This window comes from Homalodisca vitripennis, chromosome 8 (genome assembly GCF_021130785.1).
Source record: "Homalodisca vitripennis isolate AUS2020 chromosome 8, UT_GWSS_2.1, whole genome shotgun sequence".
Classification (NCBI taxonomy): domain Eukaryota; kingdom Metazoa; phylum Arthropoda; class Insecta; order Hemiptera; family Cicadellidae; genus Homalodisca; species Homalodisca vitripennis.
The window spans coordinates 58,744,648-58,816,736 of NC_060214.1; the positions used below are offsets into that span (position 1 = coordinate 58,744,648).

Genomic DNA, 72,089 nt, shown 5'->3' on the forward strand with positions numbered 1-72,089 from the left:
CAATATCACCAGATTTTTAGCAAGGGGAATTCCTGTTTAATATGCCTTCACAGTCCGAGGCAATGTGGAATGTGTAAGCGTTTTTTGATTAGAGATAGAGGTTACACAGGTTTAGCTTGGAGGTTGTGCAGAGGCGCTTTCATCCTTGGATGGTTTAAAAATAATCCGCTGTTTCCATTAGATTTACGAAGGAAGCTAATACTTTCTGCTCTTGTAGTTCGTCATACTGGCGTAGACCGGCTTTGTTCTACTTTGTCCATCATGGTAAAATGTGTAGGAATGAGTTTCCGTAATATGCCTTTTTATTTATAGACCCTGCATGACCTCTATTTTAAAATATATGATTCAACAATTATCACAATGTAACACTTCTATAAATGGGTGTAAAATAACATATGCGAATAAAATATGCAGCTGTGTTACTGTATCGTACTATCGAACTTAGCTTATTTTTCAAATAATGAGGGGCTATGTTTTTAAGTGCTGCACGTTCAGACCTACAGAGTGTGTTTGATAAATAAGCGTTTTAGTAGACCTGAATGTGCCATTGGCTAGATCGATAAGTTCATGAAATAGGAGATTCTCGAAATAATGTTGGAAACAAGGTAGATTATTTCAGTGTTCTCGATATCCATAAAATTAAAGCCATTCAACACATATTACTCGACATTAAATATGAATTTAAAAATCGTACCACTTTTTAGGCTGAGCGTTAATGAAGCCTATCACTCAAGTGAACTAGGAAAGTGTAATTTACGATATCTGTCCACACGATATCTATAGAACAAACTATGCTATAAGCTTGGAATTGCATTAATTTTAGATTTTATATGAGCAAAATCTAATTCGAAGATAGAGCAATTTTAGTGAATTCCTTGAACGTAAGTGAGCAATTATTACTCTAATTGGTTTTATGACTAACAATTTTTTCAACTTATAATACGTCAATATAACACAGGCAATTTTAAAATAAAATAATATAGCTTATAATCAAGTATAAAATTGAAACATCGCTTCCAAGATCAGTGAGGCCTATCTCACCATATAAGGTGTAGCGTATTCTTACTTGGTCATTTACAAATACTTTTGGCACACAGGGACGCTCATAATTTTCAAACAAGTTTCTTGTATCCTCCTTTAAATACAAGAGGCAAAAGTGGAAGTTTAATAAAAACACATGGAGGTTAATTTTGCAAATAAATGAAAATTACATTGGACCAAATTAGGCTATTAGTTGGCAAGAGGGTAGGATAGGAAATCTAATTATATTACATGGTTTTGTTCTTCACTATTTGAGCAGAATGAGAGCATACGTCGTCATGGCGGAGACACAAAACTCTCCTTAGATATCCATGACGAATTTATGGATTCACTTTGAACGAATATTTGATTAGTAATTGCTGTTTAACGCCAGCACAAATCAATTCATGTTTTAAGTGTAATAATTTAATTTTCAAACGGCGAGCCTCAATCATTAAAAACAACTCCTCAATCTTATAGCAGTTATTTTAATACAACCATTACAGTACAACTTTCTTCATTTTACTGTAAATATTTGTTAGTTTTTATCTTAGGAATGAGTAAACAAGTTAGACAACAAATGAGGGATCTTTTACTATGTAGATCTGAATTGTTAAACATTTAATTCTGTGGTAACAACAATTTCTTTAAGATTTTATTATAGTAGTGATTTATTAATCCTGGAAGTCCCAAACATAAAAAAAATAATTTAGATGGCTTTTCATTTTTATTTTTGTTTCTAAATTACTTTATCTCTTCCAATATAGAATGTGTTTAAATTAAAAATGTACTTATTATTTAAATACACTTACTAAATATTAGGAGGGTTAAATTTTTAGCAAATTATTTATGTACATAATCATTTAACAGAATACGTCGATGTTGACGCTTCTGAAAGAAACAGTGATGATTAGAACTGTTGAGTTGTAATTCGAAAGAATGAAGTACAGCACATCATTCTCTTTCAGTAGAACAACACGCATTGATGATATACACTGAATGTATTTACATTGATTAGTAAAAGCAGCTACCGCGAAAGAATCTAAATGCCTTGTAATATATCATTAAAATAACATCTGTAATAAATGTCTTTAGTAAATATATTTGTGTGAGAACTGACACATAAGTACTAAAAGTAGGTCCAAAAAGGAATGAGTTCATATTGTATTTGTTTCCGTAATTTTCACAATAATTATTTTAATTAGTGAATGAGAAAGTTTTAAGGAAGCCAATTGATAGTAAAGGAAGAATTAATTGATTTATTTAATTTACAAAAGACCTGCACAATAAAGACTGCATAATAGATATTTATTATTTTTCATATAACATCTATTTTCTCAGTAGATCCATACATATCTACATATTTACGTTTTTCTTTTAATTTAAATTATACATTGTATGTTACAAATTCTAGCACTATTTTTTAAATGCTACTAAATATATAAAGTTCTTCATTGTAAGTTATAGATATTGTGATTTTCTATTTGTAACTAACAAGAACATTTACTGAACAAATATTGTCTTTTAACGGAATTTATTCTCTATATTTATTCAATAATGCCAAATATTAAAGTGTAGTTAAATATTTAATGTTTAAGTATTGATATTAAGAATCGAATTTTTTTCCATGTTAGTCTTTGTTTTTTTGGAGGTAGAGTAATAAAACTGTTATAAATAGGTAACTGCAATATGACCTTTTTCATAGAAAATAATGTTTTGACCAGGGAAGACCAGAGTATACATCATCTCAGTAGATTGATCAATAATTTTGGTTGAATCGACAACTTAATAAACAAGCTACCGATTCAGTGACTTTAAATGAGTATTTAATGACATTTCAACAGGCAAACTGAGGAATGAGACAGCTAACTGTATGGAGTGGAGACAAAAAGCGACTCTTGGAACTTACAAATTATTCAAAGCGCTCTAAAAGTTCCCACACTCCAGTATTAACTGTAGTCGTTGAAGTCGTTTCAAAGCGACGAGTCAACATTTACATCGAAAGGAACGAAACTTCATCGTCAATGAAACGTGAACCTGTTGAGGCACAACGATCGAGATCATTACTACATCGTTAGTTCTCGCTACTGCGCCTCACCTCGTTTTCGCATTCATCAGCTGTTTCAACCCCTCCTCTTTGAGTGTGTCAAAAGACCAAAATTTAATTTGGAACTGCTCTCACTTCACAAGGTTTTACATCTGAAAATGTGTTGCTGGCCTTTTTAGAAACGAAAGACGCATAAATATGCATACCTTTTGATCCGAGACATAGCATCATAATTTTAATTAAAGTATCTCTCACCGGATCAAGCTTTAATTTATTATTACACTCCCTTGAGAGGGAGAAAACCAACTACTTTTCATAATATCCTTATGTAAAAAAAACTTTTTTGCCTTGAATGATATAGAATTTTGTTGTAAGAACTGTTTTACTACAATAAAATAAATCATCATCACCTCATTTACCTAAGAAAATTTATTTATCTTCTAAGTAGTGGTAGGATTCAACGGTTCACATCCGTGTCCCAGGATTATACGTGCAGCATCATAGCTCATTTTTGTCTATGTTTCAACCCTACAGAAGAAACCCTTATCGTGATATCGTGTTACATGATGTATTCAATTTTTATTCATTAAAAAGGGTTTGAGCATAGTTTTTATGACTTCATGTAAGTTTAATTTTCAGATACCATGCTAACGGATGAAAAATTGATATTTTTCCATCCTCAAGAACAACAGGATTCACTAATTCCAATTATATTTAATTAAAAGTTGATGGCGTTTTAAGAATGAAAAAATAAATTTATTAAGATTAAAACATTAAAATTTAATTTATTTACAATATTTCATAAGGACAGAATAAAATATAATATACTTTCTCGTATTAACGAAATGAAATATAGAATTCTCCATAAAAATGTATATTAAAATAAACAAACAATAAAACATGAATTTTCTAAAAAGTTTTAACTTTATATATAGTAGAATTATTCAGAAATATTGTTAATACTCGTATGTAATGGATATAAATAAGAATACCTCCCTTTAATTAACTAAACTCTTTTCTAAAGGACTACTTTTGTAAATATAAAAAAAAACAAAAAAAATATTGTAATCATAAGAATTATTAAGAAACACAAGATGTCTTATAATTAGTAGAGTTCATGTGAGCTGGCTCGTTGTTGTCCTTTGATCTGCAAGTCTTTCATTAAGCCAAGGTCATCTGCTTTGGCCCTATTTTTACGACGATTCGACACATTGAGCCAATACTCCCTAATACTCATGGTTGTACTAAATATGCATGTAATAACGTACGTATCATAAGAATTCATTGAAGGTATTTAATCACTAAAAGAACGTTTAAATTGTTGCACAAGATTACAATTTGTAATTCTGCTATTAAAAATCTAAATTTACAAAAATTTTACGGTTTTTTAGATTTACTTACACTGTAAAATGTGCTACAGCAATAATTACAGTATTAAATATTTAGTTCAACATTAGCAAAAGGAAAGTTGCTAGGAATTGTTGTTCTAGGTTTAAAGCAATATAAATTCTTGCAATAACTTACTTATGACAATAAGTTTTACAATTTCACAAAATCTCCTGAGAGCACCACAGTTCTTAATCTAACTTCCTCTTTAAGGATTTATTTTCAAAATCCGGAATTGTACTGAATACTGCCATAAACAAAGGTGCCCTTGAAAATATAAAAAAAAACTTATTGTACGTGTAGCACCCAAATATGCTTCATAATGTTTAGTTTCCTTAATTTGATATAGTGTTTATTTTAAATTTATATATTCATAAAATATATTTCCAAAACTTTTAGAATATTGTTTGTGTAGTATCTTGTACGGAATCAATAGAAGTTATAAACATCATGTGTGTGCCCACCAGACACACTTTTAATTCAATTAGAAACGGTGACCGAGTAACGCAGTCTGTGTCGCTTGACTAGTCACGTGGTCACCGGTGCCGGACAGCTCACCTCAGCGCGGCAGAAGTCAATCAGAAACTTCATTTTCCCGGAATAGCCGTCGTGTTCGCTCAACTATGTAAACAGTTATGCCACTCAACGACTGTGAAATACGATTGTCTCGGCGTGGTCGCCCCGATAACTGATACCGGCTCGTATCGTTGGGCCGACCGTTGGGCAATGCGCATGCGCACCCTCCACATGTTTCCCAACAGATGAAAGGGGGACCGTTTCGTAAGAGTTACGGCGGGACCAATCTGCCGCACAATATGTTAGGATAAAACAGTTCACGGTCCACTGGCTACAAAGCCGATGGCCGATCGATCCGTTACAAAACGGTTTCCCACAATCCCACTCATGTGGAATACAATCGGGAGCATTCACAGGACACGTGTAGTCTGATGGCCGCGTCACCGTAACCGTATTATGTATTGTTTACGTTCCCTTATCACAAGGATGGACTTCAGTCGCTAAGTTTCTGGGAGAGTGTGATCTTTATGTTTATTAATACTAGCATATACGAGATGAGAAAGAGGAGTGAAAACCATGCAATGCACATTTGTATTTAAAAATTAAAATTAAATGTGATTCCCTCATATAGGTAAGTTTTTATATTCTCGCTCAATAATTATTTAAATTTCATACCATCAATTTTTAAGTAATTGGTAACGAAATCATTATTTTTGATCTTGTTTACTTGTAAGGATTGAAATGTACTATAGGCATTATAAAAATAATATTTTTATTTAAGTAGTTGATGTCCGATAAAGGTAGAAATGCCACATCTCATGTTTGAAAAGCCTTTGCTGAAGTTGTAGGCAAGATTTCAAATCTAGCTCATTTCGTTTTCGAAATATGTATGGACAGTTTGAGAGAAAAAGTATTATAAAAAATTTGAATCGTAAATGACCCATCATAGAACCCATTCCTATTGGAATGAAGTGTAATGCATATTTCCAGCCTACAGGTGAAATCTTCCTTAACATATCTTGCCACATGTCAAATTAGATTATTATATATATATATTATATATATATATATATATATATATATATATATATATATATATATAATTAGGATTATTTATTATACATATATATATATGTGTGTGTGTGTGTGTGTGTGTGTGTGTGTGTGTGTGTGTGTGTGTGTGTGTGTGTGTGTGTGTGTGTGTGTGTGTGTGTGTGTGTGTGTGTGTGTGTGTGTGTGTGTGTGTGTGTGTGTGTGTGTGTGTGTGTGTGTGTGTGTGTAAGAAACACCTCGTTTGCTCATATCAGTGTTTAAATAAGTCTATACATCAAGTCAATATAAATGAAGAATGTGTTTGGATGGTTGGTTTACATTTATCATGTTTAAATCTCTTACGCCTGTATTAAATTTTTTTAACTACTCACGTTGCCATCATGGTTACCGATAATACTAATATACAAATATTCGTAAATTCTCAGCTAAAAGCCATAGAGTGGTATGCACCATCACTGATATCATTATTGCGCATATATAAGTGAAGCTTCATGCACTACCTCGAGTCCATATATACGCCAGTTCGTCTTCGAGATATCGTGCGGACAGCCAGGCAGACGGACAAATATTTAATTTTTCCAGCCCTACGAGTTATAGGCTTCGTTCAAGCTCAGCCAATAAAAATTGGGTATAATTATTCAGTTATAATGCCGAAGTTTAAAGTCCATCGCTTTCCTTATTACATTCAAACTACAATACTAGATACACGTTCTAAAAAATAATGCTGTAATTCAGAATCACTTGAAAAGGTATTCATCTTCACATTGAGTGTGCAGCGTGTATGTGTCTAGTGGACCTGTTTTGTGAAATTAAATGCTTCGTTGTTATGGTAATCATTTGGTATGTACTTGCATATGCTTGAATTGTAAGGTTTTTGACGTAAAACTTGCTTGTTGTCTGTTTAGACTTTGGTGAGTTCATAGCTTCTTTCTGTCTCGATTAAGATTTTTATGCTCGCTTAAACTTATGCCCTAAGGTTTCTGACAATTAAAGAAAAATATATATTTTAATACTCAGAAACTAATGATCGATGTTTGTAATATTCAGCCATGCTTAGCCACCAAACTCCATTCATACAATCCATCATCGATAGTTTTACTTTAAAGAAAAGTTGAAATGTGGATTAGTTCAAATTGTTTAGACGACTTGAAATATGTGGGTTGACTCTTGAACTCCGTACCACTCTCCTTGCGTGGTAGTATACCAAGATTATATCTCAACTTGGAATTAATTATTGTTTTCTACATTTTAGTGTTTCAACCCAGAGATTTATATTATTTATAACCTTAAATTTATTATTTTAAAGAAACACATACATTATTATATATATATATATATATATATATATATATATATATATATATATATATATATATATATATATATATATATTTGATCTGTTACAAAAGAGCCCTACTAGTATCTAATAGTATGTTATAGAAAAAATTACGTTATTACAATATATTTCCAAGACATTTTCTTACATATTTCTCTCCAACATATAAAAGAATGAGTTCCGTGGAGATCGCCCGTGGGGTTGAATATTCACATTGAGTAAAACCTACACAATTTTAAGCTTGTCTGGCGGAGTGAGATGAAAAACTATTGTCTGTCCTACACAGGAAAACTAAAATTTGAAATTAGCAAAGTATTTAAAGCTTAATATAGACAAAATCAGAGAAGCCATTTAGCATGTGATTTGGTGTAGTATTATAAAAACGAGTAGAATCATACAGAATTTATAGTGAAGCCGTAATTAATGAGAGTAATTCATTAGGAAAAACTTGTACACATTAAATTATTTCTCGAGTTTATTTCATGTTTTCGAGACATAATTAACAATGTAAAAGCTACAGAGTGAATAAAATTAAATGTTCAATTCTTTCTATTCTTTTTCAAATAACCATTAACTTAATATTTATCAATTATTACCATTTCATATTACACTGACAAAATTATAATAATAATTTTATTTCATTAATAAAAAAACCCCTAGTATATTAGATTTAAAATTTACTGTGAAACTATTTTTATAGACGAAACTATTTCGTAGACCTCTAAGATTTACTGCTCAAATCATAAAACTTGAAAACTAATTGTAAATAGCCGTAAATACAAAATGATTAAGAACCCCATTCTTTGGGATCCATATATTTAATTAACGAAAAATTTTAGTTAGCATATGTAATTTAGTCTGAAAAATGTAGTGTGTAAGCTTTATCAAGTAAATATTTGTGAATATATTATATTCTAAGAATTAGAGGTTTCAAAAATGTTAACGATATTAAATATTTCTCAATGTGAACAATGTACTCCTTGATATTTTTTCTTATTTTCAAACTTTTAGCAACTATTCAAAACTATTATTTTTTACTGAAAGCTTTTCTAAATTAACAAATACTATGATATTCAAGATATTCTATGCACGACCGAGTTTTAATTGCAGCCACAGCAGCCCTCGCCAACAGAGTCTGATGTCACTTAAGTCAGTGTTGTCATATTGGTAAGCACCAGCTGTTACAGCTACGACATAATAGATTAATATTTGCTATTGATTTATATGATCTATTAAAAACAAAGCAATGAAATTAAACGTTCATATAGTTGTTTCTTGCAACAACTAATGATGTTTCTTTATTGCATCTGATATTGAAACGGATCAGTAATCCCTAATGAAAGTAAAACTGGTAGCAGTGTTTGGCACGGGGTGCACAGACGGAGTTGTAACTCGAACTATTTTTATGAGGGATAATCTAGAGTCATCGTTGCTTAACCGAGTCAAGCTACTATAACTACTACCAGGCTACGCCACCAACGAAAATTTGGGATATTCCATATTTTTAAGTTTGTTTGATTAATTCTCTGATCACGGTAAAGCTATCAAAGTTTCAAATTTATTGAATAATAATCAAGAAAAAATGAATATTTTTGTAGTACATATGTTCTAGTTTACATTTTAGTATTTAATTATAGATAAAATACTTGTTCTCAATACTTAGAAAATATAAAAAATGTTTAAAAATGTAGTATATCCGTTGAACAGTAGCTATCTGACTTTGAAACCTTTGCGATTAATTACTCTAACCACCGCCAGATGTCTCTGCAATTTGTCAGGATTATGGATGGATCAGGAACCGATAATGGAAGTAACTCACTCCACTAGGCCGATTTAAGCGCTGATCTTTCATGTTATATTGTGTTAGATTACTATCACGTCCTATAACTTGGTTAGACAATTACCAAATAACGACAGGTTAAACCTGCTCCCCTTGAACCGTTTTCTCGGACTACTATTTTTCTTGTTTTACTATTTTGCTTTTCTTTTTTTAATATAACACATGTGACAACAATATTGAAACGTCAGGCTAATATTTTAATTTTTGCATTCACAAATAAACAACATTCCAAACAACTCGTTAATAATCGTTTAAATGTGATTCTCTGTTAGTGTTTTAGCACAATTCAATAAGTAACAAGAAAAATAAATACTAATTAATGTTTTTTAAATCACGTATTGTAAATATTAAATCAATTTTCACTTGTTTTAATAACAGTTTTATAACAGATTTCTAAAAATATAAATTTTGGGTGTAGTTTCATTCCTATATAGGCAATATCGGGTTTAAATATTTTATTCTATGGGATTTCGCTGAGAGTTGGTTTAATAGTGTTGTGGGTAACCATGACAACAACAATAAATCGCAGAGGTAAAATATTTGATATGTATTTGACAGGTAATACATATGACATTAAAACAATATTTTATTTTAAAACATATTTAAAACAATAAATTATGTAAAATAGTAACACACAGTATTATAAATATAAGTATCAGGGTCTAAATATTGCGTAATTTTGTAAATAATACATTCAACTCAAATTGACGATATACGAAAAATACATGGGTGTATTTATCTGTTCGCAAGCGTGCTTTTAAGAAAATTTGAGTATATAGAAATATGAACACAAATATCATCATATGTATTTGCGTCCACAGAGAGAGGAGAAAGAAGAAATTAAGAACTTCATACAAACATCTCTACTCATGCATTATTTATAAATATGACTACATATAGCACAGTTCTATAAATTAAGTAAATAATTAAAAAACATTTTTAGAGTCACTTAAGTTTAATAATTAGTTCGCAAGCATCCTCTTGGGATGCAATTAGCTAAGCTTTCAGAACTCGTGCTCTTAATTATGAGGATTGTCCGACGACTTCCTTTTATGACGATTTTTAACGTTAAAAACTTAAAGAGCATTTTTCATATACTACATTTTTACAGTTTATTTTAATCTTTAAAATTAATTCATTCTCACTTTACCTAACATTTTCTTATGAGTCGGCTGTACTGGTGATGTGGCCATTTTGTTTATGACCCTTTAAGAATAAGTTTTAGGCGAAATACATTTTACTCTTTTATTTGTAACGTAGTTATGGAAGAAGGCTTATTTCATAGATATGCGTCGTGTGCGTTTAAACGCGTTTTGATTTTGATTTTTCCTATTCAGAACATATCTTGACTGTACTTCATTCAATACCTATATGTTAAAAAGTAAACTTATTCACGAAATTCTATAAAGGATATTAATGTGATTAAAATAACGAAAATAAGAGAAACCATTAAAGAGACTATATCACTGGTTTCCTTGATTTTATTGATGACACGATATCCATTTCGTTGTAAGTTGGACCTTAAAAAATGGATTGAAACTCAATGGAAACAAAACTCACGACGTAGTGATTGGAAACTTTAGACTCTTAAATATCGGTAACTTAACTCATTCTCCTAGACTTTTACATAACAACCAACCTTCATCAAATATTGATAAAGTATCACATCGGACAAAATCTTTGGGTAGGCTAATTAAGTAAATAAACTTGTAATGGAGTTTTTGCTAGCATTCAAATTGCAAAAAATATTTTCTCATCATCTGTCTTTAAACAAGAAGGTTGTTCTAGTTAAAGCTGTAGGTTTTCTTCACTACAGTTACTGCGGCCTCCTTTTAAAAGTTATGAGGTTTTACTTTCAGACATATTACAGCGTGCTAAAACTATTCAAGTCATCTTATACTAAATCTAAAACTCCGGGACCATATTAAAATATTCTGTAATCAAATGTTCCTAATTTTTCACCATTGTATGTGTTTCTATGCAACCCCTTTGCGTAGAACATTGTTCTTTTTGTAAGTTTTTAATGTATTCGCTTTTTGACTATTTAATAGGTGCGTTCGGTTTTGGGTTGGAGTTAAGGACAATGCTTTGGCCTCGTGTATTGGCAACACTTTTCGAGCTTTATATGCTGACGGAAATAGTATGTGTGAGATGGGTGAATTTTAAATTAATTAAATTTAAAGAATATAGGTTATGTATATTTTCTTATTGTTTATTTTATACGATTTTAAATATTAGTTTTATTATGAACTGTAATAAATTACTAGTTATTACTAGGTTTAAGATGAAACTAAGTGGACAGAACCTTATCAATTCTCAAATTTTATATATAATTATGACATTTTTAGTTTTATTATTCATTTTAAAACCATAGTTGTCAATCCACTCTTACTCACACACTTGGGCAGTTACCTCACCGGTTACCTCTTATTACCGTCCATCGCAACGGAGAGTCTGAGAGTGAAATCCTGTTTCCCGCGAGACAAAGTAGACTGAATCCTCTTCCTCAACAAAAACTGTCATACGACTGTGATACGAGTCCGCTTCAGACCGTGAAGAATGCGAATTCGCCGTGACAACGTTGTTTCTCTACCGAGATTGTTGCATGTAACACTCCGCGATTGTAACACAACTGTATTTCATAACACGGAACACTGCTAGTGCTTTAATTACACGCATTGTTTCAATGATTAGAGTGACATAACGTAACAGTGATTATTGCAGTCGGCAAATTGGGTTGTCACGTTTTATGAGCACTGCATGCATTTGGCGGGAACTTAATTAGAGCGGAACTGCAGATATCACGTGAAACGTTTATTACCGTAAACCAGTTATTGCTAATTGAATTATATCGCTGTGGCAATTGAACTATTAAATCCATAATAACACGGACTCAAAAATAGATCTGATTTAAATCTCTCGTTACACTTTATAAACACAGTTTATTGCATAAAATGTGTCTTTCTGACATTAGATCAATATACAGGGTAAGCTTCTGGACTTCTCTTTGACCTTTGCGTAAAAATTATTCTGCGAATTAAATGAAATATATTTCACATTACAAAAACGAGTGCTATTGTCCGTTATTTTGTCAACCACATATACATTATTTGCTAGAAACTTAAATGTAGACCGAACAGATCGCATTTCCAAATTGTAATTTTCCATTTTTTTATAGCTTATGCATACAAGTTTACTTCATTTAAATGGTTTTAGTTTTAGTAGTTAACATCAAGTTCTAAATGGTAAAAATTAAATATTACGAGAAAACCTAGTAGAAAATATACATTGCAATTAAACAAGCTTTATGAGTTCATGCAAAGTACATGCTCCATATACAAGATTTGCAGTATTCCATGCAGTTTAAATGCTTAAAAGCAGATAAATGTAATTAGTTTAACTAACGTTTGATCTCACAAAACTATGTTGCGTACGTAAGCGTTTACTTTTCAAAGAATGGCAATGAACAGTTTAATAAATGTTTAAAATACCCCTCTAAGGTTGTCTTTACAAATTTTACCAATCTGATTTGTTGAAGTACTAGTGTGTACCGGATCTTAATGTACAATAGAAGTACTGAAAACTAATTTACACTATAAAGTTAATTAATTCTTGTAAAAACATTGTCATACAATGTTGAAAACCACTTACACTACAAAAATATTTTCTTTATTAATTTTATAATTTTCTCAATTTCATTTACTTCTATAAAATATTTGTGCCCTATTTAAAAGCAATTCTGCTGTAGGTTTGGTCTTAATCTTCCAATTTGCAACCTTCTTTATACATTTCTTCTGTAAACATTTTATGACGAAATCTTATGAATTTAAGACTTCTTTTTCACCATTTAATATTTGGTATGAAGAATTTTGTAGACTTTCCACGGTGGAGTTTTAATAGGAATAATGTAATTTCCTGTTTAGATTCCTTTAAATTATGTATACACGCTTTTACTGATATGTATACTCTTACACTAAGATATTGCTTTTATTCTAGTGTGGTATAGGCATTTTAATTACTAAGTTCAAACTATGAAGGAATTATGTATAGGTAAAACTTTAAAAAGACAAAAAGTTATTGACACGTTTCAACGTGTAGGAATTTTAAAACAGCGAAGAGTTATTTATATTAACTTGCAATAACTATGGTCTCGAGTGACAGTCGATTTTTAACAGCAACAAATTGCGGCTTTCCCGAGATAACACTTTTCGTTGATGGTTTGAAATATTCTTGGGCTGGTTGGTGTAGATGTAGTAATAGATTTTATACTTCCTGTTCTTTCCGTTCGTTGAAATGCAGAACAGATACAAAGTTGTGTTTAAACAATAATTTTACGAATCTCCTATGGCAGTACAAATAATGCAGGTACTTTGATTGAATTGAAATTTAATAAAAGATATAACATCCAAAAATAAAAGTTATTAATGTACGCACCGTGAAATAATAATTGTAGTACATCAAAATTTGAAATTTATAAAATTCTGATTTAGATTTCCTGAACGATATACATGATATTTACATATTTGTAACGGATATTGCATTTAGTTGACACCCAGATAATTTAAATAACAGTTTAAAATTTAACACCGTTCACGCTGTTGCAGGTGATGTGGTGCTTGGCACCTCTTGCTATTGCAAGGCCGGAGCCTCCGGTGTACACAGACGACTACAATGACAACAACGACTTCGTGGGAGGCACAGGACACGGAGGAGCAAACACCATCGTCCTCCTAGGAGGCGGTGGCGGTCACGGTGGTGGTGGAGGTGGTGGAGGCCATGGAGGTGGAGGCGGTGGCTACACGACTGGAGGTGGAGGCGGCTACAGCGGCGGAAACGGCGGCGGTGGATTTGGCGGCCACTCCGGTGGAGGAGGTGGAGGCGGCTTCGGTGGTACTGGTGGAGGTTACAGTCAAACTGCTGTCGTCCAGAAACACATCTACGTCCACATACCTCCTCCAGAGACTGAGTACACAGCGCCACAAAAAGTAATTCCTCCACCACCACCGAAAAAGCACTACAAGATTGTCTTCATCAAAGCTCCCTCTGTTCCCACCCAGTCGGCTCCAGTGCTTCCTGCCCCTCAGCAAGACCAAGAAAAAACTCTTATCTACGTCCTTCACAAACATCCAGCCGACCAACCCCCCATAGTGATACCCACCCCTCAGCCCACCCCTCCCTCAAAACCAGAAGTTTACTTCATCCGGTATAAAACCCACAAAGAAATCTCTGCAGGTCCAACTGTTGGTCCGTACATCTCCAGCACGACTCTGGGTCCTCACTTCTCCAGCAGTACATTCTCTCCAGTCTCCAGCACCTTGGGGCATGTCGGCTCCTCCTCCGTCAGCATCGTGCCTCGGCCCAGTCCCTCATACAGTACTACGGCTTCCTACCATTGACCTTGATCTCACGGCCAAAGAACATTTGTCATAGTTTCTTCCCAAGTTTTTGTACATATCGCTGTAGAGCGTTTTTTCAATAAAATGTTTTTATAAAATCAATTACGCATGGTAAATATTGATTTTCATATCAAAACCCTGTATGAAGTAAACAATTTTCCAGTTTATACAAACAGTATAAAAATATGTGCTTGAAATATTTCCGCTACCTATAATAACAATGTATTAATTTTTTAAGAAAAACTATGTATTATGTGTTTTTTTAGGAGAATTGCATACAATTTTACGCATTTTCAACATGCAAACCTGCTACCAAACATAATTTTATAAATAAAATTCTACCTTTCACCAGTATTTAGTTTGCGTACTTAACTGACAGGAGTGTCCAGATTAATGTTTGAAATAGAATAGGCTTAAATGAACCAGAAGGATTATAATATTTGTGTTTTTAGAACCTAGTTGAATGCACACGATTTTGGCGATCCCTGCGAACGATTATGAACATGAATAACGATTGCAGAATAAATATGACTAATAAAAGAAATAAGGCATATAATAAAAAGCTCCTGATGTATACAAAAATTTATTAGGTTTCATTAAACTGTAAGATGCCCGCAAAATGCCTACTGCTGAAGAAACGAATGTAGGGAAAAGCCTTCGTAGCTTTTAGGGGAAATGGATAAGAACGGAGAATTTCTGCAGTTTTCTCAAACCCGCAGGACATCCTAACTAAACCTATGACATTTCAATAGGTGGCGGATCGATATACACAAACAGCTTCAAATAATCTTATCCTTTCTGGTACACGAAATTCCCACTCCTGGTAATAATAGAATAGGAAATCTAATCTATATAATGATGTTTTTCTGCAGTAATTATTTTTAAATAAGAGCCAGTTGATGTTTCTTAATTTTTTTAAATATTTATTAAATAATAATATAAAGAATACGAAATCAATATCGGTTTTTATGGTGTACATTTAAAGCGTACATAAGTAGGCATGGAAGCTTATAATTTCTTTCCTTCAGTACAGTATATTTAGAAATCGTTACTTTTTAGAGATAGAATGATGTCAATACAGCACAAAGTTCCATATGTAGGTTATCACTATACATATTATTTTAACACGTTGCTAACAATTCCGTTGGAAATATAATGAGGTTGACTGCGTTCCACGTATATTCTTACTTAAGTAAACTGTGGAGTTTTGTTCATTAAATCTCTCCTAGTTCGTTACATTAGTTTCTAATTTTGAGGTTAGAATGGAGAACACTCCGATTACACATTTTATAAACTGTTATCAAGAGAGACACTATTATTCTCACAATATCGCAAAATTTTTATAAAATCGTCGAAAGATTACTTAAAATTTGTTGGGTTTAGATTATGAAAATGATATTATGAGCTAATTTAATTACAGTTAGACAATTAAATATAAATGGTTTGGTTACAAAGAGTAATTTTTATCTTAAGAAAGAAGAATGAGAGGAACGATTAACTCCCGGCGCGACATGGCGGGAAGCCTCCTCGGCTGTAATCAAGTCATCTCCCGCCAAAAGCTCCCTCCAAATACCCCTCGACATTTATCTGTGTCAGCTTCTCATTGTTTTAATTGAATTAAGTGAAGATTGCTGTAATAGATAAGCCACTGCAACATCGTGTTTCATAGCATTGCCTTATCTCACGCTTCGGTGATTCATTTCCAACCAATAGAATTTGCTACTAAGTATGCAAATGAATAATATGTAAATTGTACAAGCGTCAGCTCTTGTGCTGCTTAAACAGTTCACCATTGTGGAATATTCAAAATAACGTATAAATCTTCTAGAGTAATGACTATGTTTTTCCCCATCTGATTTCATTAAAAACCGTGTAGTCCCATGTACCAGGAAAATGTGCTGGTAAACTTTACATTACGTGACCCTGCGTCGTCACATACCATTCACCACAATTCCTGAATGCATTACAGACCACTTTCTTTATAGCTTTCCCTTTTGGTTTATTCTTGTTTTTAAAGCCGTCCGATCCCTCCTCCCAAATAATATTAACATTCGTAGTTTGAATTTACATGTCCTTCAACATTTTATTTTCTTTCAACGAAAGAAATGTAAACTTCAGTGACAGTATTTATTCTACCTTCATTTTTCCTTACTCTTCTTCTAAGTATCCCACAGTGTCTCTTATGTTTTTCATTAAAAAAAATAATTCAGATAGAACTATAGAATATACTGCTCTTCATTTACTTTTAATAAAACACATTAAGGTACGATTTTAAGATCAACGTAAATGCGCTTTCTAGAGAAATTGAGATCACTGAGAATAACACTAGTGCAAACCCAGACATGTCTTAAAATCATAAAAAGTCACTTCAGTGAAAAACCGTCTAATGATTACCAAAGCGTGCAATTTTTATTTACAAACACGTTTTTACCTCAACTCAGATAATTTCACTGATGATTTTAATTCACAACTGTCCCGAACTTGGGCAGTATGTAGTACTAGTTCACCGAAGGGAACCGCCACGCTACATAAACTCTACGTTGCGCTGCTGCATTGAGATTAGGCGTAACTAACACTAGGTGCGGGGTCACTGTGTGCAACCGTTGCGTTATAAATAGGTAACCTTGCGCCATAGCAGGCGCAGTGTTGAGATGAACATTTCACAAATGTAGATATTTCACTTCTGGAAAAAAAAACATCGTCATATTTGTCCATTAAGTATTTTGTTCCCATCTTAAATATCCAAAGACTAGAGTCTCATTATTCCTAGATTTCGGAGATCAGAAGAACCACGGCACCTCTAATTCTAGCTCTCCAGTTCGCAAATTCGATCTCCAAGAATATAAAGCGCCTGAGATGTACATTATATTAGCTTGAAACACAGGTAATTTGACTGCTACAGATCACAATCTTTCACAAGCAAAAGGACATGGATAAAGAAAAATTCACTTCAATATGGCATATTGAAGAAACATAAATAGGTAGCCAACACTAGTAAACAAATACAAAAGGAAATTTACCAGTCATAAACTGTAAGTAAATTGTAAGTAATTCAAACAAATAATGAGTAACGCTTCTTATACTGGGATATGATCCCGCAGTCTGAATGGAAAGACCAATCTTCTTATAAGTCTTATTCACCTGTTCTTTTTGGCTGCTGGCCTGTCCTAGGATCTTATGAAACCGTATAAATCGATACAGTACAAGATACTGACAAAAGGTGGTATGGATACATACACAATTTGAACCTTCACAATCTGTAACCCAGATGCGAAGTTCAACGCCATAGACGATGTCACAATCACGTTACTCATTCAACCAACACAGCACATAATTGCTATCGCCCATGGGCTACAAACACCGATAATCACTTCCCGACCTTTAACCCGGAAAGACCTGCTGTACTGAAGAAAGACTCAAACATATAACGATAGGATCAAATTCCTAGATGTTGTTTATTAATAACTTACTATTACAATAAGTAAATATTAAAAGACCGGTAAAAAACGTAAAATTGTTCCAAAATATATCATGTCAAAATATTCGAATTATCAAAGTTTGCTTGTACATGCCAAACGTTTTGCTCCTGAAATTTCGGAGTAAGCCAAGAGCAAGAGTTTGAAATGTTGCCACCAAGACAATACAATTTGTCACCTCCTGTGTTGTGCTTTCAGCCTTGTCTCAGGTCTAAACTCTGAGAGTAGTGCACTTAGCCTCAGTTGCACCTCTGGTTTCTGGATTCTTATGCAAATTAAAGCAATAGAAATAATCCATGGTCTCCAATAAACTGTAATTTCTCTAGAAGCATAATATTATTGTTTAATCAAATTAAATATTATACTTATTAAACTAATAGTACCATATAAGAAGTTATCATTTTTTTATAGTAGACAAATGAATTATTGTATTAAATATTTTAACTTAAGCTTGTAAAACTAAAATATATAGTAGCTGATCTCGTAACTATTAGGTTTCATATTACGTAATTCTCTACTACTTTAAAGATTCTGAAATATTTCTAAAGTATAAAGATATTGAAAATAACTTCCCTTTATCTTTACCATTATTGCCACTAAAGTCCATTCCAACTAATAATATGTTTTTTGTGCTAACTTACATAAAATGGGGAGTTTTTTTTTATTATTTAAATAGTTTTAAATATTGTTACAACGAATTGGTTTGTTTTACTTTATTACTCGTCCAAGAAATACCAGAAAATAACTGTGCAATAAAATTAAGTTTTATTTACCTACACGAGATATAAAATATAATTAATCTGACCCTTTAACACCTTACGTTTATATTGTAGTATTTATTATTTAAAAAGGTTCACATCATCAAATTATGAATACTAATTAACCAAAAATTGTATGCTTTTATGAAACGTGATCAATTGATAGGTATTGTTGTTAGTAATTCTCTTACGTTATTAAAAACAATGAGAGTCAGCAAAATCTTAAATAGATCCACTGTATAAAACAAAATCTTGAGGACGTAAGAATGAAGTTAGCTGGAAAATTCAGATGTCACAGATGAACTCATTCTAAAAATATCCTGGATCCACTTATTCAGGTATGCTTACTAACTCTCAACCAAACCCTTAAATGGACTAACACCAATATCTAACTCAGTAGTGTTACTTAGAAACTGAATTTCTTTAAGTATGTTAAATCCGAAAATTATTTAGTTCTCACGAAAATCTGCTGGTAACATGTATTCTGTGGAAATGCACCCACATTGAACTCAATGTAGCCTATGTAGGGATAAAGCTTAGTGAAAATTGTCGTCGATATTGTTATTTATTTTTAAAATACCATGCGGACAAACAGGCAGACAGAATTAAGTCTCTGAAGCTACTCGAGCAATAATCTTTACTAACGGTCCAGCAGTTACTTTATAGTTGTGTATTAGAAGTATTTATATCAAAATCATACCCTTGGTAACGTAAGGTAGCGTCACATGCAATGTGTCCAGGAAGGACATGAATATATATTTGATATATATATATATATATATATATATATATATATATATATATATATATATATATATATATATATATATATATATATATATATATACTATATATCATGAAATTTGTTTAACAAGGTTGAAAGAAGGTTTGTTTGAGAAACGCTTCAAAACTAAAAGTAGTGTTTTTTAGTTGAAATAAATTTAAACACAATAAAGGGATTAATGGGATTCTCGTTAACAGAAACGTTCCGGCAACCTTTAAATCAACTGTTTACTGTTGAGAGCTCTGAAAGGTTTTGGATAGTGGTCAAGCGTTCAGTCACTTCAGTAAAGTTCGCTTCACTGTCTTGTAAGTGGAAAGTTTATAGTTACGGGTTACCATTCTTAGACTCTAGTTTACTGACAAAGACTCTGATTACAAGTATATAATACAAGATAACAATAATCTCCACGTCACTGTGGCTTTACTGAGGTTCTACGCAACATTTAATATCTGCAAGTTAGATATGTCACATGTCAAATTATACACAGTACAGTACTCAGTTTTAATAAAAATCTATTTATTCCTTGATTCATTATTATCGTCATAGCTATCCAAAATACGATTTAAAACGGTCCACTAACGTTCAGCTAAATCCTATATAATAACATATAAAATCTTCGAATTAAATTATGCATTTGTTAAAATTAAGTTCCATTAACATTTCAAGTCATTAAGTCAATTCGTTCTCAAAGTATCGTGTGGATAGTCAGAGAGGTAGCCTAAATGGTAGGCAACAGAAATTAATGAACCACCCTCTTCGCTAACGCTAAAAATCCATAACAATAAATCTGAAAAATTAAAAAAATATTCCCAGACTATCCGACCTGAGTGCAACGGCAAACTGTATACAACTGCATCCATGAAAGAGACAACGAACATTCTTTATTTTCTCAAGAAAAAATTCCAGTTCACACACTAATGAAACACAAATTACATTAGGATAGAGATTATTGAGTCATATTTTTTCCACGTGACTTATAGTATTACCTAATTCTTTTGTCAGGATTATTTTTCTTTATGCCATGAAAACAGTTTTAATTCATGAATCACAGAAAATTGGATCCCCAATATTCTGATAATAGAACTATTAATTAACCATAAAGCTATTGCCTGTAGATGAACCTTTACTTATACTATTGCATTCCGAAATTCAGATGTTAAAAATTTTCTATAGCAAGTGTATTTAGCGAGTTTTTTTTTAACAGTGCAAGTGGAAGAATGTGTAATCTACAATAATTTTGGATCATAGAAAAGGACGTGAAATTTTGACACCAAACACGTTTTGAGATTAAATTCTTTAATACGAAGTCAATTGTTATAATTACATTTATGCCCCGTTTATAATGTAGCATTATAAGTAGTTTTTAAATGTTTGAGTTCAATATTCTTTTTTTTTAATTATATCAATTTATTGTAAAATTTAAATGAAGAATAAAACACTAACTGCTCATAGAGTTTTAACCGATTAACAGGATAGTGTAGTATCTGATTCCTTGAATTTTAAGGGTGAAATACTAGATTTTTATGGAACTTTTCACTATTAGATTTGTAAAAACTTAAAACTTCAAAAATTTACAGAGATGGGAGGGTCAAAATGTTCTTATATATAAAAAATGGTTTACACGACTATCGGGTTGAAGCTTAAACATAATTCTTGTAATTCGTTTTTGCAATTTGAACACATTTTTTAAGTTTAGTGAATTTCCCAAAAATGCCACCCTATATCTCAGATGCAAGAAAACATATGCGGATAATTATCATATAAACGGCCGGAGCGGCAAAATACGAGTTTTGCGTTATTAACTTATTGGAATCGTCCTATAGAACAAAAAAATATAAGGTTTGATGAGGTGGAAATGAGAAATAACGAAGTTCTAGAACATAAAAAATGGAACAACTGTTTACCCGCGGAGCAATATTTCCATGTTGTACATCGACGTCGAGCGTCACGTGACATTTTGTGACCATGATTTAACCTCGTGATGACGTCATCGGATGGGTCGCCATCTTTGCAAACGTAAATGTAAAATAATACTGAAATGAGCAGAATGTTGATAAAAATGAACAATGTTTTTCTTAATTTCGAGCAACAAACTAATTACTTGTTATCGAAATGAGACGTGTGCCTCCGGCCAAAGGTGCTGCCGAAGCCCGCGCTGATGTGCATTAAAGAAAAACATCCCTCGAGATAGTACCTATTAGTAAAATATAAAATTCTAGAGGGGCTGATCAGAAATATAAATTGAAACTTAATGCAAAGGCAATTATGTAAAGTTAAAAAACTTAATAAGTCATGAAAAAAAAACTCAAATATAAATATATAGATGGATATTAACAGAGAACACTTACCATTAGTGTGTTGGCGGATATAGCTGAGCAGCAGCAACAAAAAAGTGGACTTAAAAAAATTCAACATTTAAAACTTCTTTTCTTACTAATTTTTAACAAAAGAAAGTCTCAAGTCTCAGAAAGAAACAAAGTCTCCCGGTTTAAAAAAAAAACACGCGACCGCACGATGAACAAATACACTAATTATTAAAAATTCCATGTTCAGTTAAAAAGGAAATAATTTCGTTTCGGTTAAAACGTAAACTTTTTACATAAGTGCCCTACTAAACACTCCGACACACACAATTCACTAGGGTTGGTCGAACTAGTGAATGGTTGATTTATGATTGTAACGCACTCACTCAATCCAATCTACTGAACGCGATATCTTGTGAAGCACTGACTCTGCCCCGGAGAACTCAATCAATCAATCAATCATTTTTTATTGCAATAGACATGTATAACATGTATAGCAAACGTCACTATAATAACTAAAATTTTGTCCACTCTCCCCACATCAAGATCACACTCATACATACAAATCCGCATTCACTCATCGCACTTCCATTCGCCAATTTCCCCACCTCCTCAGCCAAAGTCAATCTCCCTGTTGGGTGGTCTCCCAGTTAAATGCCAAAAGCTCGGCCACATTGTAAAATGCTTGTGACACTAAAAAGCTTTTCAACCGAGTTTTGACCGCCTGGGGCGATGGTGCATTTTTGATCCCATTGGGCAGCTTGTTGATGAAATCCACACCTGCTTGTGAGGGCAGGTGTTCATAAACCCCCGTTCTGTGTTGTCCAGTTCGGTAGGCTTCCCTGCCTCTGGTCTCATACGAATGAATGTCTCGGCCAGTTGTTAAGGCACACTTAGACATACAAAACAGTGTCGTTTCGCAAATGTAGAGACTAGGCAGAGTCAATAGCTGCAATTTTTTGAAGGTTTCTCGGCAGGACTCTCGAAAATTCAAATGAGCGATTATCCGAACCGCTTGTTTTTGCAGTTTGAACACTCTCATCAACTGGTTGTTTGCACTGGCACCCCACAATACTACTCCGTAGGTAAGGTGGGGGTATATCAAACCATAATATGCCGTCATCAAGACCTGAGTAGGGCAATATTTGGCTAAAGACCTCAAGACATGCCTGAGGACAATTTTTTGCAAACATGGTCGATATGAAAATTCCATGTCAACCCCCGATCGAGGTGTATTCCAAGGAATTTGATACTGTAAACGTCTTCCAGAATGGAATCTGCCAACATGATGGCAGGGTCACACTCTGAGTCTACAGATCGAAGAGATAAGTTCATGGCGTTGGATTTTTGTGTGTTTGTTATGAGATTGAGGCTGTTGAAGTACTGAACACAGTTGTTAATATCAACAAAAGATCGTTCTTCCAACAAAGATTTTGTCTTTTCACTGAAACAGAGAGTCGTTTCATCAGCATACTGCACAATTTTTCCATGTAGTAGTGATGACCCAATGTCATTGACATAAATGAGAAACAAGATTGGGCTGAGGATTGATCCCTGAGGGACTCCATAGTTCAGCTGAATTGGTTGGGAGAGTTGGTCTGAAATTTGGACAACTTGAGTTCTGTTGCTCAGAAATGATCTGAGCCACAAGAGTGGCACGCCTCCGATGCCGTATAATTCCAGTCTCTCGAGCAGCGTTTTGTGGTCAACACAGTCGAATGCCTTAGACAAGTCGAGGAACACACCTAGGGTGGACCTACGATTTTCAAATCCCTCTACAACCAAATCGACCAGACTTGCTACCGCGTCTACTGTCGATTTACCCTTTCTGAACCCGAATTGGTCTTCTGAAAGTAGGTTGTGCATATTCAAATACTGTAGCATTCTTGACAAAAAAATCTTTTCAAAAATTTTGCTCATTACTGGCAAAATTGAGACAGGCCGGTAATTGTTTGTGGAACTGGGGTCGTCCTTTTTTAAAATTGGGTTTACTTTCGGAGTTTAAGGAGTGAGGGAAAAACTCCTTGGTCAAAAGACAAGTTAATTAGAAGGGTTAATGGTCTCAAAATGTGCTTAGAGCATATTTTAAAGAGACGCATTGATATCAAATTGGAATCATTTGAACTTTTGGATGGGAGCTGCTGAATAATTCGTTCGAGCTCTTCTTCAACGACAGGCGCTAAACCCATTGAGGATACAGGACTCTGCCTACGCGTAGGGTTCACTCGGGGCTGTAATGGTCTTGGATTCAGCTCACAAGCAACAGGCGCGAAAAATCTGTTAAACTCATTTGCCACCTCCTTTGCATCATCCACAAGCTTATCCCCAATTTTAATTTTAATTTGTTTATGAGGGTTTTCTTTATTGTTAATGATGCCCCAAACAGTTTTAGAAACATTTTTTGATGACATAATGGATTTAGAGACATCATAGGTTTTCGCTGCAAGGATCACTTTCTTGTAGGTTTTCTTATATTTTTTGAAAAAACACTTAAATTCTTCGTTCGTTGAATTTTTATTGATTTCCGAAAAAAATCTAAGTTTTTCTCTTGAGACCAATATGCCTCTAGTGATCCATTTGGATTTTGTCCTTGTGGGACAAACTCTTAATGTTTTTGTAGGACAGCAAACATTCAGATGGAAGAGAAGGACCTCGTTAACTCAGATAACAGATACGTTATCAGGCTGCTATCAGTCCCGGCCGCAGATAATATTCAAGTAAACAGATTATCCAGACACCACACACGAACTAAACATTAAAACATTAGAAACTTAACCACTTATAAATATACCCCCTAAAATCATGTTATTTGTCATTTGCACCCCCTAGTACTATATATATTTTTTGTTCAGGAGGGTGAGCAGAATACGTTGATAACGTCAAATTCGTGATTTGCCGCTCCGGCCTTTTATCTTATAGTTACCCATATGCGTAGTAGACAGACGTAATAGTATCACGGTTTGATTCAGTGCTAAATGTTATCAAAGCAAAGCAAGCTGTATTTAGTTTTATATTAGTTGCTCTACGTGTTCATTATATTTAAGGAATTTGTAAGAGTCAAAAACCTCAATATCAGGCAAATTAACTTCTGGAATCTAATTGAAAAAAGGCATGAAGTGAATTATTAGGCATTTTATTGTGGAGCATCAGACCGTTAGCGTTAAAACAACTACCCACTTCACATAGGGACATTTGCAAGAAACTTACAATCTCAGCCAAATTATCTCCTTTTACTGTTAAAGTTGTGTCATCTGCAAATAATTTAACGTACGAACAGGTTAGGCTGTATGGAAGGTCATTAATGTAAATAAAAAACAGGAAAGGGCCCAATACTGACCCATGGGGAACTCCACGTGTAATAGTCTTCCAAGTTTAAATGTGGGTTTCCATTGATTCATCTTTGTATGTGACTCTGTTTTATATGAAATAATTATAAGTGAAATTTAATACTGAGTCCAATAAATTGTAACCGCAGTCACCGTGGAAGAATTTTTAATGCAGCCAATTTGATTTTTAAATATCATTTATTATTTTTATTAATGTTTAAAAATACGAATTGTCATTATTTTTTGTAAGATTTTTGATAAAACAGGTAAAATTGATATTTGTATATAGTTGGACATGTCTCTCTTTTGGCCCTTTTTAAATAGTAGTTTTATTATAGAAAGTTTTAGTTCCTCCGGAAAAAATCCCTGTCTGAAAAGATACATTTATTAAACCAGCCAATGGATCATAAATCTCAAAGTAGACTGTTTAATGACAGAGGTTGGAATGTTATCACACTCAACCGAGTTTGTATTAAAAGTTAATTCCGTACAGCATAGATTTATCCAGTATTCAGTAAAAGCTTAGAAAAATATTTTCAAAACAGTATTACTAGCTTTATACAGATTAACTTTAATTTCAGAGAAACCTAGAATATCTTTTAACGTAAGTTGTGGATGTAGCAAACTTATGGACAACATTTTTAATAAAGTCTTAAATATGTGCTTAAAGTACAGTATTCTTTGACCTATCCAAACAGGTAACATGCTTTTGATACCACTATATTTCGCCCATTGGTACAGTTCACAAAGATGAACATGAATTCGTATGGTGTCCCTTAAGGCTCTGTAATTACATTTTTATAACTGCTCCTCTTATATTTTCTAGGCATATCAATATATTTAATTCATTGGTTGGGTTTCTACTTCATCCTAAATAAGGATATCAACGATTCGTATCGTGTTTCTAGTGTTCTTATTTTAAATCTAACAGACGTGTTTCAGGTCTATTACTTATCTTTACCTACATTCATATTGTGCACCGCTCCTACCCAAGCATAACTATTATTAACCTAACTATATAAATTAATACATTAATTTACAAGAACCCCAACAGTGTTTTAATATCTGCATGTATTCACCTTTTACTATTAACTATGATTACTCACGATTGCTATTTTCTTCTTGTCAGCAGTTAGATGATTTTGGTTTTTTTAAATAGAAATGTATAAATTAATTAAACTTTTATAAACAAACTTTTTTAGAGTCAAGTGATATATATTCACAAAACGTACATGGTAAGCGGAACTTGCAAATCTATCTGAATTCTACCTGAAAGATTATATGACTCTTTACATCTTTAAATATAGATAGTTAATTATAATTTATATCGTAGGTTACTTAGACTAGTCATTATTTTCTAATTTGTATTAACAAATATTGACATTCAGGTTAGTATAGCACCAACGCTGATTTAACAGTTAATAACATGAAAGCATTAAAGCATCACACTCTCACATTATTACAACACTTGAACATGAGATAACACTACAGGGGTTCCTTGTATCAATATTATCCCACTGTTTTGTGAGCAGTTCTGTTTGTTGAACGTTACACATCTCGTATTGTATGCAAATTAGTACATCACAAGTTCCTTCTCTTCGCGCTAAATTTCCTCGTATTAAACTGTTTTTAACTGAAACGGTTATACATGAATGTATTTGTAACGTTGTGGTATTATCGCGCCTTTCCAGGATTGCTCACTATCTGGCCTACAATAAATTAGGTTAGATCAGTGAACTTTTCTCCGTACCTACTACACATACATGGTTTTAAATAAGCCTTTAGTTTGGCAGCCAACACTTGGCTTACCAAACACTTGGTCAACTATGGTGACAATCTCAGTAGGCTACTTATATTTTGTTCAAATCTAGAAAAACTTTAAAAACCCTAGCTTGAAGACGGTTTGATAAAACGTACATTGTTCGGAGTGTTCCATTACTCTCTGGACAATGGTATATAATTTTATTGCCTAAGTCAAGATAAACTCATTTTTCCTTATGAACAAGGGTTTCCTATGCGTAGTTTTCCATCCATCTGTTTTAATGTGTTATTTTTTAAGCCACATACAAATAATGAATTAAATCATACCAAACCTTAAACCAAATTTGTTAATACAAAATAATGAGATGGTTCTATGATCTTCAATAATGCAAAAATGACGGCCATTAAACCTTTTTAACTTTTAATATCTTAAACACCAGCAATATCAATCAATAATTGCAGGAATAAATGTTTAGTGTTTTTAGAAACTCTCATGACACCAAAACTTTTTAAATCTAGTAAGAAATAACTGAATTAGAGCAAATTTACTATGACGAGGTGGCCAAAATGGCAGTTCTTTAATATCTTATGCTTTGTGTGCTTTATAAGCAAAGTGATTTAAATAAATATTGATGGTCTAACTTTAAAAGTCAAATATTTGATTTTAAATAACGGGATATAAATTAAAAAAAACTTTAGTTTAATAATTCTTAAGTAAATTTTCTGATTTTTAAGATATTAGGAGTTAAAAGGTTTACGGCCACCATTTTTAAATTATAAAGATAATGTCTTAATATTTTCAATAGGAACTAGACTTTTTATCGTAAAATTTTGACCAAAATTGGTATGCTTTAATTTATTATTTTATGACACCTTTTCTTAAAAAGATAATAGAGACAGACAGATGGGAAAGTAAGCACCTATGCTCATAATGAGGGATGTATTTGTCTAAATATAAGAAATAATGTGAAATACCTTTGTTCAGATATTTAAAAGACAACCCGTATGTTAAAAAGTTAACTATCGGAAAAGGTGCAATTTGTAGGACATTTACCTTTCAACATTGTAGACGATATTTTTATGGTTTGCAATATATTCTACTTCCATCAATTTCACGTATTATTCTAAATTTTTACCGAAAATGAATGTTAATTAATCACTCAGTTAAAAACGACTTTTTTATATATTTTTTAAGATCGCAAACCCCTTCAGGAAAGAAATATAAAACAATAAATTTTTATCATTGACGATTAGTGGTTTGAAATAATAACTCAATAATGTATGTTGGTGATCGGTATCTATTATTTAAAAATAACAGTAGAGTTAGAGGATTGGAATCCATCATTGTCTTTATACGAGTACCTTAAGGCATAAGGAAAAAACATGCAGAGTAATTAGTTGTGTTGGTAGGCTAAGGCATACTTAACATGATTAAGGATTCCTAAATAATCAAACAAAATAAATAATTAATATATCACCTTTCCTGGTTTGTGTGGAACGGGCAGCGACTTTCTTTGTGTATATTGTAACAACTCCGAGTTCTCAGATAACGTTTGAATGTGTTTGCCATACACTTGTTTTATTGTTAACTTTGAGATTGGAAAGGTTATGGCAGTTCTATTGTTAGTTTTTTCTATGCACACGTTATCTATACAAACCTTTTTACAGCCAAACCTAATGATGGTATCGAATCAACAAAGAATATAATGTAATGTAATCAATATTTATACTAACCAAATTTAATTTGGTATAGTATTTTGATGTAGTTTATGGACATTTTATGATAATTTCGCTAAACATATTACGATGCCATTTCCAACTCAAATCTTAGCCATCAAATCATAAACGTAAAAAGTAAAATGTATTTTATAAATTATTATATAGAAAATTTCTATAATTCGTCTTCACTACTTCATTTATTATACTTTTTATGGTAATTGGGCTTTTAAATTATTAATTACCAATTATAGCAAAAAATATAATTACACTGTAATTACTACATTGGTTAGATCCTTTTCCTTATCGCCGACTCTTCACATTATTATAGTTAATAATTAGGGAATCCTGATTTACATCTATTTATAAAATAATGTTTTCACTTTATACCTTATTGAAAAACGTAAATATAATTAGACACAGTCGTTCTTATTTGAACACATTGGTTTGTTATCTCTTTATATTCTAGGAGTATAGAGCCAGCTTGCACAATATAAAAAGCAAGTGGCTTTTTTTAAGAAATATATAGGGAAGTCTCTCTCATTAAACGAACTAATCGTCAGTCAAAATTGCTTTGATGGATTTATAAATGAAAAAGCTTAAAAATATGAAGTAATATAATAAAATATAAATTAAACTTTTCAGACTCTTACGTAAACGCTATTTCAACGTCACCTAAACATACACAGAGCTTTAAAAAGCAGACTTTAAATCTCTCTAATTAGTTCTCTGACGGAAATAAAAGACGTAATAGTTACTTGTATTTTTGAAATCATTAAGCACAATCATATAATATGAGAAAAATGTTTTCAGGGACAAAACTACTAATTCGTGTTTATAACCTCCATGAGAGAAGGGAGAGTAACGATTAATATTATTATATTATTAATAGGGAAAATTCCTCAATCGATTTCTAGAAATCCAGGTTGTGCGCTTATATGCAAATTATCTTCAAGATAATTAAAATTAAGACTTGCGTCAATCTGTTTCAGAGTCCAAATAGTTTTGTTCTATAACTTTTTTCTACACATTTTAACTTTTTAAAAAAGTAATATGTTTACTTGAAGGCGTATATTAAAATTAATATTGTGATATAAATTGTTAGAAATATGTTGCATAGTCTCTTCGTTTTTAAAGCTTGTTTTGTATCGTTTGTGTTGGGCTATCATTGGTACAGTAAAGTATAAATTACAATTAATTTAATAAAAACCAAATTCTTAAAAACAATAAGCCGTAAATTATAAATGTCCAGCAAGAGACAACATACTATATTCTATAAAATGTATATGTCAAGTAATAGTTTTTAAGTCACTATTCAAACTTAACTAAACTTAAGGGAATTGTTGAATAAATGTATGTTTTGTATAAAAGAACGTAAGCACGTTAATTGTTCATTATAGAAAATAGTGTACGAACAATATGTGGTAGTTGGGTATTACAGTTATTAAACAAATTACACATGGTGGAGTGTTCAAAACCTCATTCAGGTAACAGGCTACTCTGTAGCATTCAAAGTTCCAATTTTCAGAGTTACGTATTAGTATTTCATGAGTTAAAAAGAAATATGATAGTATTTATTCATTTATAAAAAAGTATTTATCTTTTTTCTCGTTATATACTTATAAAACCAATTTAAAAGTGTTCAATAACGTGCAACCAAATTCCACGGAGAGGATTTCACCATTATAGAACTCAATAGGTCAAGGTTCATTCAAAATTTCGAGTATGTATGGTATTTTGTTCCTGAGATATCGTGCAGAAATACAGATAGAAAGAAAGTAAGGTTTCATACCTTAGAGCTCTTTGAGTATAATTTTCCTGTCCATACAATAAAATCAACATATTAGGAGTTTTCTTGTTCCTTGTAAACTTGTATTTTTAAGGAATAAGTTTTACGATACCCGTATATATAATTAGCATACCTTTAAAAGCTTTAGGAAACTCACTTTTCAAATATAAAGCATCATAAACACAAGGGTTCCAAAATGGATTCCAATCATAAAAGAATTATTTGTTTTAATTTATTAGTTAGATAGTTTTAGTTACCTTACTTTACTTTTTACTTTTTTTAGAAAAAAATGGTTTGTAAACCCAACCCAAACTGTAATAAATTAACCTAAGACCATTTATGGGTTTACTAGTACTTCTTAAAGTATTTTAAACCGAATTTACAGAATTAAAAATAAGTTATTTTAATCTTATTAAGGACATCAATCACAGATATCAACAAAAAGAATCAGTCTACAAATTTGGAAAGAGAAAATAAAACCTAACTCTACTGTTACTGATAAACAAAGAATGTCGCCAAATATAACTGAAATTTTGGGTAGAAAATATTGTCATTATCTCCAAAATTACTGAGGAACAATGAAGTAGTACAATTATGGCGTGAGACACCCTGCTGTAAGAGCAGTTGGTAGAGAGAAAAGATGAAGTACCTTGTTCCCAGACCTGAGTTCATTTTACGGTCTATGAACTTTTGAATATCCGTTATCGTGAACCTTAAAATTTTTTTATTCATGTAATAAATGTTTACTTAAGGCATTATCATTTGATTTTATGTTCAAAGTTTTAGTGAAGGTTTCGTTATACAAAAACCACAATAAAAGACCTAACATTATTTCATATGTATATGTGTGTTTTTTATGATAAATATAAAAATTACTGTTCTCATTGTATCAAAATATAATATTGACGTTATGAGGATCCTTGGTTAACACTCCTGATCTCCCTTCTACACACAGGCCTCTGTTCTTGAAACCACCCTTAAAACCCTAATATCCACTATTTAATTTACTTTTTTTGTCGGCAGAGTTTAAAGGTGATTATAATTACCTTTCAAAATTAAGAATAATGAGTATAATAATCTACACACAAATAAACAGGTGATATTGAATATTATCTATTATTTATATGTTAATTATTAATTAACTAAAGAGAATGGCCATCACTTTTTATTCCATAAGTGTATAACTAAACAGCTAAGGACTTTAACTTTAGACTCACTTTATGCTTAGGATTTTTCCTCACTGCCCTAAATAAGTTCAATTGTACCTGAAATCTTGGAACTATTTAAAAAAAGATCAGGAAAAATTAAGCACAAATTTGAGAAATGACAGAATTATGTATAAAAAAAGTTTCATTTAATAATTCTAGGATATAATCTTTAAAATTAAATTAAATGGAAGATTCGAATTTATTTCGCCGCGTATTATTTATCTCATATTTTACTACCATTAATATATATATATATATATATATGTGTGTGTGTGTGTGTGTGTGTGTGTGTGTGTGTGTGTGTGTGTGTGTGTGTGTGTTTGTGTCAAATCATTGTACCCCTCTTTTCTAAATGAAATTTCGTGCAAAGACTTGGTTAACCAATATTTTGGAAGTCTGGTAGTATCTAATACAATTATAAATCATGTTTCCATTTTAGATAGTCTAATATGTACACATATCTGTAACATAATTTAAATGCCTTATAATACACAAATACATAATCTGTTGACAGACATTGAAATTCAAAATAAAAATTGCTATATCTTTATTATTCCTGTTTTTAAATTTTCTTTTTTATTATGGATGATTTATTTATATTTATATTTATTTGTTAGGATAACGGGTTTTGAAATTCGCCACCGTTTATGTTACTAAAATTTAATAATATATTTCGATGAGTAGAATCTATACTGTACATAAAGGTTAAGGCATATAGAATAATTAAGAACATTATCAATAATATAGCGGTGAACTGGCTTAAGATATGGTTTACAACTAAACAAGTAAAAAAACTGTATGCTTATGCTTACAGTTTTGTATGATACACTCATCACACATCAGTTTAATTGTTACCTTCGTGAAACATCAAGGCCAATGTGAAATTATTCACTAACGCTCTACCAAATCTTATAGAGTGACGTGTACCACCAAACTCTATTTTTCCTATATAGAAATGATATTACAAATTTCAAGTCTATTCATAGGTCAGTATATTTTCGAGATTTGCGCTGACAATGGTAAAGGGGAAAAATAGCCACAACCCCTCCAGGAATAAGCTTAGCTAACACTCATTCCCATGCCAAATACAAAGCCAATGAATCAGTCAGAATGATGAATAAATATTGTTGTGATTTATATAGAATCTTAATGTAACCTCTGATTTTAATAGTTTATTGACCTTTTTCTACAACTAGTGATCTTTCTACTGTTATAAGCTTTCTGAATTTTATAATTTTGCTTTCGGTGGTATCTATCTCTCTTAAAATATTATGTTATTAAATGTACTAAAGCTGTGTTATAAGCTGTCTCCCATACTTGCATGTTATCTCGCTAATATATTCAGATCAAAGTTCATTGGTAACATGTGCCGCTTGTCTTGTAAATATTGAAAATTAAAACCTGGCTGACATGAAAATGAAAAAAAAAAATTACCATGTTACTGCGAAACTGGTGCTGTTAGCATTTATAAAAAAAATATTTAGATTTCCAGTAACATATCTACAGAGAGTACGTACATTATCCATATTTTACATTCTTACTGAACGAATAAGATGATTTTTGCAGGAATCTGGATACTGCTACAATACAATATGTTGAGTGCAATTGGTGCCATAATAGTACGACACTGTCGGCCTCGTGGACCACAGCCAACTGGCTGAATGATTGCCAACTTTTGTGTATTTATTGTCTGTCCAACAACTTGGTGAGCGGCTTTGTCAACTTATGTCATATTCAATAATTGTGCATTCAATTACTGCACCTCCTGTTCATGCTGAGCTATGTAATGGAGTAATAACAAATACGCTATTGAATGTTATGGTGTAAAACCATATTTTTATAATACTCTCATTATAACAAAAATGTTTTTATTTTAATTTAACGATCTTAAGTTAAATATTCTGCACATAATTAGTTCTTTTGCACAGAATTAATTATGAAATGCTTTAAAATACTTTTCTATTAAATTATGACATCTTATCTGTAACATGTATAACCTCTAAAGTATTATCTTATATTACTTAAAATAAAACCTATATTTATATATATATGATTATATAAATGAATTTAATTAATTGTTACTCATCTTTATTTTTAGAAACGATTAGAGCCCCTCCACCTTCCACTTTGTACATTCGTCTCACAATTGGAACAATAATAACACTTCTTTATTTATTGTACAATGGATAGTTGCTTAATAAACCAGACAGACGTCTTTTGTAGTGTAGGTTTCTCTGATTTCGAAGTGGTGCATGTTGGTTTTAAACGTTGTGGTCGCCGACTTATTTTATCTATTCAGACTGTTTTAGAACTCTAGATTCCAGGAATAAAAACTATGTTAGTATCAAATTTCAAACGCTGCAGTAACCGGAAGTGCAATAGCTAAACTCAAACTGCTTTTTGCATGTTTTAATGCTAAAACTCAAACCAAGTTTTGACATATATGTCTGTAATATTAATATAAAATAAACTTCTCAAGACAACGTGATTTATTTTGACTTTTTTGTTAGATAAGGAATAACTCCAAAAATGGTACATAGCTCAACTGGCTTTTTCTTAATTCACTATTAACAAAGAAGGAATTTTTCATTACTGCGCAAAATTGTCTATCATTTGTATTAGTCTTTTTCAAAGTTTTTAATCTTACTGAGCGTAAAGATTCTGTAGGTATAATTCTAAATTCTTGTAGTATTCATATAAATTACAACGGATGTTTTCTTTTCATTTACATTTTATACTCATACAGTATAAACAATGTATACCTTGTGATCTAACTTTTGCCTCTTTTCCTTCGCGTAACTTCGATAAGAATTACTGCTTTAAATGCATAAAATACTTTGTGTCATTAGGAAACAAATCTATGAAGTAGGATTTGTACATACAATAAGCACATTTCGATTGTTCGTATCTTAGCAATTAATAAATATTTATGCTAACTTCACCGACAAGACCCCCAGAGACCAAAAGCAATCCCTTTCAAAATGTTTACGCAATATCTATGCGGCTTGTGATAAACGATAACTGTCCCAAATAAAGCTAAACGAGTTGAACCTAGGTACAAAAATCTATCTTTTAAATATCTCGGCTAAGGTCATTGGGCAGCTTGGTAGATAATTTAATATCGTGATGGTTCAAACTTTATAAGAACTCACAACTTCGTTATTTACAAAAATAAAAAAGGAACAACGGCTATTCTGGTATTATAACGGTTTTGTACCTTTAAAGGTGTTTGAGACATCGATTATATGTAGGTCCTACAAGAAATTGTTATTACTAAACACAGGTGATGCTGAGACAAGTTTAAAATTAATAAAGAAATTTATCTCATAAATATCCACTAATTTCGTTGGCCACCTTGGTTAGTCATTTCCTTAAATTACGGCGGCTTTTTAAAGTTTCAAAAACTTCCAAACTCTGTTATGAAATAACCGGTGTTTTTATTAGCTCGTAAAGTTTATGGTGTTATAAAAAGAAGAGTGTTCTGTAATATGTATAACATGGCTTATACCTGTTATTATTGTCAATGCTTTCCATATCAAAGGGGTTTGATAAATGGAGTGTATGTAAATCCAATTACAATAAATCAATATCATTTCAGTTACCACAAAATGTACCTAGTTCTTCCAACTACATTGGACTTTATAGAAAGCTATGAACATAACATTTTCTAAATCTAGTCGGAGATGAATAGTACACCTTAGCGAGCTAATGTATTTTTTGAGATTTATATTTTTGTACTGTTTGATCAACAAGTGGATTTAATTAAATTTTATAATTAATGGTAATTTAATAATTTTTAAAATTTCCTTTTCAGAGTTTTCAAAGTACAGATCGTTATTGTAAATTGAAAGTGGTAATAACCATATACAAATAACAAAAACAAATTGTGTGGCCCTACCTATTAAAGGAAAGACGGATCGGGAAGAGTGCCAGTAGCTATAACATCATCGACCTCTTTGCTGCCAGATGTAAAGCTCTGGCGTCTTCCCAATGTCTCCTTTTCACTTGGTCCAAAACAGGTTGTAATTGGAAATTACCAACGGATTACTGACAACGTTACAATACTTTATTAATTTTAATATCAAACAATTCCATATTTAGATTTTATCATCCTGATCCATATAACTGAAAGCAAAGTGGATATAAACAACAATACAAACAAACTTATACTGAAATAAGAACAGATTTAATTGACACAGGTAATGAAGAATAAACAAGATTTAAAAGTTTATCAGTTTGTTTAATTTATATGTTCAAGAGATCTTATTAAAATAAAGTAGAGTTATTGGATAGTTTTATTTTTAAATTAATTAAAACTTTAAGGAGATTCTTGAATGTATTTTAATATTTATGTACCTAATGAATCGTAATACCATCTCTATCTGTAGGTTCTCTAATTAATAATATTTATTAACTAAACTAAACCATGGAAAATGGGGATGGTACCTCTTACAGCAGCTACTGAAACAAATGTTCCAATTAATATTTATAGACATATAGAATGTGATGCATTAACCAAATGCCGTTTGTAATTAACTGCCAAAACATTTTTGTATTTTATCAATAAAAATAATTATATTATTATGAATACGAATAGCGATATTTATACACAAATTAGAGAGGAACAATAACGTAACAAACAAGCAGAGTATACTCAAGTCATCATGGCAGATTGAGGTACATTATAATTAAATATACCAATTATAGAGCGCTTCCACTTTATGTTAACTTAATTCGCATAACATTCTGTATGTTCTAAGGGGCGGTCTGTTGCCTTGCACATGAGAATCGAGAGCTTTTAGCGGTACAAAGCACCGAGAACGGTTTAAGAAATGCTTAATGCTAACCGATTTATCCATGTCTCATTTATCCAGTGTTATCAACATAGTGAATAAATATATACTTCACAAAAATATTTGTGTTTATATATATATATATATATATATATATATATATATATATATATATATATATATAATAATAATTGTTTGAAGGTTACTTTTGGCGATGGAAGGATTGTGAAGGAAACAGGATTTTCCGGACATTTCCCATCGTTCATTGAAACAAGAAATCAGTAACACTACGTTTCGAGATCTGCAATCTGATCTCTTCTTCAGGTTAAGAACTAACCAACTAACCGAATACATAATTACAAACGAGGTTAAAATAATAATCATACCAAAGCGTTGTGGCTCGCCTAAGTCAGGAATCACAACCACCATATTGTTTGTCATCTTCACTAACTCTAACAACATGCACCTAATAAATAAAACATTTATTAGGTTAGTTAGTTCCTTACTTGAAGAAGAGATCAGATAGCAGATCTCGAAACATAGTGTTAGTGATTTATTGTGTCACTGAACGCTGGCAAATGTCCGAAAAAATCCTGTTTCCTACACATAGATTAGAATATCTATCTTACTATCTTTGTGATCACAACTTAAAAAAAATATAAAAATTTAGTCTATATCAAAGAAGAAATCGATCCGTGTGAAACAGTAAAAAATTAATACGATGAAGATAATAAATATTATTCAATGTTATTGGATTGATTCAAAACACGTTTCCTTTAATAGGTAAATAGTCGGCCTAAACTACTATAGGTACATTTATTGTACTTTTAATATGCCAAATATTTTATTAAGTTTTATTCACCTAATAATTGTGTTTAAATTGAAAAATATATATACTGTTTCAATTTGATTGAATTCACACCTGAAAAATACATCCTTAACGGTGAAGGGTCTCGAGAAATAAATATAAAATTTTTGGACAGTTGTGTAGTTACTTTAAACCATTAGATTGTTCCAATAAGAAAATTCCCTGCTTCAATTTGTATGGGGGTTTCTACAATTAAATAATTTCTTTATAAAATAATTAAATTTTGTTTAATCTTAAAAAACTTATAATAAAATATAGTTGTTAAACTTTTATTGTGGTTATTTAAACAAAAGTATGTTTCATTAATTCGTACATTGTGTAGAATAATCTGGACAACACAAACGATCGACATCCAAAAATAGTAAGATTATTTTATATAAATTTAAAAAACAAGAAGAATATTGGAACAAACAACCTGGTCTAGTTATTATAACAGAATTATGAAAAATGCCAATTCTGCAAAGTTTCAATATCACCTTGCAATTACAAAGAAGTGTTTACAGGAAATGTATGACCCAAACAAAACGAGAATTTTGCAAGGATGCATAGATTTGGTCCAAATATTAATATTTATAATTACATGTGCTTGCATTAAAGAATATTTTTGTTATATAATGGTAAATATATTTCGAGATTATTAAAAATCGAGAATGTTTTACTCCTGACACATGGAAAATAAAGATAATGTCATGACTATCTTTAAATTGTTTCGGTTCACACCACATAAAAAACTATTAATACAGTTAACTCTTATATGTTTCAGCAATGCTGGGAGGATAGTCTTTTCAAACAATAATCAATAATGCATAACCACTAGGAACAACCAATGATGAGCATACCAAATTTCCACCAACAAGGTTTTTTATCACAGCGGTCAGTTTTAGATACCTTGGTAGGATCTTCTTTTTCAAAGTAATTTTATTTCTAGGGGTTATCCTACCATGCTTGGATGATAGTTTAGAATTTGCAAGAGTTACTTTTACTGAATTCTATTATCTTTTAGTTAGAATATCCATGTAGTAAATAGAAAAAGTCTGAAAGTGAAAGGTGCTACTTAATTCCCTTGACGTAACATTGAATTGATGCTACGTCTTAAGTAATTAAATGTCGAGGGGGTGTTAAGTCAGACACACCTAAGTAGTTAATTTAGTGTAGTAATCAAGTTCACGTGCAGAATTAGCATCTCTTAGAAGCGAAGAATAATAATTCATCACCTTGTGCACGTCCTTATTTACTGAATAAACACTACCTGTGCATGATGTAAGAACAATAAACGTGTTTATTCCATTAAGAGCTCACGAACCCTCCATATTTATGAAGCCCATGCTTAATGTGCTTATATGAACATATTGTAACAATTGAAATGAGGTATAGAAATGCCTATTTAATTATTTTCTACTTGCTATCACTATCATGCCACAAAATAATATCAAGTTGATAAAACCATCCTATGGATAAAAATCTATACAGTTATGATATATATATATATATATATATATATATATATATATATATAATTATTTTCATACTACACCAAATAATAAACTGTATATCGAAAGAAAGAGTGGTTAATTAACTATCATATCATAAATAGCCGATTTTCTTCACAGGTATAAAGGCAATCATTCAAGCAAATTTACAACATACTTCATAAATTTAAGATCTCTTGAGGTTCCTGTATCGGTTATAAGGGAAATTACTCTCATTAAAAATTTAAAAAAGTCGTGACTACTATAAAAAACTTTGAAATTTGCAGAGACTGACAAGCTAATTAGTTTAGACGTTAAGAGGATGTCGAATAACTAGTTGCAGAAACATTTAAATTCATTGAACATCGTTTAAGAAAAATAGGACAGTAAACTAGAGAAAATAAAATTCGTATTAACTTTATTATTGAATTGTTATAACTATTCAAAATATTTAATTTATTTGGTCTGGAGGGAAAAATTTCCCGTCAAATTGGGAGAACAGCGATGGAATCTCCTCTATCGCCCATGTTCTCTAATACATTTATGGAAAAAGTGGAGCATAAAACTCTGGTTTCAAATCAGTTCAAACCTGTTAGACATGTGGATGAAACTTTCATTGCCTTCTCTCATTAAGACACTTAACTGAAGGTCCCTCCATTGGCCTAACCTTGGATGTAGGGGGTCACAAAAAATCCCATTTTTACGTGGTTTAATAGAGATACCAATGTTTATCGTAAAAAACAAACATGGACCTACATATACATTTTTATTAAAAACATAAACTATCTGTCTATAAGACGTCAGAAACTCATTGCTTCACAGCGAAAGAACTTGTGCTCGTATAAAAATGGGTTAGCAAAATAAATAAAAACATTGAATTTTGATCTTACATAGACGCCTTAATTCTGTTATAAGTGTAAAAAAACTTTTGAAAAATCTTAGATTAAAAAAATCTAGTCCTTGTCATTTCCTTTGTGAAGGGATTATCTGCAAAAATTAATAGAGTACAAAGAAAATGTAATATTATAACCACTTTTAGAAGACAAAAAAATGTTTCACTGTCATGACATTGTGTAATAGGCCTACTGTAATCCGTTGATTCTAATAAAAAAAATATTATGGTATGTCGGGAGTGTTTCAAAAAAGTAAATCTGTACAAGTAGCTTAGCCGAGATTGTAACTGAAAGAACATTTACCCTGTGTAAAGGTTCACATAGAATCACATCGACAAGTGATTGAATTAAGGTGAAAGGTCTCGATAAAGTGAGGTCAAACTGACGACGTAAATCCTGGAAACTCTCTCCTGAGCACCTACAAACATCTTAAAGATTCGCGAATCTGAGATTTATTGCCAATACAAAATTATATACAGCTCCTTTCCTTCAGTATCCCGGTTCTGGATTGAAAAATATTTATAAATAAGAATTAATAATTTTTAAATGAATAGGGACCATAAAGTAAAGCAAATTATAAAATACGTGCGATTAGTTTTATAACAATGTTACAATTTTGTAAGTAAGTGTTTTCAGCCCATAACTGCAATACTACACAAGTAGCAAACTGTTACCTTCTTATAGTTTTTATTTATCTAATTTACACATCTCTGTTGGCTGTACAGTAACCAAGTCACTCGAAGTCCTTGACAAATTTGTTTATTTAAGTTTGTCACCTCATATCTCGAGAACAAACCAATATATGGACTTGAAACAATGCAGTAAGCTTCACGTGTAAAAAATAAAAATCTATTTGGATTGCGAAAGTCATTTAATGCGTTTCAGCTGAGCCATAACAAATATTTTTATTTAGTGCTTAACGGTAATCAAGATGGGAATATGAAAATCTAAGGATAAATAGTTTCGAAACAAGCTAAAAAAATATTATTGAAATTTTAACAAGAAACGTAGAAATAGATGTAGCCTAATGAAGTGAAGAATACTTGAATTTACTTGAAAACGGCATTAAATGTCAAGGAAGCCTGATAATTGACACGCGGTTTACCGTCATCCCATCATGACTATTAATAGTTTTCATACATTTTCAACCGATTCACGATCATATTAAGGGTTAAATTGTACGAAATGTTCTTTTAACTTACGTATAAACTCCTTTAATGCATCAAGGATTTTCAAAAATATCTTAACCGCTTTGTAGTTGTTATACATTAAAAAATCACATATAGCAATAAAGGGGTTTAGGTACATCTGGTATCAAAATTTCATGTATATTGCTTTTTTCATTAGGCTACATGTATTACTATGTCTCATGTACCAATATAGTATGATTTCATTTAGAAGAACAACTGTTAAATTTCCGATACCTCTCTCCCAAATCTATTGGAGTGACATGCAACATTATAGAACACAGTGTTCCTTATATATAAACAAGAATTAGTGTTAAATTTAATTCGTTTAAAACAGTCCATAGTTATCGTGCGGACAAGCAGATGTACAGAAATTAAATTTTTCCAGCCCCTAAAGTGAGGGTGACGAACCAGTTAGATCATGCGAGAAAGCGTCTTCGGTTCTACGACATTTACAAACCAGAAACATATCAAGAGATATTCTTATGCAGTAGGATCCAACGACATTCTGTATATTTTATAAGCATATGACATTATTTTTATTATTTTTTTAATAATTTAACGTGTCCAAATGACAAACTGTGGTACTCTGTTTCACAATAAACTAAGAGAATTTCGGAAATGAAAAATAAACGAACGGATTCATTTATCTTTACTGAGATCACCTTACACTGTTCTAATCAAAGTTGCTCTTCCATAAAATAACTCCGACCATCAAAATCACCGGATTTCTCATCAAACAACGCATTGCTTACAATAACTATACTATGTGCCTTATTAGCGCCACATTAAAATATTTTAATGTTTACATGGTAATTACAATAATTGGGGTAATATTCCTATAAACACTACATAATGTTATCGTTCGTTTAAATATTTATATAGTGTACTTTTCTGAAAATTTCAAATAAGTACATTTTAAATGATTTTCAAGTTTTGAGTCTTTTGCAATTTAGGTTAAATAGTACATTATCCCCAGTGAATCTTACATAACGTATTAATGCGGAAGAACAAAACAGATAATTTAGTGAAATCTTGGCTTTATCTTTATTTCAGAATTTTTAATAGTTCTAGTTATATTTGATTGTGGTTAGCGTTCTTCTTTTATTTCCTTAGGGACAACAACAGATGAAGTTCAATTGTATTCATTATTTTATGATAATTTATTAAAGAAAAATCACAATTATCCAACAATTTTATTTTTATACACGAGGCCTTTCAGCATCAAAGATGCCATCGTCAGGTGTAAAAAACTATTTGCATAATATAAATATTTAATATTTCAAATTGATTATCAGCTGAGTAATACTTAGTACAAGATTAGTTTAATTTAAATAAAAATAAAATAAATACTAATATGTATATAAATATGAATAGTGAACGTAATTATATTCATTAGTTCTTAAATTATCATGTTTTAATCAACTATTGTTTTTAACATAAGTTTTTATCAGTTTAAACATCGATAGTGTTTTAGGGAAATGATTATGCTTATGACTTCATTCACCATATTGAAAAAAATTTGTTGGACATTTTTAAAAGCTGTGCAACGATATTTATTTTATAAATGTGTCTTACAAAGTTTTATTCAATTTACTTAAAAACTTCATTATAATGAACATATGAGGTAGGATACTATAATTTTCATCTTACTGATGAATTGGATTCCAGGTAATAAAATGCCTAGATAGAACACCTCGTTTCCCTCTCGCTCCCACTAATTGGCTAATTAATCTACTTCTATTGCGTCCGAAGTGGATATAATTGAGTCTCTTCGTGTGAATTTGCTTCTATTACTCGAGTGTCTCCTCGTCAATAAACTGTCTCCTGTCTGTATTATAGCTGTTCTCTTTCAATGTTATTCCGCCTATATCTGCCTTTCATGATAACGTTCAGTCTCGTGATATAATACATTTGAACATTGCATAAACAATACAAATATCGCCTATATGTATTGTAAGATATTCCTAGTCGGTAAGTTTATTTTCGTAAATTTTCTACAAATATCATCTACCTACACATAAGTTTTATATACTGGAGACGCAGATGAGTTAGAATAATGCGATCAATGATGAGTTGTATCACACTTTAATTCTAGCTATTTAACCTTTAATATATTTTAATATTTAAGTACTGTATTTTCATTATAACTTAAAATTATTGGAAGAATTGCTTGTAAATCAATATGCATAAAAGTGGATGTAATATTTAGTATATAATACATAAAATATCCAGAATGGTTCTTTTTGGCTCCTTATTGAGGAATCATTTTCCAACTGGAACAATAAACCTATTTTCATACCATTCTATGTAGTTAAGAGGTCTGTCATCCACTCAAACTATACAGATTTATTCCAGTATCGAAACTTATAAAAAAACTTCTCATCCTAATTTAAGTATTAAAGTACAGCGAATTTACGCCAAATAGAATTAAATCTTAAAATATATAAACATTCATTATAAAATTAAGGTTCTATAAGCAAAACTGCATTGTAAACAAATTTTAATTTTCGCATGTTTTATAAAACATAGGTAGCATCGAGATCGATAATGGTAGATATTACTGAATGGTATTTGTAGAGGAATAATATTTAAACATTAGTCTTATTGGACATTATGACGGTAGTAATAATCTAAGAATAAATGAAAAGAGTAAAATCACATTGTATTATTCATGAATGCATATTATTACTGTATTATTATATTTAACTTTATGGGTAACCATGATGGTAGTAAATAATTTATATGATTATGATATGGTGTACTTTTTACCTTGTTGCCTAGTATATCTTTTAAGTAACATGTTGTTTTCTTATAAAGCTGAGACCGCACATACGATTTTAAACATTAAAATGCAGTAATAATATTTTAAACTAATAATGTCTTAAAACAATAATGTTCATTCAATAGTCCCCTAAAATATAATACAGCTACAAAAATAATGAAATTCATATTAAAATTGTATTTGAATTATAATGAAATCACTACATGGTTGAGTTGTTTACTCTTCCAATCATAGCGTGAGTTTCATCATCACTTTTAAGCTCTCATTCTTACATAACTAAACGATTATATTAATACTCATATAAAATATGACCACATGGTAAATTTAAACCAGATTAAAATGAAAATTTACATTTAGGCTTCAATTATATTTTTTTGTAATATGCACACTATCGTACCCTTTAATTAATATTGCCTACACACCAGAAAATATGCGAATGAATAAAAAAATAAAAAAATATTATGTACGAATGGAAAATTTAAGTAATATTTAATACTGACATATTAAAATCTTCATATAACAAGTCACTAGTAATTAGGAAACGTAACTACTATGGTGGCATTGAGAAATTTAATTCTCAGTGTATAATTCTCAGCTATGACTGGTGGGAAAATTAACAGTGCAGAGTTTTTGGACACGATTTTATGCGATAAGTATTAGTAATTTCGTATCCTACAATTAGAATTTTTTTTCGACTTAATTTTATAAAAATGCTTAACAAATATATATTTTCTCTCTCTCTCTCTCTCTCTCTCTCTCTCTCTCTCTCTCTCTCTCTCTCTCTCTCTCTCTCTCTCTCTCTCTCCCTCTCTCTCTCTCTCTCGCCCTCTCTCTCTGATTTTTTTTCTAATATTGGGTCTTACTTTTTTTACTGATCTAATTATTATGTTCAACGCTCAAGTAACTTAACATATGAATAAATATCGTAACAATTTGTAAATAATTTTTACATTTATTCTTGTCAATTTTATTTCTACTGGCCTTTTTTAGTAGTGTATTATTTTATTTTCTTGTGCGCCCTAAATGAGATACTCCAAATAAGCAATATGAAATTTAAGTGCCTCATCAATTTACAAGGACGTTTTACTTAAGACGGCACATTATTTTAAATATTGGTTTCATATTTCGTTCACCCGACAAACTAACAGTCTGCTACATACGCTATTATTTAATCATCAACTTCAACCACAAATGTTTGCAATAAAAAGGAAAACACTGGTACGCACAGCAGAGATCAGAATGTTACCGGATGTTATCAGTTGGCGGACGAAGCAGCTATCAATTACAGCAACTGATGGCCGCAATGTTCACATCCGTTTCCGGTAAACGTTTCCTCGATAACACCATCCCAGAGCTTCACAGCCATAAAGTCTGTCAGTTCCCCTCCTATCATTCTTATATTTACCACCATAACTTTTTGGAACCTAACTGATTTATACTAGACTTGAACAAACAAAAATTTATCAAATGTTGTACTTTTGAAAAAAAAATACATCAATTACTAAACATATGTTAATGATTATAAAATAAGTTCCAACATTAATGACTTTAGCTACTAGTTGATTTATATCCACACAATATTTAATTTATAACTACATAATATTTCATTTTAAAAGTAATAACATTTAGTAATTAACCTTTAGTTCACATAGAAATAGTCTGTTTCATTTATGAAACCAATATTTGAACAACATTTATTTACGAAAAATTCATTTGTAACACATTTAGGTTTGCATATATTATAACGTACACTATTTGCCTCAAGAGTCCTTTTGAATTGAATAAGCTAATCTCTGAATACATTAAAGTAGGAATTTATTATTTACACTAATTCTTTATATGCATACTAAATATTATTTATTTTTATTGCAATTATTCTCTTTCTTGCAACAATAGAAAACTTATAAAATAATGAAACTAAAGCCTGGTGATTAGGAACACTTTCTTTCCTCCCATATAAACAACTTTAGCCTCTGCACCAACACTCCTACAGTGTAGTTCCCTATTTCAATTCAACTTCTACATTGTCAGTTAGTTAAGCCACCTTGCTGTATAATCCCTTAACTGTGAAGTACCGTTGGCCGTCCAATTTCATTAAACTACTACCTTCAGAGAACAAGTGTTGCCCAAATGAGCGTTTTATAAAGATGTAGGGGAGTCCTTGTAGAGGTTACGTTTATTTAACTTATTTAATTTGACTTACGAAATACAGCACATATTTCTTATCGTAATTTGAAATAAACTGTGTAAAAACAGCAATATAGCACATCTTTAAATAAGTAGGTATTCCGTTGCACTATTTTACCAGATGGAACCTGAAGGTCCAAGTTTATTCGTGGAACTCATGGATGGTGGCCATGAGAAAATATCAGATTAAAAACGTGTAAACAGTCTCAATACAGAAAAAAAAAAAACATTTAAACATGTGATTTATTAACAATTGTAGTTTAAGTGTAATAATACATACATATATATATATATATATATATATATATATATGTATATATATATATTTATTTATAGAAACCTTGGTGTAGACATTAATTGTTTAATCACTAATATAAAACCCAACTATATGAAGACAAATTTTAATGCCTTATCTAACAAGATATACCAAGAAAAATTTCGTATGTGAATTATAATTTTGCATGAAACTTATATTCTACTAAATTGTCATATTTCTTTGTCAACATTGTTCTAACAATAGAACATTTTAAGAGAGAAATGAGCTATAAATTTAAAATGATTCATAACTAATGATAATTTTTTTTTTCAAAAAAAGATTGATAATATTTTACGGTAAGTAACACTTTTATGTGCATATAATAAACACTTTATTTAAAAGTATTTTCTATCACTATTTCAACTGAATTTGCTATAATCTCTCATATTTTCTAAATAATAACTTTTACAGAGATGATCCCTTTTTAAACATGTATTGTGTTATATGAAATTGACGTATTATCAAAATTTACTAATAAATTATCTAAAACAATTGTTTTATAAAAGTTTTTAAATACAGTATAGGGGGATTCAAAAACTAAATTCAGTACGAAATTTGTTAAAATTGTTTCGTTTGTTTTTATTAATATCATTATCAATGATATATCACTTTTCTTAGATATTTGTTTTACTCATATAGCGGTTATTAAAATATCTTCGCTTTCTTACTTATATTAGGGGTGTTAGGGACACAATTTGAAAAGGAACTGCTTAGTCAAGGGCGCTATCACTGTGAATTTGATCAAATACATAGACAGCATTCAGCTTTCATTAATAATTTCCAGTGGTCTGTTTCATTATTTTCTTCCATTACGTTATAGCTTCTGATCAGTAAAACGAATTATTATTTAAGCTTCCATCCGATACTACCAATGCCAGATAATAATCGTTGTTAATCTTGTTGACAGTTGGGCTGCTAATTGATAGTAATCGCATTGCATTGTGGGATCGGATCCTGCTGCATTGAGTCGGACTCTATAACTAATTACACTCCCTTATCTAATTATCATATTAATTGGTGTATACTACATTGTGGTAAGTGTAAGTTGTGTTAAATTTAATACAATCTGTTTACTTTTAGTCGAATTGTAATACAGAATTTTGCTCCAGTATAAAACTATTTATTGCTAACTATATACCTCCAATTAAAAGTTCTTGCGAAAACACAATTGTTTTTATACTTTCTTTATAAAAACATAACAAATATTAAACAAGATAGATTTGACTATACGGTTTTGATCTCCAAATTTAAAATCATTTAATTCCAGTATTATCATTATCCTTATTCTGTTATTGCTCTTTTACAAAATACAATTGTTTGTATGACTTTTTATACATAAAAAGAATGGAAAAATATTAATCACTCTTTAAATGTTACTAATACTTTGTTACGTTTTAAAAATGTGTGTCATAATGTTATTTTTATTTTTAACTTAGAACAAAAGCTGACAAACCTAACTTTGAAATTGATAATAAAACGCTATTTGAACCAACATCCAGTGCGAAAGAACATTCAAGGCGGTTAAGCTATATCTCAGTTACAATGGAATAATGGAATCAGCTATAACACTGGAATAATGGAAGTCCAGCTCGGTTCCAGCCAGTGAAAGCGGACAGGGGTAGTACGCCCTTATGTCCAAGCTGGTTTTAACACTCAGGTAGCACTGCCAACTCTAACAGTAATCCTTTGCAGTTGACTACTCATATTGATCCATTCTTCCACTCAAATCAGTCATCCTTTGCAGTAGACTACTCCTATCGGTCCAATCTTCCACTCCTATATATTTAAATTTCCGGTTAGTTATGTGCGGATCCTAGATATCAATAGGATTGCCCAGATATAAGTGATACATGCAATTGAGACTGTATCCAGTGCAGGTTGAGCTGGAGGTTATAAATTATTATAATATAGTTAATCGTAACTGTGGCATTTTAGTTTTAAGTATATTTGGATTTATAATATTCGTACCTATGTAGACCCTGCATAGTCATACGCTATTCATTGCCGTTTATGTATGTAAGTATTATTGATTAAACGAATGACTTGTAAATATAATGTAATGTCTACATGGGCACAATATCTACAATCATCCTAAGGTCGATAAAGAAAACTAAAGGGAATTTATATCTGTATAACGTACTTTTTATCTCTAAATTATCCTTAAAAGTTCATTACCTGGGGTATGGGCATCATCAGTTATTCTTTCAGAGCGGCTAGATGTAATTATATAAACTCTTTATACTGTATTATCAGCTGTTTATATATATATATATATATATATATATATATATATAATACAAATACAATTTATAATAATATCAACTCATTGTAACATAGATTTAAAGATAAATTGAAAATAAAACTTAATAATTACTTAGTGAGTAATATATAAGGAATAATAATGAACTAAAATATATACCAATTTAATCATAAAATAATTAGTTAAATATGAAATACCCTTTGAAAAACCGATCTTTCCCAAGCAGCCCAAACTAAAATGTTCCTTTTCATATAAAAATACTATTACTGTGCTTAATATTTTAAGCCAAAAATTAACCTAATTTTTCAAAGAATAATATTTACATTGTCTTTGTAAAATAAAAAAAAAAATTTATATTTCATTAGTTAGTAATATGACTCAATGTACTGTATACAACGCAGGAATGACGAATCACATTTGACTTTTTAACTTCAACTTCAATGGGATGATTTAAAAGGAGATCAATAAAAGATATGCATTTAGTTGGCATTTGTACATTTTCAATGGTCTCTAAAAATAACGAACTTTGTTTTAATGAGCAAATAATTATTGTTTATTACATCGATCGCCATAATTCACCATATATGTGTAGTGGACACTTAACTAATGTATAGTTCTCTACATTCCTAAGTTCTTTCACTAGGCTACATGGAAAAATCTGAATGTGGTAATAATAAAGTAAATATATATATATATGTAAATTTGGGATGTCACAAGTTATTACGTTATAACTGAACAAGTTTTGTGTTTACGGTTTAAGGAATTGACACGGTAATAACACAAAACCATCTATAATCACTTACCAATAAATCTACATACCAAATCGTGTCTCTAAGGAGTCTTCTTTGGACGCAAAAATATCCTAAATCACATCGGTTTTTTATGTAATAAAAATGTTTTTAAACAGTCTATCATTAGAAACCTTCATTTTTTGAGTGAATTGCAAACCAACCTCAGGTTAAGGTGTCTTTGGTATTAATATATTTGCTTGCGCTTTGTACCAAAAAAGCATTTTGTACGATATGAGAATTAGATTGATTCCAAATTACATTGAAACTTATACATCTTAAGATCATGGTTTCATTTTGAATTGAGGTAACAAATTTGTGCTTATACTAAATATGGCTTGGTACTTAACATGTATAGTTTTTGTAATCAGACATTGAAACGCCATCGTGATGGATAGATAATAATATAATCAAATTTACACTACAAGTACCACTTGTAGATTGTAATACAAAGCTCTTATGATTACAAATCTGGTGCTCTGAATTTAATCTGTTTTCCACTCACAGTAACTCGACACATTGTTACAGACACATTTTTTATGTTTCCATCTTAAATTGGTGAGCTATTTTATGTCCATAGAAATTAAAGCGAACTTCCAATAATTTGAAACTGAAACCCATATTGGCGGTAACAGAAACGGTATGAAACAGAACATTTAGGTATATTATAACTTAAAATACAATTAATACACAATTCTGACCTAATTCAGCCCTAGTTTTTTACCAAGCATAAATACTAATATACTCACATTGCTCTATTTTTATTACTTAGTAACTGCAAACTTTTCAGATCCTAACCATGAAATCAGCCTAACAGATATTTTTATCACATGAAGATATGAAACAAAAGTACACTTTAATATAAACGAGATAAAATCATATCTGTCAACACAGTTTCGGTATGAATTACTGAATAAGAAGTTCAATAATAGCTTGGAATAGGAGCTTCGGGAATTGACATATGTACATGTAGTAAATCAGTTTTGACAAGAAATGTTGCTCCATATCCATTTACATGATAAACGGGGCAGGTGAAAGAGTTATGTGTTTTCATTACAAACTCGTGAAAATTCCAGAGCTTTGTCTTGTGTAACATTTCTGTCCTTAACTTGCATTTGAATATATCATAGCAAATTTTGGTGGTAAAAACCAATTTACATTGTATAAGAACAAAACCATATTCAAGAAATGATATAATAACCAATGTTATTACCCAAGATTATTGATCAATTTGTAAAATAGAACTATTTAATTTACATATTATAGTTCGGATTTGGAGAAGTTAATATTGGCTGTTCTGCTTTAATTGGCTCAAAGCTAGAAGAAATTACTGGTCTCTTCTGGAGTAAGATATGATAATCTTTTTATTATGATAATATTTAATACTCTTATCAAAATTAAATGCTATAATAAATAATAATAAAATAAAATGGAAAAAAAGATAATTGTATCTCTTTCAGATTAAAAGGAAAATTATTTTAAAATATCGAGTGAAATATATGTTAAAGCATGTTTTTGTAAGTTTCTATAAGAGCACCATTTAAAGTTCTTTATACTGTTTTACCTACGTAAATGATTTCCCAAGGTTATCAATAAAAACTCTTGTTTTTTGAAATGGTAATGAAAATTTTTAGGAGTTGTTTTTATGAATATATATTAGATTTTTTTGATAATTTATTTATATTTATAAGAAAATAAACTTTAACAATCTAAGAACCGAGAGGACTGCATGCGATCTTCAAATATTTAGTTTGGGGAGACGGTGCGCCTGAATTAGCACCCCCTGTACATAGCACCCCCTCGCTACTGACGTCATTTTGACGTCACGAAAGGGGGTGCTAAATCAGCACAGTGGCCGTGTCCAGGCCCTGAATAAGCACCCCCTTCGAATACGGGGGTCCTAATTCAGCGCCTTGACCGTGTTCATGTGCTGATTTAGCACCCCCTTCGAATAACCACTTTACAAATAATTATTTATTTATTTTAATTTTTCGAATACCAATCAAAAGCAGGAAAATTTAGAACCGTGAAATTTTAATTTTGCGACGGCTAAGGGCGAATTATTTTTAAAGACGCATCATAAACTGAAATATACTATTTAAACGGAATAGTATAATTCAAACACACTTGACGAATAATTTAAATATTATTTTATATCTACTAGAATCAATATCATTCAGTTATATCCATATCAGTTAGTTCAACTATAATAAAAAAAATTTAACGCTGAAAACAATGTTAAAACACATAGCAATAAATATACTACCATATTTTCAAAAGCGTTACTTCTTGGGTCAAAAACACATACTTATATACTGAGTATTATGGATCTACATTGCTTAATTTCCCCTCTGTCGGTTAGTGTGCGTTTTTTTGTTGTTGTTAAAAATGGAATATCTTAAAACCTAATAAATGTAATCCTACCAAGTCTCGGTCAAAATTTTATGGCAGCTAAAAATATATTATGATGTTATCTTTAATACTTTCAAAATAGTGGCTATTAAAATATTTTACCTTTTAATTTCTTAAAAATCTGCAATTTTTCTAAAATATTGCAAGAAAATGAATTTGAGAAGGTTCTATCACAATTCTAATGACCAAGTATATAAAATATCATATGCACAGATTTACTGTAACAAAACACTGTCGACATTGAGGTTCTTAGCGAGTAGGTCACAATACAAAAATCGAGTAAACGACAGCTCCAGAATATCTTATGCCAATCGTGATAATTATGTGATCGTGAGTTATTTTTTCCTCTACTCTTTTCTACATGTATACATTTGATTCTTTTTTTTCCTTTTCATTGTTATAAATTATTCCTACGTAGTATATGTGTAAGTACAGATGGATGTATATTTGATCGTATAAATTACTGTTACTATTTATTATTGTTGCTATGCTATTATTGTTATTTTCTATATAGTCTATTTTATATGTTATTGTTATGTTGTAGCAGTTTACTTTGTCATTGTTATTAATTTATAATGTGGATCATTTTTAATTGGCTCATTGTTGAATATAAGAATATCTTATTATTTTTTTTTTACATGTACTAATGGTGTTACCGTAGATAAATAAATAAATAAATAAATGTTAATGTGATCACATCTTAGTCCCTTCATTAAAGTACAGGAAATACATTAATATATGTTGCCAAGCAACTGTTTTGTCTAATAAATTAAAAAACTACTAGAGATATTGCAAATGTATCAACAATGAACGCCTTTATGAACAATGAAGGACAAACACAAACGTCTTAATTAACGAAAAAGAAACTGTTTTATTTATCATAAAGTTTAATTTATTCACAATATATGTTAAAAAATAATAAAGTGACTAGGTTATCTGTTGTGTATTAAGAATGATAAACAACAATAAAAATCGTACAGTAATATTCAGAAAATAATGCTTTAATAGATGACAAAATCAAGATAAGCTGGTTTATTGGAAATACATCTGATTGTCGCTTGACTAAATTTTCGTAAATAAACATGCCCTAAAACAACAAATATTTAAATAAATTCATTCAACATCAAATAGACCTATATGATTCTATTCTTTCCTTAGTTAGGCCTGAAACATGTATTTCAAAATGTTTTGCATAATAAATTACAAAAATAAAAAATAGGGATAAGATACTCTGAAGCTGCTGTTAATTTATTTTCACGAACCGTGTTTTATCACAGTAAAGATGCTCTTAATGAGTTATTTATTATTAGTTTTAAATAGTATTTGAGTGATTAGATTTGTGATACAATCCACGATCAGATTTTTTTCTTGTATACCTGCTGGATTTAAGACATTCAAAGTTAATGAGATTAAATGGCCGCCATTTCGAAAGTATTAATGAATATTTTTTATGACTGGGCTTGTTACCACAAAATATTTGATCCAAATTAGGTAGGATTTGTTTATTCGTTTTAAGATATTAAAGCAAATTTGTCTATAAAAAACACATACAGACTGACGTATAGGAAACTAAGCACCGTAGATCCATTTCCATATTCTGAAATGCGTTTGCCATGACCTGAGCAGATGCGGTATATAGACTTGTCCTAAGAATTACAGGACACTCTGTATATAAAATTATTATACAGAGTGTTCCACAACCTCTATCAATATTTTCTGACATTATTATCTGACCAAAGGCAAAATAAATCATATTCACTTTTCTAAAACTCAATAATTACTCAAATAGCCACAATTTTGTTTTGTTTTTTTCTTTTTTACTTTACTATTTATATTTGATGGATTGTTTAGGTTAAAATGTTGTATATACCTTTATAACCTTAAGGCCTTATTACATCTAAAATTTAAACTTCTTACAAGCTTCATTTTCAAAATAGTGATTTCCAAAAAATCTTTAAGCCTAAATATATTAAAAGCGATATATGGTAAAACAGGTTTCAATTATTACACAATTTAATAAAAAATCCAAAAATTCAAAATTATGACTGTGGTCATAATATCCTTAATTATTTCTGAATATAGATTTCTTTTGATTAAGACGTCAGAAAAAACACTCTAATACATGTTATTAAAAAAATTAAAAAATAGTTATTGCAGCTCTTTACTGTTAACCGCTTAATAATTCTATTTAACTTTTTTTATGGAAGACCTCAGACTTACTTCTGACCCCTAGCTTGTAAATGTATACGGAGTTTGTAGATATGCTATTGATTACGGTGGTAAACGTAGATGCTTAAATGTACCAGTAAAGATTGCTATTTGTTGCAGTTGTTAAGTTTTTATAACCGAGGTTTGAAGATTTTGTTCTACCTGGAAAATAATACATTAAAAAACATAAAAGTTTACTGTATACAAAATGAAATACTATGTATTTTTGTTTAGTATTTTTTTCATTATTAATGATGTTATATTTATGCTTCTATACATCTGTTGACTACCTAGTTTACAAATCAGTTTTAAAAATTACGAGTTGAAAATTAGAGTGTAACAACATTTATAACACTTTCCGATATAAATAGTCTTAAAATAAAATTACAGCTAAGCTGAAGTGTAATTTTAAATTTTAAACCTTTTTTTAGACGCTTTTTTTAAAGACTTCACTGAGATTTCACTATTCTTTTTACAATATTGTAAGAATGTTCATCCTTAAGTTTGACACTTCCAGATACATGGGGTTAGAAGTGCACGTGTGACTAATGTAACACACAATAGTTAAAGATTCTTTAACTGCATACAAAAAGGCGATGATTTTCAGTTTTTGTCCTTACATCATCACCGTGTTCTAGTTTATCTTTTCCCTTTACTCGTGTAAAAGTAACCGTTACCTAGTGAGTATAATATGCCACACCTTGGGCCTGTACAATCAAACATTGTTTGATTTCTTCTTATATTTTCTACGAAATTTCATCAAACAAATTTACTATCGATAATGAGTTTTGTATTAATATAGGAATAACAACTGAGAATAACATCGATATTATTACTCGACCACTCGATGCGGCCAGATCAGTTTTGGACAGTAGGGTCGGTAGTGCACGGACGGGTTTCGTCAGCTTCGTCAAAATTATGTGTGGACCTACAGTCCTACAATCGGTATTTACAGGTTGATTTTACTCTGTATATTTCATATTTGGTAGACAACCGATATAAAACGAGCAACGATGTTAAGGCAAAAATAAGGAGTTTCAAGTTTTTATATGTTTACTAGCTGATACCCGCCCCTTCATACGGAAATTTTGTAAAATAACTGGTACGTCATAGACATCTCCTTCATGTCTTTAAAAATGGCATGCTACTGATGAAATAAATTATGGTCATTGGAAGATATTCCAATTTTAATTTCAATGCAACATTCTATGATTTTTGAACTGGTGTTCTAAATTAATTACAAATAACTATCCCTCCTTTCCTATAGTACTGTAGGTAATAAAAGACTTATGATCCACATTTGGAAATAGGGTTACTCATGAAAGGAGCAACAAAACATATATGTGAGAATATTTTACATTTAATAGTTGATAACACTTAATATGAAAGTCCCAATATGAAATCTATTATTCATTCCCGTAATATGACACTAATTATCATCGATACCGTCAGAAAAAGTAATATAATCGAGGGAATAATCCTTTACCAGAGGGATATATCTGCTAGATGTAAGATGGACGGAAGTCGACCAAACTTTTTTTTATATTGACTAGTTAGGAAGAAACCTTTGCGGATTAGTATACTTCATCCTTAGCTACAAATAATGCCTCATCCATAAGTTTGTTATCACAGTTTATAAACTAATAATGCATCTTCAAGTTGTAGCCTCATGTGAAATATACCTTTCTTCCGACTCAGCCGGAGGGGATATTTTGTATTTGATGTTTCTATATATTCCTTTAATTATGAAGAATAGTTAGGCATGATTCTATAGAGGATATTTTACACGTAAGCAATAGTAATACTTATAGGCGTAACCTTGAGATATTTTTGTAAGTACCATTCTAACGGATTTTTGTGTAGTGTTAAGTCTATGGAGCTGTTCAATTGTGCAGATGATTCACGGTACGCGTAATAGTGCATAAAATAAAAAAATTAATCTAGCTTTTTACTGCAGATGATTACGAGTAATTATTTAAGGGCAGGTATTAAAAAATTATTTCTGTAATAAATGACAAGTCAAAAGTGTAATTTTTATACTTCATCTGTTTTATTCCATAAAAACTAATTTTGAAATGTAATTAAAATTAAATATGAAACAAAAATGCTTTAATGAAAAATTCTATGCTGTGACAGTGAACTATTTTGCCTAATATATGAGCCTAAATTGTTTTACTATTTTTTTAATTTGAGTTAATTAAACTAAAAAAAAAGAACACACTACATTTTTGTAAAGCTATTAAATTACGTAAGTAGTTTAATTATGGATTCATATACAAATAACATAGTTTTAATTATATCTAGAAACATATTTCATTGAGTTTTCACGATTGGATTAAGCTTGAACTGTTAATGCTCAGTAAATACCCTTAACTAGACTATGAGTAGATTTTCAATTGGTATGGACGCCCAGTACGCAATGCCTGTACCATAAAAATGACACAGCATAGATACTAGACTAATTGTGTATAAAATCCATAAATACATTTTACCTTCCGTAATATTCCAAAAATCGGCTCAAAAATAGCTTTTACTTTCACAAAAATGTACAACTGTAGATACATCAGTAAATATCTTCTATTCAAAAGGATAACAAATTATGGTAGTTTTATAGTATTCTTATAGTTGATATGAAAGAACTTAATATACAATAATACAAATAAGAAATAGACATCTATACACAAATATTAAAATAATGTAAGGTAATTTGTGGTTAAATGAACGTTAGGAACAGTTATAAAATAAAAATAAGACGAGTCGCTTTGTAGTGTTCGCTGAAAATTACTTGATAATTCCGTAGTCTATAGTGACTTTAATCTAGATATTCCTCTCACTCAGACAGTTAATGATACTATCATTAAGAAAAGAAAATGTCTAAATTTCCTAAGCAGACAATTGTGCAAGCCAACTAAATGATACACTTTAATGACGCTAAGCCAAATCCCATCATAGAACTGATTACGTATAGTATATTCAATTTAAAATCTACAGATGAAATAATTCTCAAGAAATCTTGCCACGTTGATACATACACATGTTTATTGATGAAGCTTGGTTTCATATCGGTATTGAAAATAAACATAATCTGCAAACCTCGTTACCAAGTGATGATATTTTATGTGCGGCGTAGTTAGACAAAAAAATGTTATGTGGCACAAGAAATAAAAAAATGTGAGAATGAATTGAATTAGAATATTGCTTTAATTTAAAATAATTCATATTTAGTTTATTGTAAATTTACTGAGGAATAGCCGTACCCCTATACACTCTCCCTGAGGGTGCTTGGACAGGACGGTACTCCATTGCTGCCAATCTAACAGACAGTGATTTCCCTTGGCGACATCATCCATCTTGTTTAACAGGCCCAAGCTTTATAAGTTGACACTATTTTCTTTGTTTAAACGCTGTCAAGATCGATTCAACGTCGTAGCAGCAAAACTAAGTTTAATGATCGCTTTAATCATTAGCGAGTGTATTTGCCCTAAGAGCACGTTTTCTTTTAATAAATGAACTACGATATTAAATACAAGCATTTAAAAACAAAATAAATTTTATTTCTATACACACATGTGCTTATAATCATCTTTGTGTCATAAATATTTAATTCAAATTTCACTGCAACTCCTATTTTAAGCAACTTAATACACTTGTCAGTAAATAAATTGAAAAGTTTTTAATTATTGTGGTGGAATCAAATTTCATTTATTTAATACTTGTGGTCTGTAATTTTGAGAGGACTAGAAATAGTATAGAATATAGTAGAAGTTTGTTAATTTTAAGTTGTCACATATTTCGATATTTTTATAAATATCGGATTAACCGTATTCGTAACGTAAGTAATAGTTAACTGATTATCAAGTTTTTTAAGGCCCTTAAATAAATTTACACTCGATATCTTTTACATTGTCATCCCTTGCGGGTGAATTACGAGTACGAACTCTGATACGTTTGCAATGTTTACAAATTGAGAGAAACATAAACGAGGACTTCAAAATATTAGGATGGTGTTTGGCATGGATAGAACGGGGACATAACAATAGGTAGGCAAGTCTTCATAATAAAAATGTTGAAGAAACCGTGAACCAGTTAAGTAAGTCCAGGTCATAGCTACACATAAAATGACAATTCCTATGACAATGCTAAATATTTAAAGTGAAATTCAATTTAAGAAGTTTTATGTTATTTTATTTCCCGATATTTTCTTTGAGACTGAAGTTTTAGTTAGAATATATGCTAATCATAAACTTCGGGTTTTGCACCTCCAATCCTGTTTCCCACTGTAGCCTGTGCTGGTGTGATGTGAGATTATGATTGTCGTACTTGTGATTTATGCTCGGGACTAGCATTCTGTGCAGTGACAACGCTTAGACTAGCCTTGAGGGGCTTTTGGCTAAATTTGAACAACTCTCTTTAGCTTCTTTACTTCTTTTTGTTCTTTATTTTTGTATGTATCAATACTACTTCATCTGACGTAGAGAATAGATTCCAATCCTAAAAAATGTTCTGCTATATATTTTGCAAAATATCCTGTTATCCTTTCAATCTTCAGTTATTTTACATTTTCTTCAATTTGGTATTGATTATAAAACTATCCCAGAATATTAAAAAAAATTTAATTTAATCTCGTAAATCATGTAAACCAAACCTTTACCCTTAATACTTTTATTTCAATTCTATTTAATATTCCAGACTATATATTTTACTCGCCTATGTTACCAGAAACCACAGAGCAGTAGGGGCTACTGTTAGTACAAGCCCCTTGACGTTAAATCAATTGACATCCAATTTCGCCCTGACAGAGGAGATACAAAGAATGACAGTAAAATATCTTATATTATATTGAAAGCTGGAGGAGAAAGAGATTTTATCGCTATAAGCACTATAAGAGACAATTGTAACTATATAAGAAAGAATCTATGAATTTTGTTATTACCGAAATCAAAAAAAGTATAATAGAATTAATTTATATTTTTGCAACTGTGTTAGTATGTTTTTCTAAAGAATTATTGGTTTAATTATTGCTGTTCGGAAAGAGATTTAGCTTTTTACTAAGTTAGCTGCTTTGGTTAGACCATAGAATGTCAAAATGAGGATTTTAAATTAAACGTTACTATAGTCCTGTGTAATGACCAAAGATAGAAGCGGTTCAATCTACCTATTCCAGAGGCTTTATCATTACATTTCATACGGGTTCATTTCAAATCCTAATCAAAGGTTCACCCGACCCTACATTTACATACTCATGAGGACCGTAAGCAACCCAGAAGATTCTAGTTAATTACATGGGTTATATTTGATTATTTGATTGCACTAAAGGATTTCTTGCAAATAATTTGTTATAGATCAATCTTACTAAAAACTAAAATTAATAACTTTAGTTAATCTGTTGATATTTCGGATGATCTCGGAACTGTAATGGCCACTGATATAGAACCTCTATAACCTTCACATAACGGAAAATGTGGTTGGTGCAGTACAATATTGTTACACTGGTTAGGCTGGAAGAACGCCAACTTGTATCATAGCGACTGGCCAAACTGTAATAATCGTAAGAGTGTTTTCGTTTTAATAATGATTCATTAAACTCATTCATCCTGTTTACGCTGCAGGTTATCCGGATGCTAACAATTACTCGTACCCCCCCCCCCCCCCACCCCCCCCCCCCCCCACCCCCCCCCCCCCCCACCCCCCCCCCCCCCCACCCCCCCCCCCCCCCACCCCCCCCCCCCCCCACCCATTTATACAAAACATACATTTATTTAACAATTCCCTTCAGTTTAGTTTAAGTTCGAATAGTGACATCAAAACTATTACTTGACATATACATTTTATAGAATATAGTATGTTGTCTCTTGCTGGACATTTATAATTTACGGCTTATTGTTTTTAAGAACTTGGTTTTTATTAAATTAATGATAATCTATACTTTACTGTACCAATGATAGCCCAATACAAACAATACAAAACACGAAGAGGCTATGCAAAATATTTCTAAAAATTTATAATACATTATTAATTTTAATATTACGCCCTTCAAGAAAACATATTACTTTAAAAAAAAGTTAAAATCTGTAGAAAAAAGTTTTAGAACAAAACTATTTGGACTCTGAAACAGATTGACGCAAGTCTTAATTTTAGTTATCTTTAAGATAATTTGCATTTAATAAGCGCACAACCTGGAGTTCTAGAAATCGATTGAGGAATTTTCCCTATAAATAATATTAATCTTTACTGTCCATTCTCTCATGGAGGTTATAAACACGAATTAGAAGTTTTGTCTCTGAAAACATTTTTCTCATATTATAAGATTGTGCTTAATTATTTAAAAAAAATACAAGTAATTATTACTTATATTTCCGTCAGAGAACTAAATAGAGAGAATTAAAGTGTGCTTTTTAAAGCTCTGTGTATGTTTAGGTGACGTTAAATAGCGTTTACGTAAGAGTCTGAAAAGTTTTATTTATATTTTATTATATTACTTCATATTTTTAAGCTTTTCCATTTATAACTCCATCAAAACAATTTTGACTGACGATTAGTTCGTTTAATAAAAGAGACCTTCCATATAGATTTCTTAAAAAAGCCACTTGCTTTTTATATTGTGCAAGCTGACTCTCTACTCCTAGACTATAAAGAGATAACAAAGCAATGCGTTCAAATAAGAACGACCGTGTCTAATTATATTTACGTTTTCAATAAGGTATAAAGTGAAAATAAATCAAGATTCCCTAATTATTAACGATAATATTGTGAAGAGTCGGCGGATAAAGAAAAGCATCTTTCCAATGTAGTAATTAACATTGTAATTATATATTTTTTTGCTATAATTGGTAATTAATAAATTTAAAAGCCTAATTCCCATAAAAAGTATAATAAATAAAGTAGTGAAAACAAATTATGGAAATTTTCTATATAATAATTTATAACATACATTTTATTTTTTCCGTTTATGATTAATCATGGCCTCATAATCCCTATATAGTCATGCAGCATTTATCTACTCGTACATGAATTTACGTTCCATTACTTTGGTTAACCGGTCTGTAAAAATACTTATCTTAGTCCTTCAGTGAGAAATAATGGCAGTATAGGCTTCTCTCTTATGTAGGGTTATCAGAAACAGAGAGAAATATGTAAAGGGTAATTTTACCGATAATCAGCAATCATCAAGGATAGTCTATTGGGACTACGAGAAGCTGAGCTCGCTTTGTTCGCAGCTCCTTTGACTTGGCTAATTACTTGTCTCCTGTCGTCACAGACACGAAATTAGCTTCTGATCTAGTTCATGCTGTTGGTTTATTAAATTAAAACTCTGCTAGTAGTTAATACATGCCTTAAAGTGCTCCATAGTTGATATTGACATGTACTTTAGTTAGCCTATCGTTCTATGCGCTGAATTTACTTTGTCTGCCTGTGTATGTTCTCGATATGTCTAAAATGAACTGAATTAAAGACGAAATTTTCCATAAAACTTCATTTCTAAAAGAGAAGCATGGAGTTTAATGACGGTGTATAACCCTACATGGGATTTGGCTGTGTGTTTTGATATTTTGTTTTTGGATAATCATGACCTCAGTTAAAATCATAGAATAAACAAGTCTTAAATAGGCTATAGATAATATAGGTTTACATGATTTTGCATGTCTCTCTCTTTGGAATTTGGTTGAACCTTTAATTATCATATCCATCACTGGATATCTTGAGAACTATTTATCAGAATATTTTACATTTTCCACGACACACTATATTTCTACGTAGAAGCGGCAATTGTCATATGAAAATTTCTTGTCTATGCAGGTACGAATGTTCAATGAAGGTACATGTCGCTACGTAAAAATTGACAGCGTCATAAAGTGTATCACGCACGTGGTAGGCAAATTTTCTCTTTTTTTGACTGGGGCTGTAACAATTTCTTTTCAATCTGATTGATTTTTCGTTTCCATAACATCTAGAGAATGGCATTAGCTATAGTCTTGAGTGAATCCGGTTACGTGGCATATGGTGTGGAGTTCTCTTAATTTGTACACAAGATTAAGCAAGCACAAATCGGTATAGCCACAAAGATACCAAAGATACCAAAGAAAAAGAAGTAGGCAATACAACATAATATATAAGAAGCTGTACGAGTAAAACTTCCATGAGCTTCTAGCAGCGAGATAAATCGCAATGTATAAGACTGCACCAAACCATATGGCGTTCTATGCGTATAGAATATAAAAATGGCAATTGTAAAAAAGAATGTTATAATTTCAAATTTTCACCCATAAAAATTAAATTTAAGTTGTATTTTAGAAATATTTGCTACTTTTACCCAGTCTAAGTCCTAATTATTAGAAACAACGAGGTGAATAGAATACCAATACAGACACATTTACTTTGATTTTTTATGTTCAGTGTACAGGAAAATAATTATTAAATTATACTGAGATTGTTTTCCACGATTCTGAAATCGGAAATATCCTATTCTATAAATCTACTTACTACTTAAATAGACAAATAACAGCAGAATTGTTATATTCTTGTGTACATTTCAAGTAGTCCGAGCTTTCTATTCAATTACCGTGAGAATTTGGATGAATGAAGATATCTGTTTCACATGCCGTATATATGCTTATGAATTTATCTCATCCTAATTTTATCTATATGTGATTTTACAAAGATTAATGGACTGTTTTAATTTTAATGTAATAAGATGATTAAAATGTTTTTTGTGTGCAATTTCAAAACACACATAACTTCAACCATTAATTCAATAAAACGCGACATTTAACATTGGTATTATTAAGTTATAGTAAGTATTTTTGAGTATAATAAAATATTTACTTTGAAATAGACTTAGAAATGTTAAATTATTTAAAACAGCAGACATTTGTTGCACTGTTTCACCACCATTAACAATTCAATATTTTTTGGTACCACCAATTCACTAAATTCAAAGACATCCTAATATTTTTAACGTTATCTATTAAATTTCTAAATCTTATTAATTCCCCGAGGGAACAAAGTCAGCGTTTACAGCCATGCGTTTCACATTCTCCGCCCATTCCTACAATACCAGTTATAATACGATCCTTGCATATTTATCGGAAATATTCCGTCCATATCTCACTCATATTATAAAAAAACACTTTAAGTGAATTTTTTATTTGCCATAATCATTAAGATTCAACTTCATAAGAATAAGGAGACACGCTCGCATTTACATTACGTAGGAATGTTTTTAACCGATACGACAAATATTTTTACAACCGTCAATTCTCTATAAAATAAAAGGGTTTTAGTACATAAACACAGTTAAACTTCTATCCTTTCCCTGGATGTCGAAAGATGTTGCTTATTTTCTAACAGAATCACTCTGCGAGTTGTTGGCTCCACGAATCTTGAAACTACAAAAGATGTCGGTACCACGAAACCTTGAATGTAAGAAAGTTGCTGACCACGAAAGTTGGCTCTAAAAATGCTTAATTGTTGACTACACGAATTGTTGTCTACAAGAAATGTTGACTCCACAAACTTACGTTGAAACCGCGAAATCTTGGCTCTACAAAAGTTGTTTACCACGAATGTTGGCTGTACAAAACCCTTGGTGCCACGGAATTTGGGCTCTACCAAAGCTGAAGGCCACGAATATTGGCTCCACGACCACGCTTAAAATAAATATTTAAATTCGTTTTTTTCCAACATATTAATAAAATACAATAAATTAAATTTAACTACTTTAACAAAATGATAAGGGACGTCCAAACATCAAAACCTACTGTTATTAATAACCTCTGTATTTAAAAAGCAAATTCCTTAATAACTCACGCATTACTAATTCTCCAACTTGCCATCACAGAAGGTTCAAATTAGGCACACGTATACCTCTTTTATTTAGTATGAAAATTAAGCATTTCCAATTAGACAAATATGCATAGGGGTTAAAAAAGTTTGAAACTCTTAAAAACAAGATTTTATTTTCCAATTTCCCAGTGTTCTAGATATAAAAGCTTCATGACTAAGAAATAAAATTTAAAGTATTTTTATGAAGATCAATCACTTATCTTGAGATTTAAAAAGGGTTGCTTCCAGGAAAATCCATTTTTTGTAACTTTTCAATGGAGTAGAATGATTAACATACTTAAAGAAGCGAGAAAGATTATAAACGTTTATTTTATAAGGTAGTAAATTTATTATTTACATTAAATTCTTCATGAGAATGTTAAAAAATATTAAACATTAATATCCAATTTTTTTTTATATTATAGGCAAAATTAAATATTTACAGTGAGAGAATGAGGAAACAGTCTTTGTGGGTAAGACATGCCAATTTCCTATATCGGAATTTATCACATTATGCAGGAAATGGGTGTATAACTCAGCCATATAACAAACAGGCAGTGTTCGATGTTATTGATTTAAGTGTGTGTTACTGACTGTCCTAGCACTAACTTGCATTTTATATGCACATTTTATATAGGCGTAATCATCAAGTTATGATAATATATTATATCACTTCTTAGTTACAAAACACGTTAAATCCTCCATACCACTTACATATGCTAAATTCCTTCCTCAAGGAATTCCATTGAACAAATACCAGGACATTTTCTGGGTTATTCCTCTAATCCTTTTGAGGTTAAATAGTAGAAAGGACTTTATAATACTAACTTTCCCTCTAATAAAGACATTTTTCATTTAATTTTATCCCTTAGTAATATGGTCTACTTTTTAGAGAGTCGGTGGATTCACGGTTTTTGGCCCTGCGTCAGAGATAACGCAGGTTTAAATCCGATCTATAACCTTAGCACTGTTTGTCAGTACAGTAGATCTTGTACTGTCCCGACTCTCTCCCTTACATATGATCGTAAATACTTACATATGTAGCATGACCAAAAACTACGTGGCAGACATTAAAGGGTGGAATCGTATTAAGCGACAGGGCAATGTGACTGGGGAAATCAGTATTTTGTTGTTTGGTTTTGCCAATTCTAACGAATCTTACAATAAACTTTAGTGTATGCAAACTACAAAAGAGCTATATGCAGGTAGTTGGGTAACGACCTTTCTGTAACTATAATAAAGTATATGTACAGTAAACAAGTACGTGCTTCTAGTGGTAATGATGTATCTTGACTTATTCTGAAAATAACTAGTTATAAATTACCAACCTTCTAGACTGTATAATTAACTGTTTGGATTTAATATGACGGAAAATAAAGTTAAATTCTTTAAAGAAATAATTTATATTTTATACTTGAGAACAATGAGTTTTCTGCTGGTAGATTTTTTATATTAGTACATTATTTTAAAACCAGTCTTATGTAGATGACAAGCAGAATTAAATATATCAATATGGTTCTAGCAATAAAAAGTATTACTGTAACTTGTAATGTAGTAATTAAAAACAAAAAGACGTATATATATTCTGCATTCTTACACTCAGTTAGTTTACTCCAACTTTTTTAGTTTTCTATGTCCATCCGTATAAGAGTTTTTTACAGACCTCTGTAAAAGAGACACAATATATTCGTTATTTCAATATTCTTATTTAAAACACTTCCTTTAAGTGGTCATAATTGTTTAAATTACCAGCTTACAAATTACACTTACCATGATCTACTACAATGTCAATGTAATGTATTTTAATAACTAATAAATATCCCAATATGGATCCCTGAGGACCACCACGAAGAACAGTTTGCCACTACAAGATGCCACGTCACATGAATAAAAACACTGCTTTGTTGAATATCAGTATATTATTATCCACCATACAGAAATTTTAGTAATTCCCAGTTTCTACAATTTACTTTAAATTATATTCTGTAAATGTAAATTATGTATAATACAATTATATTCCGCATTATGATAACACTTGCAATAGGTCAATACTGCAAACAGTATTTTTCTTAATAATATTTTTTAACAAATTTAATAGAATTATTAAAAAAAGAGAATATGCTGATGTGGTTAAATATTAACTGACACATAAAAGTAAAGGTGCAGCCAATATCACCAGTGAAGCCAAAGGCATGTAATTAGTAGCAGCTTTATTTACAGAACCAACGACATGAATTAGGCTAGAAGCCAATTACGTTTATGTGCCGACAGGTGTGAAGTAATTAGCCAAGTCAAAGGAGCTGCGAACAAAGCGAGCTGAGCTTCTCTTAGTCTCAATACACTGTGTTTGATCATTGCTGATTATCGGCAAAATTACTTCTTGCATATTTTCTCTCTGTATATTATCATTCTACAAGATGGAAAAGATTATACAGTCATTAATTCTTTACTCGTATAATGTATGCTTTTCAAGGCTCTGAATCTTTAAACATGTGAGTAAAATAATGCTATTGTTAAACAATAATTATAAAAAAAGATATATATTATTTATTATTAATTTATTCATAATTTTAATTGCTTATTATTAGTTACTTTATTAAAAAAATTATTTATTAATAAAAATATAAAGTTTATTGAAAGTTTTCAAATTATAGAAAAACTTTCAGACTACTTTCTTAAGACTTTATTCTTAAATCAAATCTGAATCTTTCAGTATTTTCATGACGTTTGTCGTTAAAGAATACAAATAATAAAGGTGACATAGGATCTAAATCTCGTATTACCAAATTTTTAACATCTTCCTCATTTATTCCAACCGCTCCAAAATGGAATATATTGTTAACATTGAAAATATACTAATGTTAAATTAAATAGTAATGTCATTTTAGTACTAAAAGTTTTAAAAACTTAGGATTTTAAATTCAAAGACATTTAGCTTAAATTAGAATTAGATGTTATTGTCATGATAAAAAATGATATTTTAACAAATATATAGAGTTTAATTAGTCTCTCCGGATCATGGCAATAAATATTACGATATATTTTTTAATCCCAAATGATATGAATACAACTTTTATTATGAATAAACACATTACAATTATTATAATATAAGAGTTCTTAAATATCAGTTATCTCTATATTATTTCTTTTATCCAATATAAATGGTTTTGCGGTCAGCTTCAGAATAGACACTTACTAAGAGAGTCAAAAGCTATTACCGGAGCGGTTACACCATGTCAGCAGAACAATCTGGTCACGTCGCTGAGATAATCTTGTTGTGGCGGGAACTAATCAGCTGTTGTGGCGTTTAGGCGGGAATTGTGTTTGAACAGGTGTTAGTCCTTGTACCAGAACCCACAGCGTATTGGAAACGTTCCATAGTTCACACAAATATGTATTTTCAGTAAACATGATGTGATTTATTCAAGAATTTACTACCTGCTTATGATATGTTTAACTTATAATTCATGATTCATAATATGTTATGGAATTTAAATATAGTTTAAGTATAAAAATTATAATTATTATACCCCATGTTTTAAAGTAAGCGTACCCAATATTTATTCTTACTTTACTTTATTTAAGTAAGATCTAAGTATTTAAATGTGCATAAGTCTAGGGTCATATAGCTGCACCCGACTATAAAAGGTTAAACTGTGCTAATATTGAATTTAAAACCTAATATTTTCAGTTTGCAATCACAAAAACAGCATTTTGCTATTTAAAAATATAGAAATAAATTGTGCAAATGAATGCAGTGCCTCCCCGAACTTAATTCTAAGTAGCTTAACGTGTGAGCTATTCAGTATTGTATTAAAATATTAATATCGGTATTGCCAAAAGTAACAACATCTCAATTGGGTCCCTTAGGAAATAAAAAGGAAAAAATGAGTATAGAAGGGCCCACAAATTGTATATAATAAGTTATTGCCCAGACGGGACGGGCTGCTCTCTGAATGTTTCATCCCTAATAGGAGATTTAGATTTGAAAATCAATAGATTTTTTCTTAGGCCAAGAGGAAGCTATATACCAATATTTAAGTTCCAGGGACCGTTCAGTCTAGATTTATCGCGAGACGAACAAACAGACAAATTGACTATACTTTGACCATTGACCCTAAAATCAATAGAGTTCTTTGTGGGGCCCAGAGAAACCTGTATACAAAGTTTCAAGTGCCTAGGTTATATTTTATATAAGAAATTATCGCAAAAACTAACGGATAAAAACACGATTTCAAGGAAGACCTGTCGTATCCTTAATAATTAAAGAAATTCCTTTCTCAAGAAACAAATTCTCTCACATATCTAGATTATCTCTTGTAATATTCCTTGATTCTCTCACCATTGTTTGTTTAAAACGGCTTGTTAAAATCTACCAAAACCCACGGACTCAGTGACACTAGCTTAATTGTTGAGACATGTCAATGTAAGAAACACCCACGGTTGCTATGAAATACTGATTTATAGCATTGGCTGGTAGTTTTTGCATGTACTACAAATGTGCGATTCGTCATTATGCATTAACAGCACAATTTTAGATTTATTCATAATTTATCGACTAAATACTTGTAATTAAGTGAAGGAACTAAAACGTAACAAAAAGGTAATCTCAATCTTATATTTCTAATTTTTGAAGGCAACGACAAATTTTGTATATTATGCCTTTGGCAATACAGTTGAAGATGATTAGGGACGACAACGAAACTTTTAATGACTCCACTTAGTAGATATATTACTTTGAAGATAAACTGGTCAATGGTTAATGAGGAAGGCTGAGTAAAGCATACGGCAAAGTACGGTAATAGCTAGAAAAGTATATCTCGGAAACATATTCCATCTCGTTGTCTTCGTCATGTTTAATAGGTATCTTTGAGGCACTGTAATACAAACAGAAATATTTCCGTGCTGAATAAGATATATTTATTAGAATGGTGTTATTTTCTTCACTCTCTCCTATTTTTTTGTTCAAGGACAGATTTCACATTTATTTCAGTATAGACGTCACCCTAACGATTAATACATATGAACGAGTATGCAATATTATTATGTGAGTTGAGTTATGGTCGTGAGAGAAATAAACATCTCAACATCTTATTTCGTGTAGCTGATCTGTGCCATTATTGAAAGGAATGCCATTAGGAATTTTGATGTACCCTGAGAAGCTTTCTACAACAACTCCGAGGTATCAAATGGATTTGAAGAATTCCAATCTCAGTACTCAAGCCTATTAATCTGCTCCAGCTGATTGGACATGTTCTCTACAAAGACGATACTCGGACCGTTACTCAAGATAAAAAAGTTCACTTAAAAATTGTAACGTAGGTTATTATTATCTAAAAAAGTAAATCTCGGCTACTCATTCTACCTTTTTGTTCCATATCATGTTTTAAAGTATTTCAACATCATCTGAAACACTAATGTAGACTACAGAGATTCACACATCTCTGAGGTAACGTGCAGTGATTTAAAAACTACCACATCTCTGGACTCAATCTAGCCTAATTTCTTCAACAGTAGTTCCACATAACCTCCAACGGGAACTTCACTATGAAGAATAACGTGTTCACTATAATTAAACCAAATTTTGGCATTTCATGTCGTATCGTTAAACCAAATCCTTATTGAAACGGACTGCTAAAGGAGATTTTTTGAAACTGCTGTAAATTAGGAAACTTACTACAATAACATTAAGGCGACTTATAGTTATTTGATAACTTTTTATCACGTTACTTCAGGTCGGTTTATATATTGCATGTAATAAGATTATCATTTTGAAACCAATCACAAGTGATGTTTCTTAGCAATAATTCTGAGGCAAGTCGTATTAATTGTAAGACATCCGCCTCTTCACAAATTGTTGTGCCTAGGTTCTGCTAAAGATTTTCTTAAAATAAAATAATCCAAATTTTTTGCTGGAAATATAATATCCCAGTCCATAAAAAGCATTACTATGGGGATCCGTGTTTAGATAAAAAAAAATTCATTCAAATCTATTCGGTAGTTTCGGAAAAGAACGTCGGTCCCACATTAAAAATAAACATAGATAAAGGTAAAATTGTATATAGTCCTCCTTTTTTAAGCTAATTTCGTTAAGAATAGCAGTTATGTTGAGTTTATTAGTATTTTACTTTATATATTTTGACATGTCACAGTTAACTATCTATTGTGAAACAAAACAAACAATTACGTCATAAAAGTATTAAACGAACACATTTCGTGCCTCAACTATCACTGAGGTTATTAAGTAATACCATCAACAGAATTCGGTAGTGTTGCGCTTGATCGTATGTGGTAGTCCTAGGTCTGGCTGCCAGTGAGATTTGTGTGTGTTATTGTATTTCTGCAGTATAGGCACTTCTTTAGAAACAAGTGCCAGGAGAGAAAAGAAATGATGGAAAGGCACTGATATTGACATGAAGAAAATGTACATTATTAAGAGAGGGAACTTATGATGCATATGAACATTGATATCGACAAGAAAAGCCCTTGTAGCGACAGGAAGGGCAATGATGAATAGAGGAGTATATCTTACTTATATCTTTAAAAATATCCCCTTCCCTTATAATGTACCGATTCGTTCACGATCAGACAGCTGTTAAGATAAAGCGTCTGGTGTAATAAGAGCTCGAAATTGTGTCGCTTCGACAGGACGGGCGGATGGACAACTTGATGCCTCTCAGCATTGATGGTCTTTTTGCTCCAAATTCAGAATTTCATACTTCCATAACTGTATCCGAGAACACCTTCTATAAGTAACCGATTAAACACGTATTCAAATAATTCATTAACAACAGTGCAGACATAAATAAACTAAGACATCAACCTGTATCTTGTAAATCCTCTTTGACGTTACGTGTTTATAATTTCGGCGAACTCTGCACTCGCCACTAGGGAGTATCATCCATCGTCTATAGGGGACGAGTGGAAGTGGTTTCACCTCTGAACAAACCCATCCTTTTATTCCTCTTATTAATTTATTGATTATATTTCCCATTGTATATAAGAGACCGTGAAGTGTTATCGGTTTCATTTTTATTCACTTCCCGCTACGGAAATAATTGCAATCTTGGTAAGAATTATCCTTAAATTCCTTTAAAACATGGTTTTAGTCAAGTGGAACTGTTTATTAAACACTTGAGCTTGACAGTGACCATTGCCTACAAATTTTATCACTTTACTGTTTATTTTATCGTAGTTAGAAAAAAATTACAATTAATTTGGTAAACAAAAACTACTTGTATAAAACTTTTGCTCAATATATCAGCATATTTTCCAAAAATATCACAAAATACATTTTAACTTTCTTATCACTTCTAAAAATATATCACAATGGAACTTGAGATTTAAAATGTAAATTTTGCCAAACATTCTTGGTCAGTAAGATAACTAAGGAAGAATATAATAATTATAATTTCATCATTTTAATAAACTGCACAATAATTAGTTCCTAAGCAGTCCAGTAGGTTCTATACTACAACTCAGTGTATAGAATTTCGTGTGTGTTATCTGTAATACGTATTGTTACACAAAGATAACAATGAAGGTAGGGTGTGTTTGCGGTGTTGTGCTGCATTGTACAAATATGTTATCATATCATTCTACAGTAGCCACACTAAAAGTCCTTTAATCTCTTACCAGTTAAAATTCAAATTTTATTAATGCTCTAAAATCTGTAAAATCTTATGCTAATTAGAAAGGTCTTGCAAGTTTTAGGCACACGTAATTCAAAAGGCCCTTAATTCGATAGTCCATGTGATAAATTTTGATAAAAATATTATTTCAAACTTAAAACTTGGTACATGGGTTCCTCGTGGTTCAAGGAAGAGCTTACTTTGTTTTTAGGGTCAAAGGGCTGTCCATCAATAACTCTGGATATTGCTCCTAGAGACTTTAAACCTGGTACATAGTGTCCTCTTGATCCAAGAAAGAGCTCTTCTTATTTCAGGATCTAAAAGTCCTTCCGTCTCTGTCCTACCTATTTCGTCACGTTATTTCGGGTCCTTGTATACTTCGTTGTATCGGATTATCGCTGTCTTCAATTGTATTTAGTTTGTATTCGTACTGAGCTATTTATTATCTTTGACAAAGACAAACGTTGAAGGCCACTATCGAATACTATACGCTTGGGAGAGTCTACATTTGCATTTATTTAAATCAGGAGAAGGTATCAAAAACAACAACAAGCGTATATTACAAATAGTTTTATTTTGTGTTGTTGCTTGTAATCCTAATATTTGGCTCAAAGAATATGATAACCAATGATACTGCAAACCATATACATCTGAAATCTATAGACTGTTACAAATAATTGTTATTGAAAGTTACTTTATTTTTATTGCTTAAGTATGTAGCGAAAGGATTGCTGGTTGAATGATGGCCTGCCAGC

General features: G+C 31.0%; 1 protein-coding gene across 1 annotated transcript; it reads left to right on the top strand.

Annotated features, from left to right (window-relative positions):
- The first annotated feature begins 13,805 nt into the window (after positions 1-13,805).
- Positions 13,806-14,594, top strand: LOC124368179 (WAS/WASL-interacting protein family member 1-like). Its single transcript, XM_046825456.1, has one exon. It carries the CDS (start codon positions 13,806-13,808, stop codon positions 14,592-14,594), a length of 789 nt encoding a protein of 262 aa, XP_046681412.1.
- The last annotated feature ends 57,495 nt before the right edge of the window (positions 14,595-72,089 follow it).

Coding starts and splice junctions, on each gene's coding strand:
- LOC124368179 (XM_046825456.1), top strand. CDS start 13,806: ATGTGGTGCTTGGCACCTCTTGCTATTGCAAGGCCGGAGCCTCCGGTG.